At 57.6% G+C, this 69,287-nt stretch overlaps 1 protein-coding gene and 1 pseudogene across 19 annotated transcripts; both read left to right on the top strand.

The window, feature by feature from the left end:
• Positions 1 to 12,782: 12,782 nt before the first annotated feature.
• Positions 12,783 to 13,309, top strand: LOC136136562 (nucleolar protein 56 pseudogene; annotated as a pseudogene).
• Positions 13,310 to 21,669: 8,360 nt separating this feature from the next.
• Positions 21,670 to 64,419, top strand: JAKMIP3 (Janus kinase and microtubule interacting protein 3). Of its 19 annotated transcripts, none has more exons than XM_065894653.1 (21): positions 21,670 to 21,804; positions 35,415 to 35,912; positions 41,491 to 41,706; positions 43,153 to 43,263; positions 43,809 to 43,955; positions 44,188 to 44,319; positions 45,514 to 45,549; positions 46,367 to 46,426; positions 47,577 to 47,705; positions 48,357 to 48,485; positions 49,399 to 49,482; positions 50,954 to 51,016; positions 52,753 to 52,851; positions 53,630 to 53,728; positions 53,815 to 53,868; positions 56,804 to 56,869; positions 57,630 to 57,698; positions 57,787 to 57,864; positions 60,974 to 61,177; positions 62,607 to 62,672; positions 64,369 to 64,419. In XM_065894653.1, exons 1-21 carry the CDS (start codon positions 21,670 to 21,672, stop codon positions 64,417 to 64,419), a joined length of 2,526 nt encoding a protein of 841 aa, XP_065750725.1. The 19 variants fall into 19 exon arrangements, with proteins under 19 accessions (XP_065750725.1, XP_065750724.1, XP_065750722.1 ...); XM_065894652.1 differs by having other exon boundaries at positions 43,150 to 43,263; positions 48,357 to 48,479; positions 53,815 to 53,874; XM_065894650.1 differs by having other exon boundaries at positions 43,150 to 43,263.
• Positions 64,420 to 69,287: the final 4,868 nt, after the last annotated feature.

Here is a 69,287-nt window from a genome sequence, read left to right as displayed (position 1 = left end):
CATCCAGGGAGCCCCCAGGCCACCCAGCATCCGCCCGTCACAATCGTGAGCCGCCGCTCAGGGCCCTGGTGGGACAGTGATGCCTTCTGAGCTCCAGAAGACCATCGGCTGTGTTTTCTTTATGAAACAGGCTTTGTGGTTTTGTTTAGTTTTTTTGTTTGTTTGTTTTTTAATTTTTAAAATTTATTTATTTTTGATTGTGTTGGGTCTTCGTTTCTGTGCGAGGGCTTTCTCTAGTTCTGGCGAGCAGGGGCCACTCTTCATCGCGGTGCGAGGGCCTCTCACTGTCGCGGACTCTCTTGTTGCGGAGCACAGGCTCCAGACGCGCAGGCTCAGTAATTGTGGCTCACGGGCCCAGGTGCTCCGCGGCCTGTGGGATCTTCCCAGACCAGGGCTCGAACCCGTGTCCCCTGCATTGGCAGGCAGATTCTCAACCACTGCGCCACCAGGGAAGCCCTGTGGTTTTGTTTTTTAATATTTATTTCTTTATTTGGTTGCACCGGGTCCGAGTTGCAGCAGAAAGGCTCCTTAGTTGCAGCTCTCCTGCTCCTTAGTTGCAACACGTGGGCTCCTTAGTTGTGGCTCACGTGTGGGATCTAGCTCTCCGACCAGGATCGAGCCCAGGCCCCCTGCATTGGGAGCTTAAGAGTCATATCCACTGTGCCACCAATGGGTAAGTCCCTATGAAACGGTTTTGTTATTTTTAATTTCATAAAACAAATACATTCTCATTATGGGAACTTTAAAAATATCTAGAAAAGAAAAAAGATAAAAAATAATCACATTCTTCCAAGGTAAATTATTACCCACAAGGCAAACTATTAAAATTTTGGAATATCTTCCTTTTCCTTTTTTCTGTTTTTTTTACATTTTTATGATCATCCTATCAATTACAGTTTTGTCTTCTGTCTCTTCCCCTTACATGAGATACTCATGTTCCCTTTTAGAATAATTCTTATTAAGCATGGTATTTCCTTGTGCAGCAACTTCATAGGTATTGAGGTTCTTTTCAGGTTTTCACTATTATAAATAACATAGCACTGAACATTTCTGAGCGTAAAGTTTTCTCTGTATTTAGAATGACCTCTTTGGGATAGAATCCGAGATATGAAATTCCTAGGTTAAAAGTTAGCAGCACTTTTAAGATTTAAAATTTCATATCATCATATTGTTTTCCAAAAGAACCATACCAGTTAACCTGTCTCATCAGTGATACCAAAACCACCAATTAGCATATTATGTATGGCTTTGAAACTTCTTTTTTGAATGGTGAAATAGGATACGTTTTGACAGGTATACGCCTGCCAAGCCGTCTCCACAGTCAAGATGGTGAACGTGACCATCACAGCTGAAGTTTTCTTTCGTCTTTGCATCCCTTCCTTCCTATTCCCCCTGACAACGCACCATGTCGCCAGGCAACCACCGATCTGTTTCTGTCATTATAGACTAGTTTATATTTTCTAGAATTGCATTTAAATGCAATTATATAGTATGTTTCTATTTAGATCTAACCTTTTCCACTCCGCATAATTGTTTTGAGATTTATTGTTGCATGTATCAATAGTTTATTATTATTATTTTTTTTGCTGAGCAGTATTCCATTGTATGGATGTACCCTAGTTTGGTGCCTGGATTTTGGGTTGCTTCCATTACAAAGGAAGCTACTAGGAGCATTCCTGTGCAAATCTCTGTACAGACACATGCTTCCAGTCCCCTTGGGCAGACCCAGGCTGGATGATATTGTAGGTGTGTGTTTAACTTTTTAAGAAACTAGCAAAGTGTTTTCCAAAGTGGTTGAACCATTTGCATTCCCACCAGCATGTCTGAGAGGTCCCGGTCTCCCTCACCCTCGCCAGCGCTTGGTGTGGGCAGGCTCCTTGTTTTAGCCATTCCAATAGGTGTGCAGTGGTCTTCTCTCTGTCTCTTTTTCTCCTGATCAGTCTTTGCAGAGATTGGTCAGTATTATTATTTTCAAAAACCCTTTCATTAATTTTTTCTCTTGTGTATCTGTCTTCAAATTTATTGATTCCTAACATCCTTATTATTTCTATTCTGCTTACTTTGCATTTACTTTATTGTAATTTTTCTATGTTTTTAAAATGGAAGTCTACACTAGGATTAGATTATGATTGGAGATAGTTATTATTTTCTAATATAAGCATTTACTGGCATAATTCTTCTCTCTTACCACTTTAGTTGTGTCCAGAATGTTTTGATATATCATGTTTTTATTTTCATTCAGTTCAAAATATTTTTCTAATTTCTCCTTTCACCTATGGGTTATTTAGAAGTGTGTTTTTAAAATTTCCAAGTATTAAGTTTTTCCTTGATATCTTTGTATTATATATTTCTAGTTCAATTTCTTTGGGGCTACTTTGAATCATTTCAGTTATTTTAGCTTTGTTGAGATTTGTTTTATTGCCCCGTATATAGATTGTCTGGATGAATGCTTTATGTGCACTTGAAAGCACTACATGTTCTGCTGTTGGTGGGCAGTGTATCCTACTGTGTGAGGAACTGCCAGACTGTTGGCCAAAGCAGCTGAACCATTTTACATTCCCACCAACAGTACACAAGGGCTCCGATTTATCCGCATCTTCACCGGGACTTATTACTTTCTGTTTTGTGTTGTTTGCTTTCGGGTTTTTTTAAATTTATTTATTTTATTTTTGACTGCGCTGGGTCTTTGTTGCTGCGCACAGGCTTTCTCTAGTTGTGGCGAGCGGGGGCTACACTTTGTTGCGGTGTGCAGGCTTCTCGTTGCGGTGGCTTCTCTTGTTGTGAAGCATGGGCCCGAGGCGCTCGGGCTCAGTAGTTGTGGCTCACGGGCTCAGTAGTTGTGGCTCGTGGGCTCTAGAGCGCAGGCTCAGTAGTTGTGGCACATGGGCTCAGTAGTTGTGGTTCGTGGGCTCCAGAGCGCAGGCTCAGTAGTTGTGGCTCACGGGCTCAGTAGTTGTGGCTCATGGGCTCTAGAGCGCAGGCTCAGTAGTTGTGGCGCATGGGCTCAGTAGTTGTGGTTCGTGGGCTCCAGAGCGCAGGCTCAGTAGTTGTGGCTCACGGGCTCAGTAGTTGTGGCTCGTGGGCTCTAGAGCGCAGGCTCAGTAGTTGTGGCACACGGGCTCAGTAGTTGTGGCTCGTGGGCTCTAGAGCTCAGGCTCAGTAGTTGTGGCACACAGGCTTAGTTGCACCGTGGCACATGGGATCTTCCTGGACCAGGGCTCGAACCTGTGTCCCCTGCCTTGGCAGGCAGATTCTTAACCAACGCTCCACCAGGGAAGTCCCATGTTTTATTAATTTTGAACAGTCCTCTGTCATTTTGTTTCTTTATACATTTTTTTCACCTGTTCTCTGTCCCTGTTTACTCTGTGACCCCACCTGTATATATGTTAGGCTGCTCGATATTGCCTGACAGTTTTAGAGACTGTTTTGTTTTATTTTTTCTTTCTGTGTTTCATACTGGATACTTTCCATTGGCCTATCTTCCTGTTCACTGAATCTTTTCCTCAGTGCTGTCAATTCCACTGATGAGCGAGTCAAAGAATTCTTCACCTCTGAAAGCATGTTTATTATTACTTATGTGCCCATTTGAGCCTTTCTTATAGTTTCCATTTCTCTGCTGTAGTTCTCCATCTTTTCATCCACGTTGTCCACCTTTTCCACTAGATGCTTCAACATAAGAATTGGAGTTACTTAAATTTTCTGTCCGGCAGTTGCAACAACTTAGCATCTCTGAATCTGGTTCTATTGAGTGCTTTATTTGTTGACAGTGGGTTGTTTTCCTTGCTTTTTTCTGAGTCTCATAATTTTTGATTAAATGTCGGACATTGTCTGTGGAAGAACAGTGGGGGCTGAGGGAAAAAATATCCTGCCCAGAAATGGGCACGTCTCTTCTTGGGTTAGGGTGTGGGTTTGAGGCAACCCAGGCAGGAGCAGTGTGGGTCAGGGTGTGTTGTTTCTGTTGTTACCCTCCAGTGGTGGTGGCCTCGTGCTGTGTGCAGTGTGGTGCCCGGGAGTTGGAGGGGTTATTCTGTGTTCCCACTCCACGCTTAGCTTTTGGTGCTCTGCACACCTACACCGCAGAAGGGTCTCTTTCTGCACCCTGGCCCCTCACCCAGCACTGGACTGCTGTTGCTTGTACCCAGTGCAAGCTTGTTTGGGGAAGGGGGTCTTCATTCTTCTGGTCCAGCCTTAGAGGAATCAAGGCCCATGTGACTGAACTTGAGGGGGGTCTTCTCAGCCTTCCCACCCCTTCCCCCAGCCGCCGGGCTCTGCTTTGTGTCACTGCAGGATCCTGAACCCCAGGGCCTCCCTCTCCTTCCCCAGGAGCAGGTGTTTTTGGCTTCCACTCTTACCCTAGAGGCAGGGGTGTTCTCTTAGTTCCCGGGCAGAAGGGAAAGAGGGGCTTTCCTCTCACCCTCTCCCTGTGACCCTGAGGACAAGCGGGTTTGCTGCTCTCCTCCTAGTGGCGTAAGGCTTCTGCTCTGCCTGGAAGAGGGGCCTGGAATCGGGGAGTGTCTGGTTCCCTCCCAGCGGCAGCCACCTGCTCCTGCATCCTGCACCACGGGGTCAGGGTGCGGGGGGAGCGGAACCCCTCCAGCCTCTGTCCCGCCCTCAGCCTTCCTCAAACTTGGGCTCCAGCAATTCCAGACTGATGTGCCAACCCACATTCAGCCCTTGGAAACATGTTGAAATTGGAGCCGATTTCTTCTTCCCCCTCATCTCTGCCAGAGGTAAACCAGCTCCGGTGCCTCTGTTCCCTTGGATGGGCTTCTCACCGTCTGGTTCTCTTGGGACCTAAATTTTTCTGGGCCCAAAGAAAGATATGATTTGGTAGATTGTGTGGTGGCTGTTTCTCATTCTCAGGATGGGAGGAACATTCTCTCGTGATTTTCTACATCTTAAGCAGAGGAAGTTTTCTCATGTGTTTTTAAAATCACTTTTCTTTCCTTTTTTGCAAATTATCTCTTGATACTTACCTGTTTATCTTGTGACTTAGTGTTGCCATTGAGTTTCACCGTCTCCTAATATAGTAAAGACACTTTTTTGTTGTATTCACTGCAAATATCGTTTCGACTCGTTTTTAGCTTCTTAATTGCATCACACTGGTAATAAAGAGATGTGAAATTTTAATGCAGTGGAATCTTGATCTTTCCTTGTGTGAATTCCTTTTATCTTCTTTAAGCCTAGAAAATCCTCTCTCCAGAGCTTTGAGAAATGCTCCTTTCTACTCTCCCCACTAGTATTAATGACTTGATTTTTCACCCTTAATTCTCTTAATCCATTTAGAATTTTATGTTAGAAAGTCAGTATTCCGTAGATTGATTTCCTTTCAGCTAATCATCCCGGTACTTATGAATGATACTCTTCCCCTTGTCGTTGAATATAATGTATTATATTCTCGCATGTAACGTAGGGCCTATTTCTGAACCACGAAATCTTTTTCAGTCACCTGGCTATTCATGAGATCGGGTTTTCTTCTTCTTAGTAAAGTTACACGTTTAGACTAAAGAAATTATTTTTCTGTTGGAGAAACATTTGCCACGTTTCTCCCAGGCCCATGTCAAACTGCTCTCAGGGCAGCTCGGTCAGAAGCCTCGGAGTGTGGTGGAGAGGACTCGGTCCTCTCGCTCCCGCTGCCGGGCCTCCGTGGAGACTGACACGTAACATGGCCACCGAGTTGCCGTGTGGCCCGAGCTGCCATCGTGACCTCGGTGCCGTCCAGCCCTCCAGGCCGTCAGGTTAGGTGTGCACAGTGGTGTTCAGTCCTCACGGGGACATCGGCCCGAGGGGCCGGGGATGCAGGGCAGTTGCAGGAGGACGTGGCCCGAATGCCCGCAGTCTCACCCGGCCACATCGCCTGCTCCCTCCCCGCTCACATGGTGGCCTCAGGGAGGGGGGAGGGACTTCCTTGTGACCAGGGGACCGAGGAAGAGAGGGCGCGGGCCTGGTGCACTGGTGGCTCTGCCGAAAGTGGACACTGCAGCCCTTCAGCCCCTTGGGGACTAGTGTGTGTTGATCTTCTGTTGCCCCCCAAGCAGCCGCGGAAAGCAGTACAAGTGTTATCTGGGTCAGAGGCCTCGGCGGGGGAGGGGGCGGCAGGCGTTAAGCCAGAGTGCACCTGCTGGCTCCCCTGCGTCCTGGGGCCGCGTCCCCGCTCACTCGGTTTGTTGGTAGAATTCACTTCCTTGTTGTCCTGGGACCCACGTCCCTGTCCTCTTGTGCTGTGTGACCTGAGGCCACTCTGAGCCCCTGGAGGCCGTGTCCGCCCTGGCTGGGGCTGCTCTCTCCACCTCAGGGCCAGCAACGTGGCCTAGTCTTCCTCAGGTCGGTCTCCTGACCTCAGCTGGGAAAGGCCCTCTGCCTTGAGGACTCATGTGGTTAGCTGCGGCCGCAGGGATGATCGGACAATCTCCTCATCTCAGAGTCCTTAACCTTCACCACGCTGGCAAAACCCCTTCTGCCGTGGAAGGTGATGTGTTCACGGGATCCGGGACTATGACGTGGACAGTGTCGGGACGTTATCTGCCTCTCACGCTGGGTGCCCACAGCGTAACCACGACCCTCTTCCCCAAGCGAATACAGTCTGTTTTGCTGGGACGAATAGTCGTGTTTCTAAGAAATCTTATATTTAAGAAACAAAAATAAGCAAATAAATAGTTTTCATGCATAAAATGTCAGGGAGCTGAAACTTTCGGGTTTACAATAACAATGTCAGTTTCCTACAAAAATCTCACTAATGACTGTACTTTGTAAGTGTATTTTTTTACTGATAAACAGTATATACTCGTTAATCAAGAGAGACAAAACCAAGCCTGAATTTCTGGAGCAGATTCTAAGCAAGGGAGTTCGTGTCCATAGCACAAGGTTCCAGGACCTTCTGGGTGTATTGCAGTTGGCTCGACAGCTGCTGGAGGGAACGAAGCAACAGCACCTCCTGAGAGCTGGGCGGGGCTTGGAACGCCCGGTCTGTGTGCAATGCTGGTTCCCAGGCAGCCTGCCCACCGCACACACCTCAGCTTCCTGTTTTCAAACTCCTGCTGTCAGAGAAAGCGCATCATTAATTGGGTGTTTTAGATGCTATTCTGAGCAAGTTTCCTTTTTTTCCCCTAAAGAGCTATTTTAGGAGTAAAACGCCTCTGGTTCGGGGCAGAGCTGTCCTCTCTCTGCCTGCACTGACGAGGCGGGTCCCCCTGGGCTGCCGTCAGGACCGCCCTGGCCCCTTGCTCAGTGTCGTACCCACCCCCCATGCATCTACGGACACACGTACATCTTTCTCGTACCTCTGACAGAGAACACTCCTTACCAACCAGCATAGCATTTCCCCTAAATTATGTCACAGAACACTAGTTCTGAGCCGTGTTCCGTGAACAAAGCGTTTCCTGAATTCCTCTAATGGCAGCTATAGAGTAACTGGTAGTCAACTTGTCCTACTACCAGGAAATACCTCTAAACCGTACGGGAGAGTGAGCCAGGCGTTAACCTGTGGCCAGAGCAGAACTTGGGGGCCTAGAGAGGGGAAGACACGGGGTGCCCCGGGTGACGCCCCGTCCTCTGACTGGCACTTTCCCATGGAGGGAACGGGAGTCTGGGTGGGGGAGGGGACCCACCGTGTGGCCATCTCACTGTGACCATGAGGCCAAGCCCGTCGTCCTGCCCACGGCCTCTGGGCATCCACGGTGTGAGGTGCTTGTTTACATCTCTGCCCGCTTCCCCCCGGGTGGTCCGTCTGTATCTAGTTCGTTGTCAGAGTTCTTCCCGTGCTCTGGACAGTCCTCGGCGAGCGGGTGTTTAGACGTCTTCTCTGAGCCGGTGGTTTGCCTTTTCCCTCTCCTTTGTCCTCGATACAGTCCCAGCTACCCAGTTTTCCTTTATGGGCAGTGCTGTTTGTGTCCTGATAAGAAATCTGTGCGTTTCCAAGGTCATGAAGCCCCACTAGGTTTTCCTCTAGAGGATGGCTGTTTCACCTCTCATGTTTATTTCTGCAGCCCGTGGGAAAGTGGTATTTTGTCTGCAGTGTGAGGTAGGTGCTGTGTAGACCCCCTGTGGGCGCCCAGGCAGCAGAAGGGCCATCCTCCCCCAGCCATCGTGGTGTCCCTTCATCACACGGGTGACGGTACCCGTGTTGGCCCGCCCAGCCTGCCCCTTTGACCACAGCCTGTTCTTGTCCCACTGCCACCTCCCCATCTTTATTCAGACCCTCAGAAGGTCCAGTCCTGGTAGAGTGTGCATCCTCCAGGTCTGCCTCCATCTCTAGCTGCCTCAGTGGCCCTTGACCCTGCCGTTCCACCCAGCATAGGACCAGCTGGGGCAGGGCACGTGGGTCAGCAAGGCCTTCTGTGCAACTCACAGCCCTGGGAGCTGGCCGCTAGCTTGTGAAGGCATCTCAGTGGTGATGAGACCCTTCCCCTCCGGGCGGGGGGACCACGTGTCTCTCAGGCAGATACACGGCAGGCCGTGCCCCGGTCGTGCGCGAAACAGCATACCTGATGTTGATTCATCAGTAGTAAGACATTTCTTTTAGAACAGATAGACCCTCAGCCAGACCTTGGTTGAACTTCAGGAGATGTAGGAAGAGTGTCTTCAGGAAGGAGGACAAAGGAGGCTGCTTTGGTCCATCATTCTGTCTGTCTGTCTGCTCACTCACTCACTCACTCTATCCATCTCTCATCTATCTATCTATCCTTCCTATCTATCTATCTATCACTTATTTAGATTAGCTGTTTTCCATTCATCTCGGCCACGCATGTGAGCAGAAACGACCCTGTATGTCAGCAGTCCCCAGGGCTGTGTCTATGAGTGAGGCTCTGCCCTGTCTGGGTCATTCCAGTCCTGGTCTCAAGCCAGGACGCAGGCTCAGAGGCTGGGTCCCATCCTCAGCCAAGGCTTCCCGCGGGGTCCCGAGCTGAGCGGCAACCCCAGACCGAGCCACTCTTCTCAACTGGGCCCAGGCATTAACACGCTTGTGGAAACACACCCCAGATACCACACTTTGAGCCCTGCGTCTCGGTTCAGTGGCTGGCAGGTTTCAGAGCCAAAGAAGCTGTACGTGAGTACAAAGATGGGAAAAATGAAAGTGTTTCATTTAAACCCTTTCTGTATTTGAGGCAATGAGTGCAGTGAGCCAGTGCGGTGAGAACCAGATGGCACTGTGCCAGTGGGAGGTGACGTCCCCCAGCCCGAGTTTCCGGGTGAGCCGGACTTGGGGGGCAAATGCGAGGTTCAGGCCGTGAGGTGCAGCAAGAGGCTCCGGGGTGCCTTCTGTCTCGCCGGCTGCCCCCGAGGCCCACCAGGCCCTCCAGGAGTGGACGTCATTCACCAGTGTGCCCCTGCCCTCTCCAAGGCCAGTTCTCCCATCCGTCGTGTGCACTCCCGGTGCCAGGAGGGATTCTGCAGAGGCTTCCCGAGAACCTCCTTTGCTTCCTTGCAGCCCTGACACCCCTTGCGGGGACCTGGCCTTCGCCTCGTGTGCAGCCCGTCCTGGGCTTTCAGAAACTCCTGGGACCCTTTCTGAGACTGTCCAGGATCAGCCCCCAGGGCGGTGTGAGAACGTGAGGCACCGGGCAGGCCCCGGGTGCCTGGATTCTGGGCCTTTTGTGCAGTGGTCTGCGAGCAGCAGGATGTGCACCCACTGTGCGCACTTAGAGGGCTTTCCGAGGGGGAGTGTGGGCCGCCCGCAGCTCCCTCTTCATCTCCCCCCGCCCCCCACCGGCTCTGCAAAGCCAGGCAGACCCTCCCCTCCCCAGGTGGACAGCTCTTGGGCACCAAACACAGGGAGAAAGGAAAGCTTTAACCAAAGTACTGAGACCACCAGCCCCCTCCAGCTTACTCAGAGATGCGTTTCTAATACAACTTTACTTCTTACATTTAATAATTTATCAGAATTTGTAATGGTGCCATTTGAACCAGTTATACAGCCATAATAATTGCAATGATAACTCAACCTGAAAGATAAGTTTGTATAACCTCAGTGCTGAAGGTCACAGTAAAAAAATCTAAATTTCCATTTATATGCGTTTTCTTGTGCTGTAAAGATGTGATAGGGTGATCAATGAAAGTCCTTCAATCAAAAAAAGGTATCCCATTGGGGGCCATATATAACCTTACTCTGTGTGTTTGGTAGAATTTCAAAAAGAAGAGGAATAATGTAAAGATTCTACTAAAGAAGAGGTTGTTGACATATTTTTTAAATCGATGACAGTAGGTTTCCAATCACTGTTCTGGTTTAGACAACTTTCATTGCTCTCTTTCAAGTTCACGAGCCCTTTCTTCTGCGATATATAATTCTGATGTTAACACCGTCCAGCGTATTTCTCATCTCAGACACGGTGTTTTATCTCCGTGTTATTGACTTGGATCCTTCAGAATTTACTCCATGTCTCTTCTTCACCTGCTGCTGTTTCCTCTACCTTCTGGAGCTGTGGTTTTATCAATACTGGCTGTTTTAACATCCTGGTCCTACTGATCCTCACATCTGCCTCACGTCTGCATTTCTTTCTATTAGTTGTTTTTTTTCCCCCTCTCATTAGGTCTTATTTCCCTACTTGTTTGCATGCCTGGTCATTTTTGATTGAATGCCGGACATTGTGATTTTATATTGTTGGGGCTGAATTCTTTGTGTTCCTTTAAATATCTGAGCATTGTTCTGGGGCGCAGGTGAGCCACTTGGGAAGAGTTTGTTGCTTTTGAGGCTTTCCTTTCAGCCTTTCTGAGTCAGAAACGGAGCAGCCTTCAGCCTCGGCTAATGTGGCTCACTCTTGAGGTCACCCTTCTGGGGTCTGTCTCCGCTGCCTCAGGATCACGAGCCTTGAGGGGAATCTACCAGGCCATGCTGTGCCATGTGTTGTGGGGAGAGCAGGCCTGGACCAGGCGCTCCTTGGGGGACGTGCTCCCTCTGAACCCCAGTTTCCTCATCTGAAGAACCAGGTTTTGGCTGGTGATCCTGAGAGTCTTTCCTGGAAATCTGGTGGTTACACGTCTCCATTTTTATTTTATTTTTTTAATTTTATTTTATTTTTAAAATTTATTTTATTTATTTATTATTTTTGGCTGTGTTGGGTCCTCGTTGCTGTGCACAGGCTTTCTCTAGTTGCGGTGAGCGGGGGCTACTCTTTGTTGCAGTGCGCGGGCTTCTCATTGTGGTGGTTTCTCTTGTTGCGGAGCACAGGCTCTAGGTGCGTGGGCTCAGTAGTTGTGGCTCGCGGGCTCTAGAGCACAAGCTCAGTAGTTGTGGCACATGGGCTCAGTAGTTGTGGCGCATGGGCTCAGTAGTTGTGGCACACGGGCTTCAGTAGTTGTGGCACACGGGCTCAGTAGTTGTGGCTCGCGGGCTCTAGAGCACAGGCTCAGTAGTTGTGGCGCACGGGCTTAGTTGCTCCGCAGCATGTGGGATCTTCCCGGACCAGGGCTCAAACCCGTGTCCCCTGCACTGGCAGGCGGATTCTTAACCACTGCGCCACCAGGGAAGCCCACATGTCTCCATTTTTAAACGTGATTGGGCAGGTGATGGGTTTGGTAGAAGCAAAGCTGTGTATAAACCCGGTTCTGTTGTTTTCAAAACAAAACTCTTGCGCTGCCACCTGGAAGACATGTACAGCGCTCAGTGGTTCACTTTATAAAGTCATAGCTGCTGCCAGTTCTTGTGTCTCAGGAGGGACATCCAGGGGTTAATGTCAGGTAAGCCTTCCTCCCTGGACCGAATTAAAGCACCTTATACAGCACGTGTTTTCCCCCAAGAGCCGTTCACTCAAGTGCGGGGGTGATGACCCTTTCCTCAAACAGGTGGGTGGTTTCTACAATCACTTAATGTCATGTCTGTCTTTGATCCTGAGACTTGAGCTGGAAAATTTCAAATCGTGCTTGTGATTTAAATTATAACTGAAATAGTCGTAAATACAAGTCCAAGATTTCCTTCTTTGCTCACAAAGTTGTGGCAGGCCTTCTGCCTCCAGGAAGACGGAGCAGACATGCTTCTCCTGTTCCTCCTGTCAAGACAAGAAAAACTCTGCACATTGGGTCTAAAACAAACATAAGGAGACTCTGAAAGGGGGCATGAAGGAGGCATCCAGCTAGGGTCCTCGAGACCCAAGAAGATACAGCACGGAGAGCTCCCTGGGTTTCCTTGGCCTCGTACATTCCGGCATTGGGAGTTGGAGAGGCCAAGTCAGACATACCAACAGGCACAGACAGAAACAGCCCCAAGAAAAGCCTGCTCTCTCTGGCCAAAGGGCCAGCAGCAGAACAGCCGAGAACAGCCTAGCAGCAGACGTCTTACTGAAGAGGATGTACAGATGGCGGATGAGAACATGAAAAGACGTCACCGGTAGTGGTTAGGGCAATGCCTGTGAAAACCACCGTAAGACATAAATTGTACCAATGTTTTCTTAGGTCAATCTCCCAAGGCAGTAGAAATAAAAACAAAAATAAGCAAATGGGACCTGATCAAACTTACAAACTTGTGCACAGGAAGGGAAACCATAAGCAAAAGGAAAAGACAACCTATGGAATGGGAGAAAATGTTTGCAAATGACGCGAGCGGCAAGGGCTTAGTTTCCAGAATATACAAACAGCACATACAACTCAACAGCAAAAGAACAAACAACCCAATCGGGAAACGGGCAAAACGCATCTCCCCATACCTGGCAAACAAATGCAGTATTGCCTCACGAATTGACTGCTTCTCTGAGGTACCTACCAGTGTATTTGGGGAGAAGCTTCGAGAGCAAGTTGAGGAGCGGCCGTCCTTCTATGAGACTGGAGAGATTCCACGAAAGAATCTAGATGTCATGAAGGAGGCAATGGTTCAGGCAGAGGAAGCGGCTGCCGAGATTGCTAGGAAGCTGGAGAAATAGGAGAAGAAACGCTTGAAGAAGGAGAAGAAAAGGCTGGCTGCGATGGCGGCGTCTTCAGAGAACAGCAGTAGGACCCCGGAGGAATGTGAGGGGACAATGAAAGACCCAAAAGGAAGCAAAAGCAAAAGCCCCAGGAAGCACCTCAGGAGAATGGAATGGAAGACCCATCCGTCTCCTCCAAACCCAAAAAAGAAAAATCTTTTTCCAAGGAGGAGTTGGTTAGTAGTGATCCTGAAGGGACAGCTGGCAGTGGAAGTCTCACCAAGAGGAAGAAATCTTCCCCCAAAGAGGAACCAGAGAGGGACCCTGAAGAGTCAGGACACAAGAGGGTCCCCGAGAAAAAGAGGAAATTCTCTTCCAAGGAGGAGCCCCTCAGCAGTGAACCCGAGGAGGCTGCTGCCAGCAAGAACCACGGCTCCAGGACAAAGAAAAAAGCTCTGGAAGCCCCTCCAGGAAGATGAGATGGACACTTCCCTAGTGGGGCACAACTTGCAGGGATATTTCCCAACCCATCCCCTATAGCCCAATAAAAATAAAAACAAAAACAACAACAAAAAAACAATGGGCAAAAGACCTGAATAGACATTCCTCCAAAGAAGACATACAGGTGGCCAACAGGCACATGAAAAGATGCTCAACGCCGCTAATTATTAGAGAAATGCAGATCAAAACTACAATGAGGTGCCACCTCACGCGGGTCAGAATGGCCATAATTAAAACGTCTACAAGTGACAAATGCTGGAGAGGGTGTGCAGAAGAAAGGAACCCTCCTACGCTGTTGGTAAGAATGTAAATTAGTGTAGCCACTATGGAAAATAGTACAGAGGTTCCTCAGAAAACTAAAAGCAGAACTACCATATGATCCAGCAGTCCCACTCCTGGGCATATATCCGGACAAAACTACAATTCAAAAAGATACCTGCACCTCTGTGTTCATAGCAGCACTCTTCACAATAGCCAAGACATGGAAACAAGCTAAATGTCCATCGACAGAGGAATGGATAAAGAAGATGGGGTACATATATATAATGGAATACTACTCAGCCATAAAAAAGAATGAAAGAATGCCATTTGCAGCAACATGGATGCAACTAGAGATTATCATACTAAGTGAAGTAAGTCGGAAAGAGAAAGACGAATACCATGTGACATCACTTATGTGTGGAATCTAAAATATGACACAAGTGAACCTATCTACAAAACACAAACAGACTCACAGACATAGAAAACAGATCTGTGGTTGCCAAGAGGGAAGTGGGTGGGGGAGGGATGGATTGGGAGTTAGGGATTAGCAGATGCAAACTCTTATATATAGAATGGATAAACAGAAAAGTCCTACTATATAGCACAGGGAACTATATTCAATATCTTTGGATAAACCATAATGAAAAAGAATATAAAAAAAGAATGTATATATATATATATATATGTATAACTGAGTCACTTTGCTGTACAGCAGAAACTAACACAACATTGTAAATCAACTATACCTCATTAAAACAATAAAACCACAACGAGATACCACCTATCGGAATGGCTAGAATCAAAAATAGCAACACCAAATGCTGGCGAGGATGCAGACAGACCAGATCCCTCACACGCTGGGGGCAGGAGTGTCAGATGGTGCGGCCCCTCTGGAAAGCAGTTTGCAGTTTCTTAAGTGACTAAACATTCAACTGTGTACGATCCAGCAGCTGTACTTCTAGGCATTTGTATCAGAGAAATGAAGACTTATGTTCACACAACAGTCTGCCCATGAATGTTTATGGCAGCCTTGTCCGTAATAACCCAAAACTGGAAGCAGCCCAGGCGTCCTTCAGTGGGTGAGTGGATAACGTGACCACACTACGAGTGCTACGTACACAGCAGTAAACACGAATGAACATGAACTCGACACACACAACTTGGATGGATCTCCAGAATTACGCTGAGTGAAAAAAGGTGATTCCAAAAGGTCACATACTATACGATTTCGTTTCTATAACATTCTTGAAATGACAAAATTATAGAAATGGAGAGCAGATTTGTGGTTGCCAGGGGCTAAGGAGGGGATATGGTTGGGTTTAAAAGGCAACAGGAGGGATCCTCGTGGAGAGAGCGTGTTCCGTAACCTGACATTTCCAAAATCAGTGTCCTGGTCATGATTCTTAGTTTCTCAAGATGCTTCCGTGGTGGGAACTGCACTGAGGGTACATGGGATCTCTCTGTATTAGTTCATATGGCTGCATCTGAATCTACAATCATCTCGAAGTTTATTTAAGAATAAGTCGTGGCACCTCTAGGAAAGTTCAGTGTTTTAACCCATTCACGGGTGAGTCAAAACTGCAGCCTTGAATCACACACATCTCCTTCCAACAAAAAGGGAAATGCATTGGATTCAGTCCTGTAAACTAGAAATGATGACTCACCATCAACTTTATAGATAAAAATACGAGTGTGTTGAGGTCACGGCAAAGATCTTGTGGCTGAACCACGGGCCTTGTGAGAAGAACCGGCATCTTCTCCCCTGGAGGATCTTATCGTCTGTTGTGATGGTCACCGTGGTGGGAGCACAGATGTCCCACAGGCCCTGTAGAAGCACATACCCCGCCCCCCCCGGCCGATGCATCCAGTAGGATGCATGTCAGGTGGGTCGGCCATCTCACCAGGCACGGATGGCCGCCCGCCTGGAGCCCCGTTTGGCTCTTCCTCTCCTATGGCCTGTCTTCACAGTAACCTCCTGCCACGTGAGGAACGCTTGGGCTGAGGAGGGGACTCCTTACCCAGACGCTTCTCTCCCGGAGCTGGATTTCCTACACCTGATGATCAAGAACAGGGTCTCTGCCCACCACATGGACTCCTGAGCACTTCCTCCTCCTGGAGAGCCTGGACCATGCTTTTGGGGGCTTGAGAATCACTTTCTAAAATATCTCTGGGAGGTCGTGTGCCTGGTAGCAGGACAGAGTGGGCAGGGAAAGGGGACCACCCTGGTCCGTTCAGCCCTAACTTCCCGGCCAGGTGGGCCATGCCTGGTTCCTAGCGTTCTTCACAGCAGTTCCCACCAGAACCCGGAGAGAGGGTATTGGAAAGTTTCCTTTCCTTCCCTTCTTCCTTTTATCAAACACCACCACCCTATTTTCTGCAAACTCCATTTCCAGTCAGGGTTTGTGCAAGACCAACACGCATTTGACTTCTTGGAGAATGTTGCAGTTAAAAATAACGGTTATAACCCAAACCCTCAATAATTCTAATCTCTCTTAGGAGATACATTAAAAACACCGTGCGTGTTTCTAAGGGTTGCTGTCGGTTTAGCACGAGACGAGCCCTTTCTTCACACGTCTGATTTGATTAGCAACAAAAGTCTTGCTGTTACAAGCGAAGGGCATTGCGGCAGAAGCCCACCAATCCCTGACGATTTCCGGGCCGTGTCTAGTAGGACACATGTCATTCCTGGGAGGAAATGAAGCCAGTCAGATGCTCCTTCCTGTGAATTCGCAGAAAGCCGTCCCCAAACTGGGATGTGTCTGAAGTCGGTGCAGGAAGGCGAGTTGTTTCCAAACGCAGCACTGGGCGCACGCTGTGCGGGCTGTGACACCCAGACTTCCAGGTCAGAGAAGCACACCCGGAGCAACCCTCAGCTGCCCCCGGGCCTGCCGCCGGGCTCGGCCGTTTTTCTCCTCCTTGTACCCTCGGACGGGATGCCTCTGCCTAGGGGACCCAGTGGCCTGACTTGAAGGTTTGCCAGAAAAGTCCCTTTGATGGGGTGCTGTGCGCGGCCGCCTCTCTGGGCCTTTTGCTGAGCCGAGAAAACCCTGTGCTGGGCAGTCGTGTCCTCCTTGGGGTCAGAGCAGGACGGCAGAGGCCTCCTTGCTGGGTGGGGGACGAGAGGGGCTGCTGCCCTGTTTGCTCAGAGCTGTTCCGACCTCAGGACGAGAGATAGCGCGTGGGTAGCGGCTCAGGGTGCAGGAACTTGGGCACTCGACCGAAGGCTGACGTGACTCGGCTCCCCGGGTCGTGTCCCGCAGGCACAGGCACTATGGCTGGTGTGGCTGCACTGGGGCTGCTCCGGGCCCTGGTCCCCACGAAGCTTCACGCTGTAGCCTCGTGCACGCCCCTCGGACTCCTGACCTCTGCCTCTGGCCCCTAGAAAAGTCGATTCAGCCTCAGCCTCTTTGCCCCGATAGCCCTTTGGAGGACTGTCTCCCGTCCTTCATCTGCGGGAAGGCCCCAGGATGCTCAGGGGTCCGCTGTTCCCAGGGTCGGCGATGGGAGGGCCAGGGGTGGAGGCCCTCCGGGCTTCTTGGCTGGGCAGCCCTCTGCCGCCGCCTGCGCCTGCACCACCCCGCAGCCCCCGGAGCCCGTGCTACTCCCCAGCCCCACCTCCTTGAGGCCAGGCCCTGCTGGGGGCTTCCCCGCCTGCCCCATGCTCTCCCTGTTCCGCCCAAGCAAAACTCCTCTTTCTGGAGGTCTCCAGGCGTGGGTCAGAGTCTTTGATCAACACTTACATCCAGCCTTGCATGACCAGTTGACTTCCCTCTCTGGGGGATGTTGATGTTTTCCAAGAAAAATGAATTTTAATGGAAAAGGGGTCTCTTCAGGGCTCCTCTGGGGCCCACGGCTGGCCTGTCCCAGGGAGTAAAATGTGTCCACTCTGAGCCACAGACCCTCGCCAGCCCTGCCGCCAGGCTCGCAGTGAGGTGAGTGTCCTGCCTGGGGAGGAAGGCGCCTGGAACCCACACCCCAGCCCGGTCTGAGCGCCCCACAGCCTACACCCAGTGTGTCCGCCCCGCTGCCACTGGGGCCTGGACCTGTGCCCCCTCCTCCGGCCATTGGTCCCGTGGCCTGTACTTTGGAGGTCCCTGTGGGATGCGACAGGTGCCTCTGGCCCTCCCGCACCTTGGATTTCTGTGGAATTGACAAGATCAGAAGCATCAGGTACATCCTTTCTTCTCCGTAGATAAACCGCTTAACCCAGAAAGAGCCCATGTAAATACGACCAGCTCTGCAAGGTCAAAACCCCGTTATGACCCTGGCCGCTCACCCATCGCTGGGGCGTCACCCTGGCTGCGGTCTGCCTGTTGGCGGTTTCCTTCTACCCGCACGTCGGGGGCGGCGCACCAGCCCGGAGTCTCCACGTGGAGAAACGCTGGATGGAGGCCGGCAGGATGGGTGGGGGCCAGGCATACGGACCGGCTTCCCGTGGCGACTGTTGCATGGTACAGACATGCTCGTGGACCGCGAGCTTTGTCTCCTCTCTCAACCCTCCCAACACAAAATGACTTATTCAGAGAGATCAGAACAGACCTCTTCTGCTTGTTTTATTACCTCCTTGGAGACCCCGAGACAGAGGCGGACAGACTGCACTATGGATCCGATAATTTAACAACTTCTGACCAAAGCGCGGCAAACGCGGTTGGTCTGGGTCTCAAGTGGGAGCTGGGTTGGTGCAGGGGGCATGAGAGGACTTGGTGAAATCCCCCACCCCCTCTCCTGCACCCCTGGGCTTCCCATGTAGGCACACGACACTCGTATTTGGGAGAGTCTGATTCAACGGCAAAGATTTAAGGCACCCGGCACCGCGACGCAGACTCCGATTACGGGAGCAGACTGACTTGAGGGTGCTTAAGTGAGTATCAGGCGGGCTGCAGCCTGGTCACCGCCCCACGCATGGCCGGTCGGACATCGCCCCTCCCCTTCCCACCAGCACCGCAGCTCCCAACCTTGAACTGAGCGGGCGGGAGGCCTGAGGCCTGAAGCCGGACCCTGAGTCTGGGGGCGGTTCCACATCTGAGGTTCAGACAGCGTGGCTCCACGTGGAGGGGACGGCTCCAGCCCACCCGAGACCTGGTGGTAGGGCTGGCACAGCACTGCTCCGATCCCTCCAGAGGGCAGTGACGCTTCCTGGCAGGAGTGCCCACCCGACGGCCAGAGCATACAGGAGAGCCCGAGGCCTTCCGTGCGCTGGGCCCCGAGGCCACAGAGGGCTCCGTGGACGTTCGGGAGTGGCCACCCGGAGCTGTCAGAGCTGGGGCGGCGTGTGCAGGGCTGGCTGCGGCTCAGGGGTGGGGCTGCCTGGCGGGAAAGGAGAGCAGGTGCTGGGAGGGTGGGTCCTAGCATGGGCGCCCCATCATGGGAGGTGGCCGAGAGGAAGGGGGGCAGGCAGTGGAGCCCCTGCGGATGTGTCTGCGTTTAGCAAGCTGCTCGTTTCCCCAAGGGAGGGACAGGCACGCCCCCCCCATCCCCACCCTGACCACCCAGCATCCAGTCTCCGTGCAGGCGGCCCCGCCTGCTGCAACCTGTGACCACCATCCCTGCAGGATCCATGCTCGGCCCTTGGCCCGTCAGCTGCTGTGAGGGCCCCACCCTGGGTGGGCAGCTTGGGCTTCGCGGGCGGGCCCGAGGGTCTCAGCCAGGGAGGGAGAGCCCTTGGCAGAGAGCGGTGGGGCTGAGCCCTGGTGAATGCAGCCCCCGTGCGGATCCAGGCCCACGCTGGGCAGCCAGGGTGGTCACAAGGGCCCTGTCCAGTGGGTGCCCGTGGTGTCCTCCTCAGACGGCCCCGCCGCAGCCCCTCAGGCCTGTGCTCGCACTGGCTAATCACGGGCCTCCTCGGACGAGAGCACAGCCCTGGCACGAGCCAGCTGAAGCCCCCGGCATCCCCGAGGTGGAGGGCTTCGCAGTGCTGGCCGAGACCTCACCACTCCCAAGGCCTCTGTGTCCCCTCCGTCCGCCCTTTCTTTCTCCCGGGGTGGCAGGAAGGACATGGAAGCATGTGTTACGTATGTAGCATCCGTGAGACTGTGCTTTGTGGGTGTGGGTGTGTGTGTGGCGAAGCCACAGGGTGCAGAGAAGCACGTAACAGGGACCAGGGGACCCCGAAGCTGCCCGGGCACACGTGGCCTCCATGTCACGGGAGCCCCGTCTCCCTCTAATGTGGGCAGTGGTGCCCATGGGGAAGTATGGTGGCTCCATCTACCAAAGTGCTGACTCTCCAAAGGCTCAAAGTGGATGCGTTCAGTACACATAGGATGCGGGGGAGAGGGGGAGACCCCCGTGCTGCTCCCCAGGAGTCGCCCTGAAAGGTGCTCCCGGAGGACGAGCATGGCCCAGGCAGAAGGAGGGGCCCTGGACGCCCTGCCTCGGGTGTGGGTGAGTGGGACCCCTCACGTGCTCCCAGTGGGCTCTGGGGAGATTTACTTTGTCCACACTCATTTCCATAAATAATGAGGTCAAGACACTTATCGAATTTGTGCCTAAATGGATGTTGGAGAAAACCGTGAACTTGCCTTTAGGGAGATGCCAGGCTGGGGCTGAAGATCCATTACTACGTCGAAAGCTCTTGGTGCTGGGAGGCCAGGGCCAGGGTAGAGGCCGCTCAGCCCCTGGGGGTCTGAGCCAGCCAGAGCCCTCGGGAGGAAATAACGGTGGACTGTGTTCTGGACCAGCCCGAGGCTGGGTGGGCGGGGCAGGGGTCTGGCTGGGGGCGGGGCGCGGAGGGCCCCTCTGCTGCCGTCCAGTGGGGCGCCCCACCTCCGGCGTCTCCCTCAGTATTACCCGGCCCTTGGTTACCTGTTAGATGGCTGGTGATGCTGCCCCTCTATCCAGGAACGGCCTGCAGAGTTTCATTTAAAAACAAGACCATTTTCAGAAGACATCGGGGAAATAGCAGTTGGGGAGGAGCTCAGCCAGTGAATCGCACAGGCGTTGGGAGTTCACTGCGATGGCAGGACACGGGGAGGCGGGAGGGTGGGGCCGGGGGGCTGGGTCCTGGCACAGTTGCTCGTGAGACGGCGTGGAGAACAGGCTGGAGAGGGTCACGGCAGGGACGTAGGGAGGGTGGGGCTTGGTCCAGGGGAGTCGCTGTGAGACCGGGCCCGGGGACACTGCAGGACAGCCATGGGGCCAGGTCCCTACTCACAGAAGGCTGAGGGCTGGCTGACGGCACGGCCTCCCACTCAGAGCTCCTGGCCAGTGGGTCCCAGTGGTCCCCCAGGACCTCCCAGACCACGGCCTCCCAGACCAGGCCTTGAAGAGCCTCACCAGGTGGATGGGACCCGCTGTGCACCTCAGCATGGGTGTCTAAAGCACAGGATGGAGGCCTTGGGGGACACTGGGGGCACTCTTGTATCTCTCTGTGCAGGTGAGGAAACTGAGGCACGGGGTGTCGCAGGGAATGAGTGCAGAGCAGGACTCAGCCCGCCTCTGCTTTTTCATCCAGGCAAAGTTGGTGGATGCACCCATTTCCCACACTTGCGCTGGCGCTAGGACACAGGAGGAGGGAGGGGCGGCCCCAGGCCTGGGGGCAGCAGATTCGGGCACGGGGCTGGGTGACGGGTGAGCCGGCCTGGGGCGGGGCACCTGGGCTGAGGGTGTGACCCCTTCCGAGGTGAAGTTTGTAGGCCCCGGGGAGGGGCCCAGGGGTCCCAGCCGCCACTCCCTTTGGTGTTTCTAACCCACTGTTCCCATCAGGCTGCCACACACCCTTGTATGAAAGACGGGCCTTAACTTTGGGTTCCCAGTGTCTTATTCCAAAGGGGCAAAGAGCAAACATTCATTAAGCGCTGGTCACATGTGAGGCAGGGGACTTGCTCTAGCTTTGGGGGGGTCCCCGTCAGGGGTGCTGTGCAGAGCGCAGAAGGCCCCTGCGGCCCGAGGCTGTGACCTGGCGGGCAGTCAGGAGCCAGCGTGGCCCCGCCCACCCTGCCCGCGGCGCCGAGCTCAGGCCTGCTGACCAGGTGTGCTTTCCCTGCAGGTGACTGAGAAAATGTAGCGGAGCCCAGCTCGGCGTGCACAGCCCAGCCCGGACGAGCGGCCCGCCCCGAGCGCCCCTCGGGCCACCCTCACCATGTCCAAGAAGGGCGCGGGCGGCCGAAGCAAGGGGGACAAGGCAGAGGTCCTCGCGGCGCTGCAGGCCGCCAACGAGGAGCTGCGGGCCAAGCTCACCGAGATCCAGATCGAGTTGCAGCAGGAGAAGAGCAAGGTGGGCCCCGCGCCCCCCCCCATCCCGCCTCTCCACGCCTTCCTGGGCCCCCCGCGCCCCCCACCGCCTCGCCACGCCTTTCTGGGCCCCCAGGGTCTGCCCGGAGCGGGTGGAGCCAGGTCTCTGCAGATGTGCCAGCCCAGGTGGTCCCCGGGTCCCAGCGGCTCTCAAGGCAGCTCGGGAGCACAGACAGCGCTGGGGAGGGGGCTCCAGACCCACAGGGGAGCGTGCGGACGTGCCCTGACCCCACGGGAGCAGCCCTGGTCCTCAGCGTGTGGACCGAGGGGCCTTGTCCAACCACACCGTCCCTGGAACGGTGCCGCTTCCCCCTGAACTGTTCACAGTGGAATTTCACCCAAATATAACAACCCCAAAGCAAACAGCCAGGCCCTGGGCTCAAGGCTTCCAGGTGTTGGGAGGCAGCTCTCGTAACCGACCCACTTGGAAGCGTCAGTCCCAGACCCCAGCGGGCCCTACCAGGGCAGCCCTGTGATGACCCCCTGCCCCGACACCCAGCCCTCGCGGGTCCTTGCAGCCTGCAGGGAAGGCTGGGCTTTTGCCGCGGCTGAGGGGGTCCTGGTCAGAGGATGCCCTCCCCTCTCAGTGCCAGGCCAGGCCCGGGGGGCCGTCCCCTGACCCACGCTTCCCTCCCTCTCTGTTACCTCTGTCCTCTCCTCGCTCCCCACCCAGGAGCCACTAGGAAGTACATGGGCTCTTGGGAAGGAGATGCAAAGAAGAGAAAGTCTGCAGAGAGGGAGGCGTGGGGAGGGGAGAACGCCAGGGCGGGCTTCTCTCCCGGAGGGTTTGAAAGGTCCCTGGCTGTGGTCTGGCCGGCGTAACGGCCCCTCAGCCTTGCCCTCCCGGGAGGCCCGGTCAGGGAGGGAGTCACGGGAGGCGGGGCCGGCTGCTTGGCAGCCTCCTGGTTAAATCACGAGGGATGCATTTTGTGATGTGAGATGAGTTCAGACTCCATCGTTAGTAGGTGAGTCGTTAGGACCCGGCCCCGCCCGTTCGCTTACACATCAGGTTAGTAACAGCAGCACCATCTGAGCCACGAGCCTGAAAGACTACGTGCGCGGCCCGTTACAGAAAAAGCGTGCCGGCCGGTCCCGCTCACCTCCCTCCCTCCTAGGTCCCCTGCTCTGTGAAAGGGGACAGAGACAGCTCCGGGCGCAGGGCCTCCAGCATGGACACTAGAAGGCGGCTGTCACAGTGACCACGTGGCCGCTCCCGCGGCCAGGCCACCTCGCTGGGCCTGCAGGAGAGTCAGAGCCTGCTGAGTGCCCATGGTGAGGACCCAGGGAGTTGGAGAGCATCGGTGTCAGCACCTGCTCTGTGCCAGGTGGTCGCAGAGCCAGCAAGGACAGCCCAGGGGGCCCCGACACGCTGCCTGGCTGGAGCACGGGGCAAAGGCACGAACATCAGTGGCCTGGGATGGAGAGTTGTCGAGTTGTCCCCGGACGCAGAGAGCATCTGTTCTGCGCCCTAGAGGCACGTGGGCGCTCCAAGCATCTTGCCCTGACCAGACTGTAGGGGCTGCGAGGCCAAGCCTCAGACATCACTCTGACCCTCCCCTTCCCCCGTTTGCAGATGAAAGAGAAGAGGGGCTGACTTGTTAGGAACCTAATGATAATGAAACCCTTTGTTTTATTGGGTAAAAATATAATAGCAATTGTCTTTTCAATGCAAAGAAACGCCACGTGATAGAAATCACTAAGTAAGAGTACTTTTGCCGGAATCTCCTGATTCTGTCCACCATTTACAGCAGCATCGTACGTATTCCACGTGCAGCTTTTATCAAAACCCATCCATCCTGCGGCAGTCCAAGGCGGCGTGTGCCGGCCCCTGGCTGGCCAACAGGCCGAGTCTGGCCGGGTCGGAGCTCGCAGCTCTCCCTGGTGGCAGACAAGAGCCCTGGGCCTGGCGTCAGAGGCCCTGTTATTTATACAAGGTGTACTTACTGTCTTTTGAGAAGATGATATAACCTCTTGGTTCAAAACTCCAAAGGAAGAGAAGAAAAGGCCCAGCATCAGGGAGCCTCTGTTCTTTGGGTCCACACCCCGGGTCACCTCCCAGAGGGGTTCCAGTTACAGTTTCTTGAACGCACCTGTGTGTCTCTTTTTAAAGCATAAATGACACACGGTTCTGAGTCCCTTTTTCTTCTTCCCCTCACCGTGTGTCTGGGAGGCTGGAACTCCCGAGGGTTCCTTCATCCCACTCACATGGTCCAGCACGTGCGGCAGCCCCGCGGTGAACACCCCTGTCTGCGTGTCCTGGGCCACACGTGCAAGAGCGTGTGTGATTGCAGTGCGACAGTGACCACAGCAGGGCCCATGGGAGTGCAGGGGGCCCTTCAGGGAGGTGGACGCAGTTGGAAGCTCCAGGACTCAGATCCACGTCGAATCCACGCTGGGCTGGGTTTGCTGCCCGAGTGCGGGCTGCTCTGGTCGCACCAGCCTGTCAGCGTGCCTTCCTACAGGCACCCTCGTTGCCCCGGCTAGAAAAGGACTCATATCTTTTCTACCTCTGCTTGTGGTTCTTTCTAGTTAAGGCCCCTTAGGCTGTGGTTTCCAGACCTCACTGTGCATCAGAGTTTCCTGTGACTCTTGTTGAAAACACAAGACCCTAAAGACAACCTCCTAAATGGGAGAAAATATTTGCAAATGTTATGAGCAATAAGGGGTTAATACCCAAAATATATAAACAGCTCGTACAACTCAACATCAAAAAAAACACAACCTGATTTTTAAATGTGCAGAAGAACTGAATAGATGCTCTTCTAGAGAGAAAGTGCAGGTGGCCAACAAGCACGTGAAAAGCTGCCCAGCATCTCTAACCCTAAGGGAAATCAAATCAAAGCCACAGGGAGACACCGCCTCGCACCTGTCAGAAAGGCCATCGTCAAAAAGGACACAAACAGCAAGTGTTGGTGAGGGTGTGGAGGAAAGGGACCCTCGTGCACTGTTGGCACGAGAGCAAATTGCTGCAGCCACTGTGGAAAACAGTATTGATGTTCCTCAAAAAACTAGAAACAGAGCTGCGATATGACCCAGCAATCCCACTCCTGGGTATATATCTGAAAAAAAAAACAACCAAAAACACTAATTTGAAAAGATACATGCACCCCAATGTTCATAGCAGCATCATTTACAATTTCCAAGATATGGAGGAAACCTAAGTGTCCGTCAACAGACGAATGGATAAAGAAGATGTGGTACATATATGCACAGTGGAATATTACTCAGCCATGAAAAAGAATGAAATTTTTCCATTTGCAGCAACATGGATAGACTTGGAAGGCATTATGCTAAGTGAAATAAGCCAGACAGAGAAAGACAAATACCATTTGACATTACTTATATGTGAAGTCTAAAAAGTACAACAAACTAGTGAATATAACAAAAAAGAAGCAGACTTACAGATGTAGAGAACCAACTAGTGGTTACCAGTAGGGAGAGGGCAAAGGGGAGGGTCAGGATAGGGGTAGGGGATCAAGAAGTACAAACTAGGGCTTCCCTGGTGGCGCAGTGGTTGAGAGTCCGCCTGCCAGTGCAGGGGACGTGGGTTCGTGGCCCGGTCCGGGAGGATCCCACATGCCGCGGAGCGGCTGGGCCCGTGAGCCATGGCTGCTGGGCCTGCGCATCCGGAGCCTGCACTCTGCAACGGGAGAGGCCACAGCAGTGAGAGGCACGCGTACTGCAAAAAAAAAAAAAAAAAAGTAGAAACTATTATGTATAACATAAATAAACAGCAAGGATATATTGTACAGCACAGGGAATATAGTCAATATTTTATAACTATAAATGGAATATAACCTTTAAAAATTGCAAATCACTGTGTTGTACACCTGTAACTTAGATAATATTATACAGCAACCATACTTCAGTTGAAAAAGGAGAAGAGTGTTTCCCTGGTGGCGAAGTGGTTGAGAGTCTGCCTGCCAATGCAGGGGACACGGGTTCGTGCCCCGGTCCGGGAAGATCCCACGTGCCACGGAGCGGCTGGGCCCGTGAGCCATGGCCACTGAGCCTGCGCATCTGGAGCCTGTGCTCCGTGACGGGAGAGGCCGCAGCAGTGAGAGGCCCGCGTACTGAAAAAAAAAAAAAGAAGAGAGGGAAAACTCCACAGGCCCACGGCCTCACCTTCTGCAGAACTGAGCTCTCCGAGCCCCGGCTGCTCTGAAGCCTCCACTTTGGGCTTCGCTGCCGAGAGCTACCTCCCCACAGGGTAGCTGCCAGTCCCCCTGGTCCTGCTGCTACCCCCTGTCTTCTCCCCGGCCCTTCTGCCCCCCTCCCCCGCCTCCTGGCTGAGCTGGAGCGTGGGCTGGAGGGAACAGTGCCCCAGGGGCCGAGGCGGGACGTGCCATCCCAGGGAGCGCTGGCCTTCCTGCAGAAAGACACACCCAGGTGGTGTAGTAGGTAACGACCCCTCATTTCTCTGTTCAGCCTCCGGGCCTGTGGCCGGCCCAGAGCAGGTGCGGGGGGGCCGTGGAAAGGAACAGCAGGGGTACAGGCAGACCAGGAACGGAGGCCCGGCCACGAGACCTGAGGACGTTCTCTGAGCCCCCGCGTCATTACCTGCCACCGCCTGGCCTCCCGGCTCCCACTGGTGCGTCCCAGCCAGACCTGCACGTTCCCAGCCAGACATCATCTAAAACATTCTAGATTTGTGTTTAATTGTATTTATTTATTTATTTTTGGCCGTGTTGGCTCTTCGCTGCTGCATGCGGGCTTCTCATTGCGGTGGCTTCTCTTGTTGTGGCGCACAGGCTTCGGTAGTTGTGACTCACAGGCTTCAGTAGTTGTGGCACGTGGGCTCAGTAGTTGTGGCTCGCGGGCTTAGTTGTTGCACAGCATGTGGGATCTTCCTGGACCAGGGCTCGAACCCATGTGTCCCCTGCACTGGCAGGCGGATTCTTAACCACTGCACCACCAGGGGAGTCCCAACATTCTAGATTTTAAGAAGTGTGTGTGTGTGTGTGTGTGTGTGCGCGCGCGCGTGTGTACAGGTACCTGCCGCCCGGCATTAGCACGTGCTGTCATTTTGGATTTGAAGGTGGATGAGCCAGAAGCTGGCAGACCCGCTGCCCGCCCTTATTTCCCCCGCACGGTCCTGGGTCCGAGCCCGGCCTTGCCCCACACCCACCAGGAGGCCTGGGCCTCCCTGAGACCGAGAGCCATGGCGCTGGTCCCACGGGGCAGCGGTCATGGGGATGTGGGCTCAGACAGGGGCTCAGCTCACGGGAGGTGCTCAGTGACCCTGATGCAGCACCCAGGGTGGGGGTCCTCGGTTTCCATCACTCCATTCCCCGATGGGCGGTGAGCTGGGAGCAGCGCCTGGTTTCCTTCCCAGCGCAGGGCGCACACGGCGTGGGAACTGCCTGCCGTGTTTCCTCTCCGGTTCTTGCCTGCGTTTCCCTCCTCTCCCTACCGTCAGTCCAGTAAATAGAAGATGCGTCTGTGTTACCCTTGGAGTCTCTCCCGGGAGGGCGTCTCCTGCCGTGGCCGCCAGCAGGGCTGCACCAGGACCACAGGCAGCTCCCGGGGAATCTCCTCAGTTCTGTCTGCGCGGTCTAGAGACGGACGCTTTACCCCAAACACGCGGTGGGTTGGTGGTGCCTACGCCCTGGCCAAGGGGGGAATAAGAAGCGAATTCGATCTTTACGGCAAATGCTAACAGCGTCCCCCCTCGCCACCCTGCTGAAGTCTTCGCACGTGTTAACGTCATTGTTACAACTGCAGGACAAATGTGTGCGGCCAGCTCCGTGGACTCGGAGCCTTCCGTCCAGTTTGCAACACATTCCAGATGCTCCTGCAGCACCCAAGGAGGAGGGCCTGGTTCTGGACCTTATGACGGAAGTGGGTGGACGGCCGGAGGGACCCTTCCCTGGCCCCCAAGGGGCTGGACAGAACAGGGGTGGAGGCTCTCGTGCCCCAGGGGTGGGGAAGGCGGCCCCAGGACCAGGCGCCAGCTGCCTCCTCTTCCTTATTAGGGACTCAACACCTCGTCTTGCAGGTTGCGGTTTCCAGGGTCAAGAAGGTCCCTGTGGAGCACAGAGAGACGCCAGCGTACGCGGCAGCCGCGGGCTAAGCGTTGCGGATTTCAGGCCCACGGTTAGTTCATCACCGAGGGGGACGTGTAGGAATGGATACTCGACAGCAAAGAATGAACTTATTTCAGTGAAAACAGGCCTCTCCTGCTGCCAGGGTGCTGGAGATAAGTGGGGCCACCTCGGATGGAGACCCTTCTGAACAGAGGGAGGAGCTTAGCGGGGAGAAGCTCCAAGGGAGAGCCTCTCGGAAGCTCCGTCTAAGTTATCTCCACGTTGTATTAAAGGGGGGGAAGTACTGGGATCCTTGAAGTGAAAGAAGAAGGAATCAAAGCGACATGATGCCCCCGTGTCTCCGTCACAGGCTCAAGGAGGCTCCGGCTCCAGGCTGGGCACAGAGCAGCCCCTGCTGCCTGCACCCCTCAGTCCCTCCTACAAGCCGTGCCCCCAGCTTGGCCTGGAACCGTGTGTGAGGAACAGAGCAGACACACCCAAGCGTTACACCTGCTGTTACGAAGCACACTCGTCCTAACTGGGAGGAGGGGACCCCGTGGGGAGAACCCTGTGCTGAAGTCCAGCCACCCCCCAGCTCCAGGCCATGGACGGCCACGCAGGAAGGACGTACTGAGCACCCTGCCCCCAGGACCACGTCCAGGTTGAGGGAGACATGCAAGAAACAAGAACTGGGCAGCTGGGCGGGGTTACAGCCTCCAAGCCGACATGTGAAGGTGGGAACGAAGGGGGCTCCCGTCATGCAACCGGCGGCCAGGAAGAGCGTCAGGAGAGGTGGCCTAGGGGTCAGGCCACGGAGGGCCATGCAGGTGGGAAGGGCCTAAAAATGTACCGTCTGGACCAGGACATTGGAGAGAGACTGAGACCCACAGGGGACCATGAACTTGGTTGACAGTTGCCTTCAGACTAGGTATGTCCTGGTCACCGGGTCAGCATATTTGTTACCGTAAGTCATGCGAAAAAAGCGTGAAGGTCATTGTCTTTCCAAAGCTAGTGAGGTGGGTGATGTAGATGCCAGCATGTTGCCTGTTTCACAAAGAGGAGGGGGTACAGCGGGGAAGCCGAGAGGGGGAGACAGAGCAGCGGGAGGATTCCACGCCAGCAGCAGGAGGCCATGTGCACGCGGGGCTGGGGCCGCCCTGTCCCTGGAGACGAGTGGGTGTGATAACACGGGAGTGATCTCCAAATCCACAAATCCCAGTTATGCCCCAAACTCCTGTGGGAGACCCCTTCCCCCCACACCCACACGGAAATGCTACATCCTCGCAACAGCTCCAGGGGGCAGGCCGCAGACTTCGACTTCTCGCCTCTGTGGACAGAGCCACTTGGGACCCTGTAGACAAAAACACTGTAGAAAAGAACACACCGAAAAAAATAATGAGCCAGAGGAAGAATGCCTCCCCCTCCCCTGATAACCTGGGAGACCAAGAAGCAGGACCAAGTGTTCAGGAACCTGGCCTGACATGCGGAAGACCACAGGCAACTCACAGCGCCAGGAAGCATGAGACTCTTGGGGAGTCAGGGGTCGCGTCCATTTATTCAGAGAGAAGCTCTGTTACACGTGAATCAGGAGTGGGACTGTGCCCTTGTCCCGTCTTTACACGTACCTGGGCCAGGGCACCTGGCCAGGGAGGAGGAGGGGCAACACCAAGAAGACCATCCGACGTGGGCGGGGCTGCGGGTTCTGCTCTAGTGTCTGTTCCTGAAATGGACCCCGATTGTAGAGCAGTCGTTGGAGGTTGGCAGGAGATAATGTTTCTAGAAGTAAGACCACAGAGGAAAACATCCTTTTTTTTTTTTTTGGATTTTTATTTGTATTTATTTTTTTATATAGCAGGTTCTTATTAGTCATCCATTTTATACTTATTAGTGTATACACGTCAATCCCAATCTCCCAATTCATCCCACCACCACCACCCCCTGCCCCCCGCCACTTTCCCCCCTTGGCGTCCATACGTTTGTTCTCTACATCTGTGTCTCTATTTCTGCCCTGCAAGCCGGTTCATCTGTACCATTTTTCTAGGTTCCACATATATGCGTTAGTATACGGTATTTGTATTTCTCTTTCTGGCTTACTTCACTCTGTATGACAGTCTCTAGATCCATCCACGTCTCTACAAATGACCCAATTTCATTCCTTTTTATGGCTGAGTAATATTCCATTGTGTATATGTGCCACATCTTCCTTACTCATTCGTCTGTCGATGGGCATTTAGGTTGCTTCCATGTCCTGGCTATTGTAAATAGAGCTGCAATGAACCTTGGGGTGCATGTGTCTCTTTAAATTATGGTTTTCTCTGGGTATGTGCCCAGTAGTGGGATTGCTGGGTCGTATGGTAATTCTAGTTTTAGTTTTTTAAGGAAGGAAAACATCCTTGCTGGTAGAAAAGTGATGTGTCTAATCGCTTGTGAGCAATGAATTAGGATCCCTCCCAGGGCACTCTTTTATCCATTCAGCTTAAACTTCTGTAGGCCCCTGAGCTGTCTCCAGGGCCCCGCACGTTTGTTAACTGGCCTTTGAGAGCTCCAGATGTTTGTGGCGTTACAAGTGGTGGCCGTTTCCACCCAGAGCGGGTGTTGCACGGACCGCACCAGAGCCCTGGGACCGCGAGGCACGAAGCTCTAGGCCGCAGTGCCCGGCGCACCCTGCTGCCCGGCACTGAGCGTGGAGTGCAGGGCCCGCCTGTGGCCGGTCCGACACTGCCATTAAAGAGATGCACCTTCTCTCTGCGACTTACATCAGCCACAGCACAGTCTCAGCTCTTAGCCGTACTTTGACTCTGACGCCTTCTCTTCTCACGAATAACATCTGACAAACTTGACAAACAGCATCTCCGTTCTGCTCAGCAATCTGTCGGTGGAGGACTGTGTCCCCAGGCCCTGTCCTTCCGCCATAACGACTGCCCGTCACTCTCAGGGACGTCCCGGTCAGGACTGTGCGTGTGGCCACCCTGTTCTGTGACGCCTGCTCTGTGCCAGGTCTGTGCTGGTCACGAGCCGGGCGTGGTCCATCCTCGTGGGGGCTGTGGTCTGGCCTGAGCATTGAAGCCGGTCTTGACCAAGGACAGTAGCACGGCGGTGTCCACTGCTGCTGAAACGGCTGACCTGCGAGCTGCCTGGGCCATTTCTTTCTAAGAGCAGGTCTGAGCCATTTGGCTAGTCGGCTGGATGGGGTCCCGCCGTGCCGGCGCCCCACCCGCTGGGAAAAGGCTGCCTCGGCCCCATGTGGGACTCGCTAGTGTCCCCCCGTCTCCAGCCCCAAGGTTCTTGTTCTTGTCCAGTCTCCAGGTCTGCCCTGATGCTGTCTGGAGCCCCCTCCTCTGCCCCTGAAGAGTCCCAGGCCCGTGGTGGCCTGCTGGGCCCTGGTCCAGCCCCCATCACTCCCACTTCACACGGGGCCGCAGCACCAGGGCCTCCACCACGGGCTGACCCTGAGCATCCATCAGAAGCACATCCGGACGTCCAGCCAGTCCGTACGGTCGGCTGCCGTCTGTTTTCACCTGGCAGAGGGGCTTGCTGGGCCTCACGGGACGGGACCCGCTTCCGGGCAGACGTGAGTGGGAGGAGGGCATCCTCAACCCTTTTATTGGATGCCGAGGAACAACTGGTTTTAACTGTCCTTCTCACATATTTCACAGCCCCAGAGAGCACGCCGCAGCTAGGGTTCCACAGCCCATGTGTGCGTGTGAATGTACACGCATCTGCGTGTGTACACACATGTACATGTGTGAGGACAGGTGTACGTACGTGCATGGTGTGTGTGTGTTGGGGCCTCTCTGGGGTGATCGGCGGGCCTAATGGGCCTGGCCCCGAGTTCCTGGGGTTCCCGCAGCCCCCCCAGCTCTCCCCAGACTTCGTGTTAGACCCCAGGGGTGGAGCCACGACGACTCTCCTTGGCTTCACCTCAGACTCACCTGGACAGGAAGTGTAAAAGGAGTCCCAAGGCCCAGGCCACCCCTTGCCCCATGACAATATGTCATCATTTTGGGGTGTGAGATGCAGGCGCCCGTGTTTTTAAAGCTTCCCTGGTGCTGCCATGCAGTCAAGGTGAGACCCACTTGCCTGAAGCGTCTTTGCCCAGAAAAAGTCTTCTCTGCGTCGGAGACTGTGGGCTCATTTCTAGGAGAGGCTCAGTGAGAACTCTGGAGTCTGGAGGAGAAGCTGTTTATTCCCATGCAGGTTTGTGGAGCAGACAGGGTTCCACATGGAGGAGGAATCCTGACGACAAACCCCCCCTCCCTCCATCGTCCCCCTCCCCCCCCTTCCCTCCGACTCCCCGCCCCCTCCCCTTACCAAAGTGAACTTCACTCTGAGAGGGAAAAGAGACAGGCCAGCCTGTGAACGAGGCAGCAGGGGGGAAACGTGCTGAAAGGTAATGATAAAAACTGGTGCTTATTTGCAGGAGTTTATGGTCTGCAAGCAGGTTCCTGTGCTTTTCTTACTTCCAGCCTCTGAGGAGGGTACAGTGAGGCCGAGGTTATTACAGAGCTGCTGGGAGCTCCTAAAAAGTTCTGTGTCATGGAGAAGCTGTTTGAGCTCAGGGATCCGGGTCATGTTGGTCCATCTTCAATTTTCAGTGCTATTTGGGGCCATGAGCCCTTTCCCCCCTCCACCCGCTGGAGCTGCACAGCTGTGCATACCCTGCGTGCCCGCCATCAGCCGGTCTCCGTGGCCAGGGGAGCTTGTCGGTTCGGCCCAGACACTAAGGGAAGGAATTCACCGCCCCTTAGTGGACGGAGCCTCAGAGAGGAGAGGAACAGTGAGCGCGTGGCAGAGACAAGTGCCAGTGCACTCACGGGCGCCTCCTGGCGGGGCTTCCAGGAAGCCACCGGACTGGTCCTTGTGGTCAGTGCCTTTGCTCAGAACTGCAAGTGAGCGAGCCCAGCTGAGCACCAATTCCAGCCCCAGAGCGTCTCCCGGGACCCTCACTCGTGTTGCTTGTTCTCCTCTCCTTCAGCTGCCAGATCTTCCTCTCCAGCTTCCGGTAACCACGGTGGCCGTCGTGGAGGCAGGGGTTCCAAAGGGAGCCCAGCCGTGCTGTTGGCTCTGTCAGAGCCAATTGCTCCAGCAGCATCGGGGCTGCTGCGGGGATGGGCAGGGAGGCTGGGAGGCCCGGAGGCCGGCCCCGTGTCGGCTCACTTTTAGCCAGGCCTCTCGTGCAAGTCTGATGTGGGCTGTGGCAGACACCTGTCCCACAGCAGAGTCACGGGCACTGGACCGAAGGGTAACCACAGGCGGGCGTAGTCTCCGTTTTCACTGCATACAGCTTAGCTCAGAGGGTTAAACCCCATCTAACCCTGAACTGTTCTGCTGATGTCTCTCTCTCTGCTCCAAACAAAACAAAACACAAAACACGCCTCTATGATACATGCTACGTCAGTTTTCGTTTCTCTGCTGATTCCCATCCAAGAGGGTGTCCTGAAGGTGGGTGTTACGTCATCCATCAAGGGGAGAGGAGCTGGGCTCTGGATCTCGGATGCGGGTGGCGCTTCTGACTCCACCACGTCCAGCTTCAGGACCCACTCTGCCGACCCTCCGCACCCCACCCGCTGTAGGGACGGCAGCACCTCCCGCCCTGAGCAGGTTCTGAAATGGCACCAGTGGGCTCTCCTAGAGAGTCACCACGCCCACACGACTGAGAAATACCCCCCGTCCAAATCTTGCTTTTCTGGGTGTCTTGAACTTTAAACTGGACAAAAGGGAGATTCACTTAAATGGAAGATGAATAAATATCTGTCTGCTCGAGGCTTTCAGCAATAGCCCAGTTCTCCAGGCAGAAACCCAAACAGCTGGGCCGGCGCTCACGGTGCCCCGTGTGCCGCTGGGGACTTGTCAGGGGCCCCGGTTATTAGAGTTTCTGCAAGCATTGCAGGGTCTGAGCCATCCTGAGGGAAGGCTCGGGACCAAACCCCACTGGACAATAGGACTGCCCGTTGGGGTGCACCAGCTGAGGGAGTCAGCGTCCCAGGTCTGCTCTAAAGGGGGAAATAACAGAGGACAAGGTGGCCACGGCCCTGGCAGGGAAGGCAGACGGCTCAGCCACAGAGAGAGAGAAATAAGGCACTTGCGGGAGTGACGACTGCTGTGGAGACAGTGACACAAAGTAACGGGGTCGCTGCAGGGGCCCCGGGAGCTCCTGACCCCAGGAGGCTGCAGAGGCTGCCGCCCGACACCGCAGGAGACCACTCGGGGCTGAAGCTGGGCCGGGCCGGGCAGAGCAAGCCAGGAGGGTGGCAGCAGGCGCACGTCCAGAGTCGTGGGGTCAGAGCCTACACGCCTCTGCGGTGGGAGAACAGAAAGCGCAGGGCGTGAGTCCCCACGGAGCGGGGCCGCGGCCCGTGCCTCGTTCTCCCGCAAGGATGTGCCCCGTGGGTGGCACGGGGTCTTGCAGGTGGCGCCCTCTTTGCTGGGGCTGGGGCTGCTTTTATTCCCAATGCACCGGGAGACGGACGGAGAAGAGGCTCACGCGGGGACCAGAGTGGCGAGCTTTGTGCTTCCTGAGCTCTCTCCGTGGAGAGTGGGTGGTGGGGAAGGGTGGTAGGAGGCAGTGGAGGCCTGCGGGCCGTGGGGGGGGGCCAGGGAGGTGACAGATACACGGTGCACCCTGCAGGTGGTGGTGGCAGGACTCGCTGACGGGACTGGGGTGACGTGAGCCGAGGATGACAGCCCCGCTCGAGGTGCCTGGACTGAGAACACAGACCTCTGAGGCTGGTGGGGGGAAGGGAAGCGTCCCTCTGGACACACTGAGTGTGAGGGGTCTGTAGGGGGCTGCGTTTCTCAGGGTTCTGGCAGGAAGCGGAGGGCACCCTTGGTGTGTCTGGGGAAGGGTGGCAGGGCTGTGCACTCAGGTGTGCCTCCAGCCGGGCTCCTCCTGTCTGCCCCTCGCCCCCCACATAGACCCGGGGCAAATCCGGATCCCAGCCATTCTTTCATTCCCTAAATAGAGTCTGAGCGCCGGCTTCATGCCACATGGTGTGTGGGGGGGTCATTCAGCCAAGGTCAGAGCTTTCGGATGGAAATAAATCATTCAGTAAAAAAAAAACAGTGAGTGTCCCCCAAAATCTAGACATCAGACATCATGTAGACAGACAGTACAGCTGCCTAGATCGGTTTCTCCATTTGCCAAGAGTGTCACAGAAGGTAAGTGAGACATCCCTTTATTTGGGCTGAAGGGGGAGGGGCCGAAGCCATCTGGAGGGCAGGAGCCCGCACCCGCCCTGCTCCCCACGGGCTGTGCCCGTTCCTTGGCAGATTCATTTGAGGCGAGGGTTTCACCCTCCCGTGCACCGCAGGTTTCCGGGGGCCCGTGTGACTGTGGTTTTACTTTCCGGGCCAGTGGGGCTTCCAGGCTTGACGCCTCTGGGTGCACATTCATGCTGTCCACCGACAAGGGTTGATTCTGTCGTCCAGGCGTGTTTTAATGAGCCGTTCTCGAATAGACGGTCGCTCCCAAGTTTGCAAGAAAAACCGCCTTCCCAGAACTTGCACTTGGGTTTCAGCAAACGTGGAGTTCGGCTCGCGGACAGTGGGCATTGCACTGGTCTTGCAGGTCAGCCGGGTGGAAAGGGAGAAGAGCCAGGAGCTCAGGCAGCTGCGGGAACACGGGCAGCACAAGAGCGCCGTCCTGCTCACCGAGCTCAAGACGAAGCTGCACGAGGAAAAGATGAAGGAGCTGCAGGCCCTGCGGGAGACGCTGCTGCGGCAGCACGAGGCTGAGCTGCTGCGGCTCGCCAAGGTCAAGGACAGCGAGAACCAGCGGCTTCGGGCGCTGCTGCACGCCCTGCGTGACAGCGCCCCCGACAAGGTGCGCGCCATGCTGCTGTCCGAGGCCAAGGAGGAGGCGCGCAAGGGCTTCGAGGTGGAGAAGGTGAGGATGCAGCAGGAGATCTCCGAGCTCAAGGGGGCCAAGAAGCAGGCGGAGGAGGCGCTGACGGTGGTCGCCCAGGCCGACAAGGTCAAGGCCGCGGAGATCAGGAGCGTGTACCACCTGCACCAGGAGGAGATCTCCCGCATCAAGAAGGAGTGCGAGCGGGAGATCCGCCGGCTGGTATGTGCGGGGCGTGGGGCGCGGGGCGCGGGGCGCGGGCAGCAGGGGCAAGGGGCAGGCATGGCTTCGGCCTCGCTCTCGGGCAGGGTTCCCTGCACAGCGCACCTCACACCCCTACTGTTGGTTTGCAGACTGCAGAGAGGCCAGGCTGCTAAAAACAGCCGGGTGCGTTTCAGAACTCACCACAGTCAGCGCCCCCCAGGGCCGGGGAGGCCGCAGTCCTCTCCCCTCCACCCACCCAGCTTTCCTTCCCAGTTCCAGCGTGGCCAGAACAAGGCACCTGCAGAGGAACCCCCGTTTCCTGGAAGGGCTTTCTGAAAGGTTCCCCTTCTCACAGCCCCAGGTTAAGCTCAAGCCAGGCAGCAGCTAGTGTTTGATGGCATGAGTCCCACACTCCATAACCGGCAGGTTCTGCGGTCTGTGAGCTCACTGGACCCAGAGAGGCGAGACCAGAGGCCCACGGCTGATGGTCAGGGGCCCCAGGCCCTCCTGACATTCCCGAGCTGTGCACTGTCTGGGAAAGCGTCGCGCTTTGTGGGTCGGGAACTTCATCGGGCGCATCCTCCTGGCTCCAGAGACCAGGTGCCCAATATATGCGTGTATATATATGTGTGTGTATATACGTCTCTGTGTGTATATTTCACACATATATATCTTTCATGTGTATATCATTGAAGATATACATGCCTGATAGCAAGAAGACCAATACTTCCCTTTTGAGACCACCCCGCCAAGAGTCCCACAGCTCCGCGTCTGTCTCAGCCCAGCGGGGAGGAAATGGGCGGTGGGGTCACATCCCACCCACTGCATCTCCCGCCCCTTCCACCAGGTGTCGCTGTTGGAAGCCGGTCCACAAGGTGCTGGCCGCCGGCATCAGGACCCAGCGCCCCCCATCCACCTCAGCTACTATTCCCAGAGCCCAGCCATGTTATAGAATATACAAAATAATTGTTTCCAGTTTTTATGGCGTACAATTGACATACATCACTGTATAGGTTTAAAAAGTGTACAAGACGGTGGTCTGACTTACATATATGTGAAATGATTACCCCCATGAGCTTAGTTAGCTCCATCAGTTCATGGAGACACAATAAAAAGAAAAACCAAAAGAAGAGTTACAAAATGTTTTCCTGGTGATAAGAACTCTTGGGACCTGCTGTATTAACAGCTTTCGCATATTTCAGTACATATCAATATTCTGTTTTTGTGCAAGGTAAAGCAAATAATGAAAAGCACACATGAAGTCTCAGCCACACGCCCAACACACAGGAGGTGCTCCCAGAGCGAGGGCCACAGTGAGCACCAGTTCCCGCCACCCGCGAGCCCAGCATCATGGCCCAAGCCTCTGCCAGGGCCCTTTCTCCGTTGCGGTGCTGCCCCCATGGTGCCCCCTTGCTTAACGAGGCCCAGCATCTCCTCGGCCTTCTCGTTTAGGCTCTAGCTGGTGAGAGCATCCTGGCCCCTAGACCCGGCTGTGGATTCAGGGGTAACACCCGGCCCAGCTGTGCAGACACGTCTGAATTGACCATGACTGAGGCCAAGTGTGATGCCCCAGCCCGGGGGGATGGGCGGCCTTGGCTGGGAATGGGGGCTCCGGGGCATTTTCAGAGAAGGCGGGGTTGGAAAGAGAGGGAGTGGTAGCAGGGCTAGAGCAGAACTGGAGGGTAGAAGATGTGGTCCAGAGGAGGCCCCACCGCAGGGGCCTGGGGGCAGGTCTGAGGAAGGGGCCTGGTCTGGAGGAGAGGCGGGCTGGGGGCTGTCCAGAGGCAGGGCCTGGCCCCAAGCCACAGTGCAGGGCCAGCAGTGGTCAGGGCGCTGCGGGCCAGAGGAGGGACGTGGTCCCAGGTCCCGGCACAGCCACGGTGCAGCGAGGTTCACTGACACGGCCCCAGGGATGACCGTGCTGACGGCCGTCGGGGTCCCAGGGCTCCTGCACAGAGAGGCCCCGTCTGCCATTCCCTTGGAAGATGTTTGGCAATCCCAGTTTCTTACAAACGTCAGACAAAGAGTTGCTGTTTCCCCAGCCGTGGCACTGGCCCATCCCGGGGCGTGGTGACGACTTCCCTGGGTCTGGGAGGAAGGCGCGTGGTTCCGGAAGGTCAGAGGTCCACCAGTGCTCAGGGAAGCGCTGGCCTGGGGGAGACGCAGCCCCCCTTCCCCATGCGCCACCCAGCGCTGGACGCCGAACCAGGGCATGTGGACGCCGAACCAGGGCATGTGTGACCGCAGGGGCGGCTGTGCAGCAGCCAGTGCCAGACAGGGTTGCAGCCGAGTGAAGGCCAGCCCGGGGCCTTCGGCAGCCCAGGCACAAGGCCGCAGCGCAGGGGCCGTGGGCAGCCCGACCGGGAAGCCAAGGAGCGTGCAGGGAGGTCCGCGCCTCTGCGTCCTCGTGTGGCCGGCGCCCCGAGCGAAGGGCACCCTGCCGACAGTGCTGCTTGTAGCGAGCCTGGGGCCTGAATTCCCTGCACCCTGGGGGACGGGAGCCCCGCCTGTAGACGGGTCTCGCTGGCAGCCCAGCCCGGGGAGGAAGGGAGGGGACCTCAACAAGGGGCAGCCACTTTGCAAAGAACACAACAACTCCCAAGTGGCCCAAAGCAGGAGGCTCCCCTGCAGCATCGTGGTCAGTCCGGCTGGTGTTCGGGGCCTGGCCCCTGCCCACTTGTCCCAGCTCTTCCAGCCCTTGTCCTGTGGCTCCAGCCAGTTTGGGGTCTTCTGAGTGTGGCTCACAGGGTCTGAAGGGGAGGCTGTAGCCATGTCAGAGAGGCCAGCAGGCGGCGGGCTGGCCCTGGTGAGGTGTGAGGCTGAGGGCCCCCGCAGGGCCAGGCGTGGGCACGAGAAGGATGGCTGGGCCGGCCAGCGGGGAAGGGCCGGGGAGCTGTGGAGAGTTAGGTCCCTGCTTTGACCCCGGGACCCTGGGTGCTGGCCGGGGCTGTGGCACCCCCTGAGGGCAGAGAGCTCTCAAGGAGAAGCTTCCTGGAGGGTGGGGATGCGGCGGCCGGCAGGCACGCCCAGACAGAGACAGGGAGGCCCGGAGCCGGGTGGGCTGCAGGGCTGCAGGAAGGGCTCGGGGCTCAGAGGTTTTTCTCACCGCGGGGCTCGCCTTGGAACGCCCGGGGGTTTCAGGAGGTGACTGCAGGATTGGGGCCTCCCTGCCGAGGCCCAGGCCTGTGGTTTTTAGGGATCCCTGGATCTTATAGAAAGGAAGTCTGGAGCCCCAGGAGGCTCTGGAGCTACCTCGTTAGCCGTGCCCAGGTGCACAGCGACCCTGGAGAGACTCGGTCCCGGGGCGGGGGGCGCTCCTGACCAAATTTTCACCCTGTCAGCGTGGAAGGGAAGGAGGTGGTTCGCTCTGACTTCCTCTGTGAGCTCAGGTGCGTCCCCGTCGTCCCAGCCGCGCCTGGCTGGTGACACACTCTAAGGACTGGGCTGCAGCAGGCGGGGAGGGGGTGTGACTCTGGGCCCCAGGAGCAGCTTCGGGCACGTTCATGCTGCGTCGTTGTGGAATCGGGGGATGTCTGCCGATCATTCGCTAAAATACGAGCTCAGGTGGTTATTAAAAATTCTATAAAACCGAAGAAGTACAGGCAGCTCCAATTTCACCTTTCTCATAAAAACCTATGGTGTGTGGTGCTACCTGCCCCCAGTTGTCTGGACAGCTCGTTAGAGTGGTTAAAGCCGTGCTGGGAGGGGGCGTGGATTCTTCACGGCGCTGCTTGCAGGTCAGGAGAGCAGCCCAGCTTCCCCGCGGCCGCCCGCCGAGGCTTCCCTGGCCATCCCGTTACCCGGGTTTGAATGTGCTCCCCGAGCTGGAAGCAGCCCCCTGAGTGAGGTGGGGGCCCCGTGCATCCGACAGAGCGTGTCTCCCCTCGGCTGGGCGTGCCCGTGGTGCACACGCACCTCCTTCACGGACGGACCTCTGTGTCTAAAGCAGCGGGACCGGGAGATGCAGGAATGTGCCCTTGGCTGAGACCCTTGGCATGTCGGGCGCAATGAGACGCTGAGTGCGAGGCCCCTGGGATCTTAGCGGAGTTTCCATCTTCAGAAATCAGATACCCCCTCGGTGGGGTGGAAGCAGCGGCACGCATTTCCTTGGTGAGCAGATCTCGGAGCTCTACCTCAGGGTGGACCGGCTAACGTGGCCACGTTACGTGGCACGTACAGTGACTTCCCTGGGAGGTTGGCTCCCTGGTCCAAACGACCTGCTTAAACAGCTGATTTAGGTGGGAGAGTGGAGACTTGTTCTCACCTTTCCTGATGACGGAAAAGTGATGTTTCTAAAGAGTCTGTGTGACTGTAAATGTGAGACCAGAGAACATAGCTGCTTCTTAATATGACTTTATTTTCACCGGCCTCTTTGTTTCCACTAACTGAATGGGTTGCCTCTTTCCACTTCGCTGTGTGCTCCAGGCAATGGGAGTTTAGCAATTAAGGGTTTCTTCTCTTCTGTTCAGTGCGTCGCTGGCCTGTGAATTCTGTGATCTGGGCTGATTAGACATCTCTACTCTTTGTTCCAAGCTGACCTCAGCAGACGGCTGATTTATTAACTTACTCAAACCTTAAACAGTAAAAAAAGCAGCAGGATATCCTACCCTGCTCTGCTGTTTGAAATATGTTTTAAAGCGAGGCTTCTTGTCAATCTGGTGCCATTTGTAATGACACCCCCAGCACCCGAGCCCGTCTGTCTAAAGAATGGGCCGCACGGGGCCCGTTACGCCTGGCCCTCCCCAGGGCAGTGGCCTGCGCTTTGGTCAGGGCCGCCCCGGTGGCAGCTAGGAGGGGCCCAGAGGCCAGGAGCAGCTGTGTCTGGAAGGGCTGGCAGCTATCAGGAGGTTGACACTTTAGGGAGAGTGTGCAGGGCTTCAGACCCCTCACAGCCACCAGACTCCCTGGGCACCCTGTCCTCCCGTCTGGAGCCTGCTTGTCCAGGGGCCCCCCGCCCCAAGCCTTAGCCCAGAGGAAGCTGAATTAAAAATGTGGCTTTGCCTGCGAGCAGTCAGGCAGCGCCCCTGCTTTCTACCCACACCTTGGAGCCAAGGGAGGACACGCACGTTGGCCCTACACACCGTCCAGCCTTCCCAAGCCAGGCGCCCACAGAGCAGCGGGAAAGAGGCTGAAAGGGCTTTTGGGCCCACGGCTCCTACTTCTGTGTTCACAGCCCGCCCGTTTTAACACAGACCTTGCTCATCCTACTGACGGGGTACAGGAAACGGGGTGCCCCTATTCTGCCTGACGTGCAACAGAAGGCAGAGGGTAGAGGTGGCCTCTCCAGACCCTGCCGGACAAGGGGTCCCCGCAGGCCAGCCTGGGAGAGGGGAGTCCTGCCAGGACCCCGGGGAGGCTGGGGAGGGGTGTGTGGTGGAGACGTCCTCGGCTCCCCCAGCTCGGTGTGAGCTGGGGAGTCACGTGAGGCCTGGGCGGCGGGGCACGGTTCGCGGTCCAGGGCCACTTGCTTTGCTTCGGGTCTGCTGCTGCCGGTGCCCCTCCTGACGCTTGTGCGAGAGCCACTCCACCTGTTTCTATGGTAACTGCAGATCTGTACCCTGCCTGCGTGTGTGATTGTGTTCTGTTCTCCTTGTAGATGGAGGAGATAAAATTTAAAGACAGAGCAGTCTTCGTGCTGGAGAGAGAGTTAGGGGTTCAAGCCGGGCATGCTCAGAGACTTCAGCTCCAGAAAGAGGCTCTAGATGAGCAGCTGTCCCAGGTCAAAGAGACCGATCGGCACCTGGGCAGCCCCAGACGGGAGCTTCCTCACGCAAGCGGTGCAGGAGACGCCTCAGACCACTCGGGAAGCCCTGTAAGCACCTCCCATGCTTGGCCCGGCGACCCAGAGTCACAGACACGACTGCCCGTGGCTCGTGGCCCCACGGGCAGCTCCCTGGGGAGTCCAGAGCCCAAGCCCTCCTGCCCTGGCGACACCGACCGTGTCTGCAGCCCGCAAGCCACAGGGACCCTCAGCTTCGCTGGCTTGGCTGAGAGGGCCCAGAGACTCCCGCCTCTTCCCTTCCTTGTGACGTAGCACAGCACAAGCCCTCCTGTGGCCCCTCCCACGGGCCCTGCCCGAGGCGTCAGGCTTAGCTGTACCCACCTCGGCTGCCGCCGGGCCCCAGGCCGCGAAGGGTCCCTGCCCTCGCTGGCGGGAGCTGCGGCTGGGCCGCCCCATCGCCGCGCGCACGTGGGCTTTGCCTCGCGGCCCAGGGCGGGCCTCTGCTCGCCCCCCTCTGGCTGTGAGCCTCCCGCAGTGGCTTCTGCCGCTCCCGTCACCAGTCGCCCGCCGCTCTCCGCATCCCATGCCGCTTTTGCTCCTTGGGCTGCATGGCAGCAGTGCAGGGGCTGGGACACCATCCGTCTCCTCTCGGCCGCTCCTGATTCAGAGCCCTCTGAGGGGTTCCGGGAATCCGGGAGGGAGTCTAAATTCCACGGACCCTCGATGCGGTCCTTCCAGGTCTGCCCCCTCGCCTCTCCTGCACCTGCTGAATGAGGAACCGTTCCTCAGTCCTTCCTGGACACGTGTCTGTTTGCTTGGAGGACAGAACCGCGTTTGAGCCGAGCCAGCCCTAGGACAGTGACATTTCGAGAATAGAGCACAGACATTTTATAATCTTATTATAAGTGGTTTAACTGGATCAAAACCAGCTCCTGCTCTGGCGTTCGATAGCTTCCGTTAACTCCAGGGAAATTCCGAAGCCAGATCAAAATGTTTTCTTTGATCTTTCCATCAAGTTCTAGTGGTTCCCGAAGTGACCTTTTAGAAACTAAATTGGAGGGACCACTTTTCTTGGGAAACCCCCTTCTGAAGGTCTAAGTGGAACACCTTTTCCTGGGCTCACGTTATAACACGAGGAAAATTATGCCCTGACTGCAGTGCAGGGCAGGCCCCCCTCCTGAAAGCTGCAGCCGGCAGTGGCCACATGAAGCGTGGTGCTGGTTTCCGGGGTTTTCTCGGCGTCACGCAAACCTGCGGCGTCTGCATCGGCATGCCCTGGCCCCCACACCTGGATACTTCTGGACATACCTGCTCCTACATCCTGTCCCCAGCGTACAGTTTGCTGTGCCCACGGCGCTCGAAGCAGCGGTTGCCGGCCCCCGGGAGGGTCCACACCCACCCCCAGCTGTTCGGAATCACGGGCGAGCATGACGCAGAAGTGCCTTGGTTTCTGTGGTGTGTTGAGATTTGCAATGGTTTTTGCGTCTGTGTCTAGGAACAGTTATTTGCAGTTGATTTTTGTTTTAGGAACAGCAGTTGGATGAAAAGGATGCTCGGCGTTTCCAACTTAAGATTGCGGAGCTGAGCGCGATCATCCGGAAACTCGAGGACCGCAATGCCCTGCTGTCGGAGGAGAGGAACGAGCTGGTGCGTGGCAGTGGGGCCTCTGGATTCTGTGGGCTTGTGGCTGCTGTGCAGGGGGAGCTGAGGCATCCTCTTCCAAAATTCCCTGCGGAAAGGAGGAATGAGGGTGACGGGTGGGCCTTGCGTCCAGGCTCCTTGGCTGTTTCCAATAAAACTTTATTAACAAAATCAGGTGGGAGGCCAGATGCAGGCCTCAGGAGCTGGCTGGCTGACCCCTGCCCTGCGTCACAGTATCCTCAGTTCCGCGTGTGATCGGGAACATGTGAGGACCTCGCCCTTCAGCGGCGCCCTCACCATTAGTCCTTATGGCCATGGAAATTCCCCAGTGACCCATGCTGCCGGGGTGGGAGCTCCCCAAGGGGCCCCGAAGGGTCACGAGCCGGGCTGCTTCCCGCAGCTCTTACGGGCTGAATAGAGCGCGGGCCCGAGGCTGCCGCCCTTTGTGGAAGCTGAGGCTTACTCTGCTCACTTTACCGCCTCTGTTTGGAGACTGCTGGTTCTCTGCACGCTTGTAAAAATCACTCTGTATGATTTATTTTGTCTTTCAGTTGAAGCGTCTAAGGGAAGCTGAAAGTCAGTACAAGCCGTTGCTGGACAGAAACAGACGCCTGACTCGGAAAAACGAAGATCTGTCCCACGCTTTACGTCGGATGGAGAACAAGTTAAAATTTATCACCCAGGAGAACATAGAGATGGTAAGGGGCCTCGCTCCCGTGTAACCAGCCTCTCCTACACGAGGTTTGGTAACAAGATCAAGCCTTTGGTCTCACGGGCATTTGTGGGACCAGGAGCTCGCCGGCAAGGAGGCCGTCCACCCACAGCCCACGGGTGGCTGGTGACAGGGCTGCTGGGACGCAGCAGCCGCCCTTCACCAGTCGGGCCCCCTCAGCCCACATGTCGCGTCGTGTGGTCTGGTTGGTTTTTCAGAGACAGCGAGCTGGCATCCTAAGGAGACCCAGTTCCTTAAACGACCTGGACCAGAGCCAGGACGAAAGAGAGGTTGACTTCCTGAAGCTGCAGATCCTGGAGCAGCAACACCTCATAGACGAGCTCTCCAAGGTGACCGCTGGGCACCGCCCCGCCCGCCCGCCAGCCGCGCTCCTGTCCCCTCCCCTCCCCGCTCTGCTGCCCACAGGGCACCCTGCGCCTGGGGCTGGGAGGGGCCTGCTGGAGATGCGGGACACCCTCCCGCAGGGTCGGCTCTAGGCGCTCCCCCGCCCCCTCCACTGAAGCCCTCTGCTTCCCTCCCCCCTCGGGACTGCGACCTCAAGAGCAGCAGCAGGGCCTGTGTTGGCCCCGGGCCTCTCACAGCACTGGGGGTGGGATCCAAAGTCAGGGCGCTGGCGGGGCCGCGCTCCCGCAGACGGTGTCGGGGAGGACGGGTCTTTGGCCGCCGGCCACACCCCTCTGACCTCAGCTGTCTTCCTGGGGCCTTTACCCTCTTCTCTGGACACCCACCCACCCTAATCCAGGATGGTCTTCTCTCAAGGTCCGTGACATAATCACTCCGCAAAGACCCTGTTTCCAAATAAGGCCGCAGTCCCAGGCCTGGGGCTTGGGGTGTGGGGATATCTCTCCAGGGGGCCCCACCCTCCATCTACGTAGCCCTCCCCCTGTGGCCAGCCCCGGCACAGCTCTTCCAGTCCTTCCACGGACCCTCCTGCAGTTAACCCTCATCAGGGCATCTTCTGCGTCTTTTTGGGACCCTGACTGACTGACTCCACGGTCAGATCAGAACAAGCTGCTTTGGTCGTTCTGTGCCCTGGGCGGGGGCAGGGGGAGGGAAGCAGAGGGGACAGCGGTGCTCTGTGTCCTGTCGCAGGCATGGCGCAGGGCCAGGGAGCGCTGGTCTGTCTTGCTTCCGTGACTGAAATCACCTCCGAAGTAACTGAGATGGGTCGGGGCATCTTCCCACCCCGTGGGCAAGATGGGGTCTCACCACCCAGCCTTCCCTGACAGGGCCTGAGGTCAGAGCTCTTGCCCCTTCGGTGACCAGTGGCCGTCACCCCCACAATAAGAATGAACGAGGGGAGGAGGACAGAGACCGCATCCTGAGCAGTCGCAGACGCACACTCACCCTGAGCCCCTGCAGGGTCCCGGGCGCCCCTGGGGGCACCAGCTTAGGGAGGGAGGAAGGGCCAGGGCCGGGTAAGACCCTCCCTCTCAGGGCAGGGGGTGGGCGAGAGCAGTGGGCTTCTGGGGGCCTGCGGGGCTCGGGGGCTCCCACGTCTCCACGCGCCTTCTCTCTTCCAGACGCTGGAGACGGCCGGCTACGTGAAGAGCATGTTGGTAAGTGCCACTCAGCGTCCTCTCCTGCATCTCGTCCCACTTCCTGGGCCTTTGTCCCCAGAGCCCTCCTGTGCCAGTGGCTCCTCCCCACCCGGATAGGAGCATCCACCCCCTCCCCGGGTGGGTTTTATGATCACAGCACCGCTTGCCCAGAGGCTTTGCCGTGGGACTGAGAACGCCCACCCAGCAGGGTCACGCAGGGAAACGGCCAACGCCCCAGTTGGCTTTTGGCAATGCCTCATCCAGAGCTGGCTCCCCCTCCAGCCCTGGGACACTCACCCCGCCATGGGTTTCTCCACCCCCGCATGGACCCCAGTCTGGGCCTGGCTGGCTTCCTCATGGCCCCATAAATGCAGCCTAGCTCCCTGGAGAGAACAGGGCCACTGGTCTCACGTGTTAGCGAGGTCTGCCTCCACCGTGTGAATGCCACCCTGTGGACATCTGCCCTGGGAGAGCGGAGAGGGGCTGGGCCCTCCGTCTTTCTCGAATTTCCATTTATGTGTGTGTCACTCTAACCCCTGCCCCGCAGGGCCCCAATCCCAGACAGCGGAGGAAGCTCCAGACGAGAGCTCAGAGACACCCAAACCTGCCGTTCCTATTCCAGCCCGAGCTGCAAAGATGGTCCATCCAAACCCTCAGAGCAGACTGCCCTGAGCAGACCTCACTGCAGTGTCTTTGTGATGATGCAGGCGATAGACCAGCCTCAAGGTCACCCTCGGTCCATTCAGATGACGACTCGGAAATATTAACCTGTGTATTTAAAACTGACAGAGCTGTTCAACTACTCAAAAAAATCTCCTCAACTGGTTTTTTGCAGGAGCGTGATAAGCTTTTAAGATATCGGAAACAAAGAAAGAAGATGGCAAAACTCCCCAAGGTAAACGAGTACATGAAACGTGTATTTTAAAAAGCCGCTTAATAGGAATGAACCTCTTCCTTTAGATATGAAAAGAAAATGGTTTTCTTATTTCTAAAAATTGTTCTTATGAAATAACCAAAACAGGACCCAAAGTAAGTATTCCCCTTATATGTATATATTTTTTTAATTTATTTATTTATTCATTTATTTTCGGCTGTGTTGGGTCTTCGTTGCTGCGCGTGGGCTTTCTCTAGTTGCAGCGAGTGGGGGCTACTCTTCGTTGCGGTGCGTGGGCTTCTCGTTACGGTGGTTTCTCTTGTTGAGGAGCACGGGCTCTAGGCTTGCGGGTTTCAGTAGTTGTGGCACGCAGGCTTGGAAGTTATGGCTCACGGGGTCTAGAGTGCAGGCTCAGTAGTTGTGGCGCACGGACTTAGCTGCTCCGTGGCATGTGGGATCTTCCCGGACCAGGGCTTGAACCCGTGTCCCCTGCATTGGCAGGCGGATTCTTAACCACTGCGCCACCAGGGAAGCCCTCTCTTTATGTTTTAAATTTAAACACCGAACCTTGTTTCCTTTAAATTTCCAAGAGAAGATGCGAATTCACCACAGTAATGAGGAGGAGAAGGTAGCTGCGACACGCTCCCCGCCTGGGCCAGGGCCGCGGGCGGCAGCGCCTGGGTCTCTCCCAGGCAGACCAGCGCCCCTGCGCCCCTAGGGAATTTGAAGACTTGGGATAGTTTCTTTCCTGCACAATCCTTTTTGATAAACCTGAGATTTTTTTTTTTTTCTGAGATTTTTATTAAAGGAGATTTGGGAGACATTCCCAAAGGACCTACCTAACTTGTGTCCTGCTTTTTACAAAATGTGTGGGGTTTTTTTTTTGGTTTGGTTTTGGAACAACCAACGGTGATCCCCATACAGGCTGTTAGAGATTCCTTAGGCACAAATATGGGCTTGTCTGCCCCCTAGAAAGGCCGCTAGGAGGGCCATGTCCCACTCTGCTGTCCGCCAGCCCGGATGGTGGCCCCCTTGGCCCGAGGTTGGGCGGCCCGAGCGGCCCGAGCAGTGTGGGGCGTGGGCGGTCCAGGATGGAGGCCGGAGTGCGCTTGGGGGCGCCCAGGCAGCTGGTCTGGGTTTGGATTAAAACACCGTCCCTTTTGGTCAGAAGCCGGTTGTCGTGGAGACCTTCTTTGGATACGATGAAGAGGCTTCCCTGGAATCTGACGGTTCTTCCATCTCTTATCAAACGGACAGGACAGACCAGACCCCGTGCACCCCAGACGACGACCTGGAGGAGGTACCCTCCCGCGGCAGCTTCTGGACAGGCCCAGCGGGCGGCGCAGAGGCAGGCAGGGTCGGGGTCAGGCGACTGCTCCCCGGAGGCGGCCCTCACTGGCTGTAACCCTCAGTAACCCACGATTTTGTGCAGCGGGAAACACCTCCCCTGGCAGATCCTGGCGGATGGCCCCACGACCATGAACCCGCTTAGAGATCCAGGACAGGGTAGCACAGCTGCCGCCAGTGAGGACGGGCCTGGGGGAGCTTGGGCCCGTTAGGGTTCCCGTCCGGTCACTCCTGGACATGGCTTGCTCTCCTCTGAAGGCCAGCAGCCCCCCGCCTTCTCCCTGGGGCAGCAAGTGACATCCCAGCCAGGGGGAGGCAGCAGGGGTGACTGTGCAGGAAGGGAGCCTGGAAGGAGAGACCTCAGCTTTAAGCCTTTCACAAGGCCCAGGTCCCTTCCCCACACGCTCTGGCAGAGCGGAGCCTCAGGGCAGCCTGGTCAGGAATGCAGGGTCCCCGGCTCAGGACAGCCTGGCTGGCAGGTGGGCCCCAGCCGAGCCCTGGCCTCGGATCGGCCGGCTCGGCCTTTCATCCCAGGGCTCAGGGCCTGCCTCTCGGGTCCCCGGTAGAGGCCCGGCTAACGCTGTGTCTCCGTGCGCCCCTCCAGGGCCTGGCCAAGGAGGAGACGGAGCTGAGGTTCCGGCAGCTGACCATGGAGTACCAGGCCCTGCAGCGGGCCTATGCGTTGCTGCAGGAGCAGGTCGGAGGGACGCTGGACGCAGAGCGAGAAGTTAAGGTCTAACTGACGTCCACGCCACCACGTTCCAGCTCCCACTGGGCTGCCCCGCTTGACCCCCGCCTTGGCAGGGACCCTCGCACCCTCCAGGCCCGGCCCTTCTCTCCCGCCGTCACGGTCGGGCCTGGTGACGCTCACCCAGGCGACCCACACGCGGTTGTTTGGGAAGCAGCTCTGGCGGTCGCTCGGCGGCGGGTGGGCCCGGGCCAGGGCGGGGTCCGAGTGGAGTGGCGGCACCCTCACACCCTGTGTCCCGATGGCCCAAACGCTCTCATCCGTTTGCCCTGGAAGCTGTTCCCAGGGCAGCCGGGGCACCCATCACGATAAAGTGCCCTGCGGCCTGGACCCTGTGAGAGCAGATTAACTCGAGGGAAGGGGGCTCAGACCCCCTAGAAGCCAGCTGGTGCTGGGTGGTGGGCTTTCACGCAGCAGGGCGCCGGGGGCTGGTCTTCTAAAGGAGGTCGGGCTCTGGGGAAGAAAGTGAAAGCGAAGTGCGGAAAAGGAGGCGAGCCCAGGGCGGGCAGAGCGCGGGGAGGGGAGGGAAGGTGCCCGGGGGCTGTGCCTGGCACATCGCTCAGCAGCCCCCCTGCGTGTGTCCTGGTCATTATTGTCCAACGACTAAAGCAGACCCTTCCAGCCCGCACCCAGCAGCTCAATCCTCCTTCATCCTGTAAACGAGGATTCTCCCTAATAATCCCTTCAAATGAATCTGTAGATCATCCCCCGTAATCTCAGCGAGGTCTCATGCTTCAGCTAAGCCTCCACGTTTCCCCTTTACTCCAGAGCGGTCCTTGCCAAGGGGCTGCTCTCCACTGGTTGAACCAAAAGGCAGACAGTCCCCTTAAAGTCCCGTCCAAGTGGGCGCGTCTGGCTTTTAGAGAAAATTTGATGTATGTCTCCTCCCATCCTACAGACCCGTGAGCAGCTACAGGCGGACGTGCAGAGGGCGCAGACGCGGATCGAAGACCTGGAGAAGGCCCTGGCAGAGCAGGGGCAGGTGAGCACAGGGGCCTGGGTCCCCGGGAGGCTGGGGTGGTGGCCTGGCCCCCGGGCTGCAGTGCCCCGGCGATGAGGGTGGCGGTCTGTGGGTGTGTCTGTCGGCGAGAACTATTCATCTGCGCGCTGAAGACTGGCGCCACAGCTCCCCTTACTGCCTATGCATCACACCTCAGTAAAAGATTTAAAAGCGGAAAGAATGCATACATAAAGGAATTCCACAGCAAGCCTCAAACAAGGCAGGGATCATCCTGGCTGTCCGTACACGCCTCTCTGGGCTTCATCAGAGATCCTGTCCGTCTCTTAGCTCAAGGCCTGCATTTCAGGTCCCAGGGCTTTGTCGGTCACTCCCCTCAGCGCTGGGCTCTTCAAATCCCAGGGGAGGGCCTCCGTCCCACGGGGCCTGAGCCTCCCTCTGCCCTGCTGGATGCTGCAGCCCCAGGTGGACCTCCAGGACGGGCTGGAGGACGTCCAGTGGGGCTGGGAGGGTCTGGGTGGGAGAGGCCAAGCGCCGTGCAGACCCACGGAGGGCCTGATGTGGGGAGACGGCCGGACAGACGGACAGGGCAAGGACGTGAGCCACTGCCTGGCCAAATTGCCATCCTCGCCTGAGCGCGTGAGGCCCCGAGTCCAGTGCTGGAGCACACAGGACCGGCCCACATCCCCACTCCTCGGGCCCTGAGCCCCCGGGCTGTGCTCGGCCTGAGCGAGCTCCACTCCGGAGCTGTGCGCACAGCGCCACGACCCAGACCCGGAGGCGTCATTCCTGGACCCCGTCTGATGTTGCCGCCGAGCGTCTTGCGCCCAAGAAGCACAGTAGCCGAGGGGCTGGGAAGCGAGAAGAGGAGGGGAGGAAGCCGGTGCTTTCGTTGCGGAAACGAGTCCTTCCAACTTGCAAAGAACTTCACAGAGGACTCTGCTGAGAAGAAATTTGGGCCCGAGTTCAGTGTCTGGACACCTCACTTTGTGACCAAATGCCGGTGGTGGAGGTTCCTCCAGGGCCTGGAGCTGGAACCGGGGGTCGAGGACACCAGGCCTCCCCCAAGGCCTGACCCAGGGCAGCCCAGAAGGCGTCCGCACGGGCCCCACCAGAGCTCAGAGCCTGCCTCGGGCCCCGAGTCCCCAGGTGTGAAGTGGGAGGGACCCCCACCCTGGCACCTGCCCTCTCCCCACCGGCCCGAGCCCCCTGGCTCCCGCTGGCTGTGTGTCTGGGTCCCCCAGACGTGCGACGTCCACATGGGCGCCTGGCCTGGGCTTGCGCGAGCCTGGGTGCCATCCACTTCTATCCGGGACCCTCCAGGGAAACGGGTGAAACCCTGGGTTTTCATCAGCTGTGGGGCAGAAGCTACCACTCCCCGGTTACTTCGGCAGCTGGGTGTTGAGTCTTTTCGTCACATCCCCTGTCTGCTGAATTGTGATTTCAATCGTGGTTCCACCCTGCGGTGTATTTATTTCTCCACTTTGATTCCAAGGACATGAAGTGGATTGAAGAGAAGCAAGCGCTGTATCGGAGAAACCAAGAGCTCGTAGAAAAGGTACGCCCCTGCCAGGCCGCGTCTGAGAGTCTGACTGCTTCCCGAAAGGAGCAGGAATTCCCTTGCGCTCAGGGGTTTGCGGGGTCCCCGCGGTGCTGGGCGGTGGGGAGACGGCAGAGGTTCCCCAGCGGAGCCCCAGCCGGGCCTTCTGTGCTTCTCACTCCCATGGGGCTGCCCCCCCGACCCACCCCTCCTGGGACAGGCGGCCTGGAAGGAGGCACCTAGGGTCCCGCCAGCCCCGTGTCGATAGCGGCTTCTCGATTCTTGTTTTCTTGCCTGATGGGTTCTGTGGTTGGTGACGGTTAGAAAACCTTTGTGGGCAGTTCATGGCCGTCCCCAGAGGAATGGGCCCAGGACGGCTGGAGCCAGTCACGTGGAACGAGGTGGGAGGGGGCGGTGGCTGCACGTCCAGAGGCAGGAGGGCCAGTGGGGCCTCACTGCTCGCTCTGGCAGCCCCCTCGTCACCCTGTCCTGGTGAGGGTGCTCTTGGTGACCCGTCCCCACCAGCAGCTGTCCTTGTCCACAGGCAGAGGGCGGGCGGGGGCAGCACCTTCTACGGCAGGCACAGCCCTTCTAGAAAAGAGCCAGGCGGGCCACAGCTCGCGAGCCTGAGGGCACCGAACCAGGCCCACGGGCAGAGGCCGGTCCTGCCCCACCCGAAGCCATCAGGCCCACACGGCGCAGTGCTTTGGGTGCCATTCATACCTTAAATGCTGAGCTACACCCACCTGCTTGTCGTGGACCCTCTGCACACGTCTTAAGTCAGCACAGTTGTTTCCGTGATGCTCTCAGGCTCACATAAACACCTGTGCACCTAGATGCTTGTGTGTACACGGAACGACCGCATACTTAAATGTGCCCGCGCACGTGCCCACGTAGTAGCCTGTGTGCACCTTTAAACACTCGTGTGCACATCACCTACCTGTACGCTTGAACCAGGCACACTCAAATGTTCACGAGCACACACACACACTCGTGCGCTTGTCACCTGCACACGTAACACCACACGCACACTGGAACACTCACGTGTGCACTTAAAACCTGTGCGTTCGTCTGGCACGGTGCCCATGGCCCGTGGGTGCATCCCGGCTGTCCCAGCCGTGCAGAGTGACACACAGTGCAGTGGGAAGCCCCAGCCCCCGAGGGCACCAGCTAACTCCGAGGGCACTGATGCTCCTGGATCCACCTGGACCCATTCCGAGCCGCAGAGCAGGCCCCTCGGCCCCCAAGTTCAACGCGGGCGGACGGACCGAGTTGACGGTGCCCATGGTGGACGCGAGACCACTGAGGACATGTGCCACGGGCTGCACTGTGCTTACCCCTTGGGAGGCGTGGGCCTCACACACGTCAGTTCTGGAGGGGGGCCAGGCAGCCACGGCACACAGCCCCGCCTTCGGACAGCAGTGTTCCTGAGGCTCTGGGCCAGCCTGGGCTCCAAGGGCCGCTGTCCTGGCCGCGGTGAGGGGCGGGCAGCGTGGCGACAGCTTACGCCTCTGCCCGCGGTGGCCCTTCTCTTCCTCATCTCTGCTCAGATGGCCCCCCGCCCTGTGTCCCCCGCCCACCCGCTGCCGGTTTAGCCCAGGAGGGGACTCACCTGGTCTCACCAGGGCGGCCCCCCGCGGACTGAGGCCGGAGTGAGGGCTCTGGGCCGAGGACCTGGGCCAGGCGGCCGTCCGGGAAGCTGAGAGCTGGCCTCACGTGAGACTCCAGGGCCTCACACATCTTTCGTTTTACAGATTAAACAAATGGAGACAGAAGAGGCTCGGTTAAAGCATGAGGTCCAGGATGCAAAGGACCAAAACGAGCTGCTGGAGTTCCGGATCCTGGAGCTGGAGGTGCGGGGTCGGGGTGGGGTCAGAGAGCTGTCGCCCCGAGCTGGTACCGTCGAGGGCTGCGAGTCCAGCCCTGTCACTCAGAGGAAACGGATGCAAAACGAAACAAAAGTGTCCGCACGCAGCTCTGGAGCCTCCCTCGCTCCTGGTCCCTCGTGGCCCCGGCTGGCGGGCATGGCCACCCTCTCCTACGATGCCACCGCCCAGCTTCGCTTGGGGCGTCTGTGCACCGGCATTTCCGCCTGTCTGGTTTCCCGGCGTCCACGCACGCCTGCAGTGTGGGGAGGGGGCCCCCACGAGTCCAGAGGGAGCTGCCCCTCGGTCCTCCCGTCCGCCTCCCGGGGGCAGGAGGGCTGTGTGGCCACTCCGTGCGTGTCGCCCCGTGGCCCCAGGGTTCGTGCGTGTGGTCCTGGGTGAGGACGGTGGCGGCCCCTCCAGCCACTGTCCCCTGTCCTCGGGGTCACTGAGGTCAGGCCCGTGCGGGACACTGCTCCCGGTCCCCTGGGACTCAGATCAGCTCGTCGGCCTCTCAGCAGGCGGGGGCCGCTCCCAAGGGCCTCCCCGTGGGTGGCTGGGAGGCCCCTGCCCCCCTCAGTGTCCACACAGGGCCTGGGCAGGAGGAGGGATTGGCCTCTGCTGTGGCAGCCGGGGCTTCGTCTTCACAGAGACCACGCTGACCGTGTTGGGTGGACTTGGTGTCTTCACCGTGTCCCCGGGCGGCCCAGGACTGCCCTCCAGGAGGGAGGGGATGCCCGTGCCCAGACTTCCGCTCTCTGTCTAGGAGAGGGAGAGGAAGTCGCCGGCCATCAACTTCCACCATACCCACTTCGTGGACGGGAAGAGCCCCCTGCAGGCGTACTGCGAGGCCGAAGGCGTGATGGTAACGCCCGCCCCTGCCCTCACACCCCTCAGCCCCGCGGCCGCCTGGCCGGCGCTCCCTCCCAGCAGCCTGTCCCCCTCCTCTAGGACATCCTGGTCTCGGAGCTGATGAAGAAGCTGGACCTCCTGGGGGACAACGCCGTAAGTGTAGGTCGCTCTCCTGACTTGTGCATGCCTCCCCGTGCCCAGCGCCCTGCACGGTCCAGGGGCCCCTGTGAGTCCCGCTGTGGCCCCACCGCAGCCCACACCCTCCCAGGCGTTTAGGAGAAAGGTCGTTCTTTCTGACACTGTTCCCACACGGGAGTTCGGGGCCTCTGCTCTCACACCTGCCTCTCGCAGCAGAGGTGCTTCTGGCCCCGTGTTCCCAGTTTCTGGAATCCCTGTCAGTCTGTAAGCTCTTCCATATTCTTGGTGGGGGTGGGGGCTGTGGGTCCTTAGCGTGCCTTAGACACCTCAAACTCAGGGCTTCCCGTTTACTTAGTTTGGGAGGAGGGGCAGAGCCTATATAAATAATCCCCGAATCTCACTTAGGGCAGAGTTCCAATTTCTACAGCAAAGTCCTCAAAAGAGTACTAACTGCTGAATGGGCAGAGTGACTGCATCCCTTCACGCCACCCTCCATCCTCCATCCTCTGTCCATCCATTCTCCATTCACCCTCCATCCATCATCCTGTACTTGTTGAGCCCCTGCCCAGTGCGGGGGGGATCAACTGTGCTGGAAGAGGGCCCCAATCCACACCCCAGAATGTTTCCGCCACAAGGTATCCTGACAAGTGTACAGTCTACAGCTGGTCCTAAAGCACCTTGGGCTTCACGTCCTGGTAACTGCTCTCAAGAAAGATCAAGGCGCTAAGTCAAACTGGTGCACTCCGTGCAGTAGGTGGAGGAGAAAAGCACATGCAAACACACGCACACGCACACGCACACACACACGCACACGCACACGCACACACACGCACACGCGCACACACACGCACACACACACACACGCACACACACGCACACACACACACTTCTCACAACGCTACCAAAACCCAGGCGCTCATGCACATCCTTGGGGCCAGTTCTTCCCAGCAGCTTCAAGGTGTTCAGGGCCCTGTATTGACAGGAATCCCTCCTCTCCCCACCTGCCCTTGACTTGGGAAGCAGTGAGGGTGGGGAGCGGGGGGAAGCATCTCCCAGCAGGGAGGCTCTCCTGGCTGCATTGCCCACCCCCCGACCCTGCCACTAGTCAGACCCCTGGCTCCGCCTCGGCCGCAGGTAGCAGAGGTGCTGGTCCACAGCAGGGATGGCGTTGTCACGATGTGCTCCGGGGTTCAGCCTGAGTATCAGCCCCCATCATGGGCTCTGGGAACCTTTCAGTTCCCAGCTGGAGAGACCGAAGCCCCAGAGGGCACCCACCCAGGTCACGGAGCTGCGGTACTGGCCAGCTAGGACGAGCCCAGGTCTGCCTAGTTCTGTTCGGGACCCCTCCCAGCCCAAGAGCACCAGTGCACATGACGGCCCTGGAGCCATCACATGGCCTCAGAGGCGGGGGCAGAGGACACACTGCCGGTCTTACGTGCGGGTGACCTCTAGAGACCCTTGACAGTTTCTGAAGGACCATGGGGGCGACCCTTAGGTCTGTCGTGCGCACATAGACACACTTCAGGCAGATGACAGGGATAGCCTGGCCCCCTCCCCTTCTTAGCCAGGGCACGCTGAAGCTGTGGCCACTGTCTCCAGGCTGCTTCCCAGAAGGCTGCAGCCTCCCAGCTGGCCACGGGGCACCTGAGCCCCAGGCCTCGGTTTCCCCAGGAGTCAGGGTCCTTGGAGTGGAGCAGAGGGGCCGGCAGGGGGCAGAATGGACCCCTGTCCTCCCTGGTGGGCCATCTGCTCACTGCTGCTGCACCTGGGCCGCAGCGGGGACAGGGCACCCAGGGAAGGCCACGAGGGTGGAGGAGACAGCACATTGCCAAGGCCATGGTCACCTCCAGGAGGGAGTAGCTGGAGCCCAGCCAGGCTGCCCACCAAGTGGAACATCGCGGGCCCTTCAGCCTGGCCTGACCACGTCGAGGCAGCTTCCGTCAGTCACCCGGAAGCCCCCCGCAGCCCCCCACACTCCCCATCCCGGCCATTAGGCCCAGCCCTTCCTCGAGAGGAGGGTGGGGACAGCCTGGCAGCGTCCCCGGAAGCCAGAGGGATGAGGGGCGCCTGGCCCCGGCACCACACCGAGTCGGGCTGCAGCATGCCTGAGGACGGAGCCTGCCTCCGTCCCAGCAGCTGGCCGCCGACCCCCACCTGTGCCTACTGTTGCCGGGGTAGGGGGTGGTGAGAGACCCCTGCCCCTGGGGCGCTCACGCTGCGGAGGGAGCAGGCGGGAGGTCCTTCGGAGCGGGTGGCCCTGAATCAGGGAGGTTCTGGGGTGGGGGGGGCCGCCCTCAGCTCAGCGACCCTAGTGGGCTCCTCCCTGCCTGTCTCTGCTCCCCTGACCCCTGTTGGCTGTCCCACAGGTGGGCCCAGCAGTGGGGACACAGCCCAGCTGCCTCCCCCCGGTGCTGTTGCAGGTGGCACATCCTCTGAGGATGCCCCCTGGCCCCAAAGCCAGAGTCACCCTGCCCAGAAGGACCACCCAGGCGGGCCCTTTGGGGAGAGGCATGAGTAAAACATGCAGAAAAAAGGCAAGACGGCAGGGATGGGAGCCACTTCGTAGCCGTGAGTGTTTGCTCTTTGCTTCACATTCGCAAGTGGTGCTGTAATAATTCAGGCCGCCTGTGCGGAGAGCCGGCTTTAAATAAAAACCCAACAGAGAACCGGGAAGCCTGGCTGCTCGTCCCGTCACCCACTGTCCCATTCTGCCTCACTGGCTACGTTAGACGTGGTCACCAGCAGTGAGAGGACCAGAGGGGGCAAGACGGAGAGTCACCCCAGAGCTGGCAGGACCAAGAGGAAAGAGGATCAAAGACTCCCGGGAGGGCCTTTTAGTGAAAGCGACATTTAGCTGTGATCCCAGCTCCCTTGCGCCCGTCCGTCACTCAGCCCGGCCACCCAGAAGGCACTTCCCCTGACCACGCGTGAATTCTGCTTTTGGGTGCAGAATCTGACCAATGAGGAGCAGGTGGTCGTCATACAAGCCAGGACAGTCCTGACCTTGGCCGAAAAGGTAACAGTGCCTGTGGACGCTGTCGGGACGGGGCCGGGCTTCCCGAAGCCTCCCTTTCTGGCTCGGCACACAGAAGACGCTCACCCTGGGAGGAGGGCTACCGGGAGGTGGGGTTGGGGTCCACAGATCCCGTTTGCCTCGGGAGGTCTGGCACACGCACAGGTCAGCCAGCACCGCTACGCGTGTCTGCAAGTGACAGATTCAGCCAGACCTCTCCCCAAGGCCACTCTGCCTCCGCCTCCCCCCAGAGGCCGGGAGGTATGGTGGGTCTGTAAATCGGCAGCATCTGTCTCACCTGCCGGGACCCTCCTCCGGGGTCGCCCAGCCCTCCCGGGCTCCCCACCCTCCAGCCTCTCTGCTCCCACGGGCCGCCAGCCTGCGCCCGGTCCCACCCCCGCAGCCAGAACCCACGGGCCTGCTGGCAGCACCCCCTCCCAGCGGCCCCCAGCAGGGCGGGCAGGGGTGTCCAGCAAATGGGAGCTCAGGGGCCAGCACCCCGGGAGAACGGGCCGCCTAACGTCCCTCCTCTCCCGGCGCTGGGGGGCAGACTCCCCGGGCACGAGGCGGGGCTGCGCGGGGGCACACGGAGCCCATGACGCCAGCCCAGCCCTGACTCCCACGAAGGCTGAGCCCGCCCCTCCTGGAGGAAGACTGGGAAGGGCAGGGAGGGCCAGGCCCCCAGGCTGTCTCCCCGGGGCTCGGGGAGGTGGGCTTCGACCTCCTGGGGTGGGGTACCTGAGCACCTTCCGTTTGTGTCCAGTGGCTGCAGCAGATCGAAGAGACGGAGTCGGCCCTGCAGCGGAAGATGGTGGACCTGGAGAGCGAGAAGGTTCGTGTGCACCTGGCCACGTGGGCCCGCGGCCCCGCGCTCCAGGTCGGCTGCGCCAGGCCCAGACACGGGTCCTCTTGCGTTTCAGGAGCTGTTCAGTAAACAGAAGGGCTACCTGGACGAGGAGCTGGACTACAGAAAGCAGTGCTTGGACCAAGCTCACAAGGTAAGAGAAGTACAGCTGCCGGAACCCCCAGGGGCGGCGGGTTTGGGGTAGAAACGGGGAAGGTTGTTCCCACGGCCAGCATGGTGTCTCGGGGGCCACGTGGCCTCGGACCTGCCTGGGAAGATCCTGCGCCCAGTGTGACCAGCGTGGGGTCACTCTTCGCGTTTCTCCCGCCGGACACCCCTCGCCCGGCGAGCTCCGAGGACGCCTTGCTGCTCCGTCAGCACCCCTTGGCCCCGGGAGTGCAGGCACACGAGCAGAAGTCAAGTGGGTATTTGAAATGAGCTGAGAAATAGAATTCATTGAAACAATGCATTTACAGATGAGGTGAACACAGCTGAATGTCAGTCAGTCCATCATCCCGCCCGCAACCCCCGCTTCTGTCCATCTGCACCGACCAGTGCACACGTGCCCTTTGTACGTGCCTGCCCCATGGGAAACCATTTCCCCCCTGAGAAGCCTGAAGGGACGTCCCCGTGTGCGGTTAACCCCGACATCAGTGCCGAAAAGATGGGTCCCGGAGATGACATCAGGGAGACGGCTTTGTGACACACGGACGCAGGAACACACACGCACCCGCGTGCCGCAGGGAACGTCGCCCCGGGACCGTGGAGGGTGCTCCCGCACACAGGGCCGAGGGATGCTGTCAGGGCCCCCGGTGATGCTGGGTCCACTCCCGGTCTGATGACTGTCAGGGCTACTCCCCGCGTGATACTGTTTGGGGGCCCCCTTCCTCCAATTCCGGCAGGAAGGCTGCACGTTTTGCTCTCCCTCCCTCCCTATGGTTTTCTTGACTCCATAGTTAGGCCTGTACTTCCTGCTGGATAATTAGCCATTTTATCTGCCATTCACAAAGCCCTGTGCAGGAGGGAGGCACCTCCGCCTTGGGATGACCTGGCGGGGGTGGACACAGGCCTGTGGGAACCTGCTGGGTTTCACACCCTCCTTGCTCTGTGAGCACAGGAGCCACGGCTGGGTTTTGAAGGGGAAGGGTGGTCCCCGCGTGGCTGAGGGCCGTCTAGGGCAGCTGGGAGCAGAGGCCTGGCCATTCACAGATGAGGACGCGCACTGGGACGAGGCTGTGCACACAGAGCCGGCATCCGGTGGCCCGTCGCTCAAGGTCATGCGTGCAGGGAAGGTCAGAACATCTCCATCTCCTGCCAGTCTTGGGGTGAAGCCATCGTGATGCTAATTCTAAGCCCCACACTCAGCTGCGTTTATTTTTTTGTGTGTGTGGTACGCGGGCCTCTCGCTGTCGTGGCCTCTCCCGCTGCGGAGCACAGGCTCCGGACGCGCAGGCTCAGCGGCCATGGCTCATGGGCCCAGCCACTCCGTGGCACGTGGGATCCTCCCGGACCGGGGCACGAACCCACGTCCCCTGCATCGGCAGGCGGACTCTCAACCACTGCGCCACCAGGGAAGCCCTCAGCTGCCTTTATTTTAAAGCTGGAGCGTATGTTAAACACACTAAGGTCTTTTGCTCTAGGAAGTGGCAGCCGATGTGCTGTGTGAGCTGGCAGTGACAGCTGGGGACGGTTTATTTTGTAGCCGTCAGGGACAATAACACATAAGCGAGGAACAAAGGGTCCCCCCCCCCCCCCATTTCCTAAGATGTCTACTCAGCCAAAAGGACTTTCCATAGTCATTTTGCCTGAAGAAGGAGAAACATTCATTTCTGAAGAGGTTACATTTTTGATGGGAAGATGGGAAGAATATAGCTTTTTCAAAGATTGTATCTGTGAAATTTCCTGAGGAACAAGCTTTAAAAGTGCTCCAGATCCAAGTGCTAAGTCGCTAGGAATTTATAACAAGGTCTGTGTTTTGGCGGCTGGGTGGCAGCAAAGGGATGACACTGCATGCGTGTCTGGGGACCAGCGGAATGGCCGGCTCTCCACGTTGGAGCCCTGGCGGGGCAACGCGAGGGCCCTGGGCTGGAGCCCCCCTGGAGTCTGAACCCCGCTCCCCACCAGCAGGGCCCTGTGCAGGTCGTCCAGCCCGGCAGTCATCAGCCTGCCTCAGTGCCCTCACCCGTGAGCCGGGCCTAACAAGAGCACCTGCTTCCTGGAAGGGGCGGGACTGAAGGGCTTCATGGAGGTGAAGCCCTAAGCCGGTACAGGCACCCACGGGCACCCACGGGCGTGGGCATCCTTAGGGCTATCATTTGGGACAGAGGAGGGGAGGGGCTGGGAGGCGGGCAGAGACCGGACACGTGGGGCCTCATGTGCAGGCAGCAGGGAGGGAGGCAGACAGACAGACAGACAGACAGGGAGAGAGAAGGGGAGGAGAGGTGGGGCAGGTGTATGTCTCACAGTCTGGAGGCCAGAAGCCTGACACCAAGGTGCTGGCGGGGCCACATCTGTCTGAAGCTCCAGGGGAGGCCCTCCTGCCTCTTCCAGCTCCTGGGGGCCCAGGTGTTCCCGGGCTTGTGGCTGAGTCACCCCAATCTCTGCCCTGTGGTCACATGGCTTCCCCGCATCTTCCGTGACTGTCTCCAAGTTGCCCTCTTCTTCCAAGGCCACGAGTCAGTGGACTGAGGCCCCCAATCCAGTCTGACCTCACCTGCACTGGGTGGCATCTGCCTATTTCCACATGATCTGCATTCACAGGTGCTGGGGGTTAGGGCTTGATGTTTCTTTGCGGACACGAGTCACCCCACAGGCAGCACTGGGGACCGCAGAGCTGACGGCCTGGCCCCCTCGGCACTACTGCAGACAAACCCTGTGAGCACTGCCCTCCTTCCTTCTTAGCGACTCAGGAGCCCAGGGTTTGGCGAAGCTTGTGAGCAAAGGAAGAAGCCTTTGTTGTTCTTTCCTCAAGGGACACCCGCCCGGCCCACTGCCCCTCTGGCCCTCATCCGACTCTGGCCTCGAACTCTGCTGACCTCGATGTCCCCAATGTTTCACTGCACGTTAAACATCGCGTGGAAGGGAATGTTCTTGAAATAATCACTCCCGGACTGCTTCCAGCCTCCAGAACATCATTTAACTGGTCCAGGTGGAAGCAGTCCCCTCTGTGGGCTGGCCTGGTGGCGGCGTGACCCCAGGGCGGGGTGCCCCAGGCCGTCCCCAGGGGAGGAGGCAAGGACTGACGTGTCCCCTCCCGCCCCCAGCACATCCTGGAGCTGGAAGCCATGCTGTACGACGTCCTGCAGCAGGAAGCTGGGGCCAAAGTGGCAGAAATGCTGCCGGAAGAGGAGCGCGAGAAGCTCAGGGTGGCGGTGGAGCAGTGGAAGCGCCAGGTCATGAGCGAGCTGCGTGAGCGGGACGCCCAGATCCTGCGGGAGCGCATGGAGCTGCTGCAGCTGGCGCAGCAGGTGTGCAGTGGGGGCGCCGCGGGCGCACGACCTCCGGGCGGAGCAGGGCTTCCCGTGCCTGGCCCTCTGATGGCCGCACCTCCGGTGACAGTACCCTCCCGTGGCCGCACCCCCCAAGGCCATGCCCCAGTGGCCACGCCCCAAAGGTCATACCCTCCTGTGGCCACGCCCAAAGGTCATGCCCTCCCCGTGGCCACGCCCCCATATCCCTGCCCTCCAATGATCATGCCCCCAAGGCCAGGGCCTTCCACTGGCCGTGCCCCCCCCCCCCCGATGGCCATGCTCTCCAGGGGCCGTGCCCATGGGGGACCCTCCTGCCGGACTGCCTGTCCCTCCAGACCAGCCTCCTGGGCCATCCCACTCAGGCCTCTGGGTGGCACAGCCCCCCTCCTGGGTCCCCCCCACTCTGGGTCTCTTCCGTGGTTCCTCCCTCAGTGGCAAGATCCCAGTGAAGGTGTCATCTGGGGAGCAGCGGCTCATGGGCTAGGGACTTGGGGACCTTCTCTTGGCCTACAGGCACTTGGGGCCCTCAGGCCGATCTGGCCAGTTCATTTCTAACTGGGGGTGAGGGATCCTGGCGGACTAGACAGGCTTGGTGTGTAAGACACGCCTCAGCCCCACTGTGTGTGCTGGCGTGGCCTTTGTGGCTGTGTTCCGTGTTCAGACACACTAGTGAATCCGGGTTTACTGTGAATGTCAGAGGGCTAATGTCTGACCAGAGCATTGGTCAGCTCCCAGGACTCTCGCTGCCAGATCTGGGGTGATCAGTGTGAGGACTGCCGCCTGCAGCCCCTCACTCCCATCAGACGGGCTCTGATCAGAGCTCAGCTGCGTCCAGGCTCCAGGCCAGGCATCCAGGTCCGGCGTGGGCACACACGTGTCCATCTGCCCGGCATTGTTCACCAAAGTGAAGACTAGAGTTTCCAAACTTGAGGTCAGCCTTGCCAGGAGAGTCCTCCCCGTGACTGACTTTGTGACCCTTCTGGCTGCTCCTCTCACTGCCGTAACGGCGTTTTGGAAGGACTGTGAATTGGGCCCTTACCATTTCCTTGGGCTTCTAGCATCATGGTTTATGACCTGGAGATGTAGGAGGTGGGAGGGTGTCATTCCCGTCACAGGGAGCGTGGCCGAGGGGAAAGCTGTCCTCTTCGCTCTTGCTGTTGCAAAGAGCAGACCGAGGGAGGCTGTGTCCGTAACAGAACCTGAGGCAGGCACACTGGCTCTCCTCCCAAAGCCGAGGCTCCTAAAAGTCGGCGGTGGGGGGGGGGGGCAGCCCGAGGCCCCTGGCCCCCTCGCCGTGGCCAGCATGGCAGCTGCTCTGTGGCGACTGGCCCACCAAGAACATGCGTGAAAATCCTGGAAGGCTTTTGCCCACTTGGTTTCCCAAATATTCTGATTATTGAGGATTTTCCTGCTTTTAACATTGCAGAGAATTAAAGAACTAGAAGAAAGAATAGAAGCTCAGAAGAGACAAATAAAGGAACTGGAGGAAAAGGTAAGGCAAATACGAATCTGGGGGCTTGCTCTGTTGTCGGAGCTCACACACAAAGACAGAACAGGTATCTCAGGATGCCATGTAGCGCTAGGTCTGAGGTTGGGGTATTTTTGGACAGAAAGAGGCTTCAGGGACGTGTCTGCTCGGGACAAGCAGCCGGAGCCCAGGGTCTGGGAATAACCCCGTCCGTGACAACCCAGCCGTGCCACCCCGAGGGCCGTGCCTCTCACGGCCTCAGTTTCCCTGGCCGTCGGGGTGCCTGCAGACCAGCGACCAGCGGTCCCTTTAGTGTGATTCCTTGACTGTGGCTCCCAAGTTTGGAAACGGCAGGTGCTGGGGTGCGGTTGGTCAGGGACCGTGTGGCTTGGGGTCGGGGAGGACTGTCCAGCTCTTCTCCCGACGGCTGGCTCTGCAACTTCCAAATCAGGGTGCACAGAGCACCCTCAGAGAGAAGCCTGCAGCGTGTACTTAGTTCTAGGACAGCTGAGCTCTTTTGGTCTGTGATTTAGGACGTTTCGATGGCTTCTAGCAGGCAGACTGCTTGTTCGCATCTTGTGACCGGTCTTGCCTGTGGGGTGGATCTCACCAAAGGCCGGCTCCCCTCTGAGAACTCCCTGGCTTGTCCCTGCCAGAGAGAACGGGAGGCTGGGGTCTGGACAGGACCCGCCACCCGCAATAGGCCACACGTCCTCAGCCCAGCCCTGCGGGGCACAGGGACCCCTCCTCACGGCAGCCCCTGCAGCTGGACCTCCCCCTGCCCCGCCCACCCCTCCTCCAGATGAACCCGGCCCCTTCCCTGGGCACTTTACTGCCATCTGCCGAGCGGTCTTGGTGGTAACTTGCAAATCCAGAGCTGGTGACAGGCCCCTAGAACCGTGAGGGGCACGACCTGCAAAGCAGAGAGGCAGCAGGGGAGCAATTATGTGCCTGCCCATGGGCGCCAGACCGTGGGCGACACACACCTGGCTCTCCTGGGGAGGCCGGCGGGACGCGCAACCTCGAAGCGATGCAGTCTCTCCCCCAAAATGAACCTCTCTTTCCTTTCGCATCTTAAAGTGAGAGCATTTGTATTAAATACTAGAATTTTAAAAATTCGCTGTTTATTCTTTTAATCTAGCTGAAGCAGCTCTGCTTTTCCAAGCAGTTGTACCACCATCAGATTTTCTCTTGTGTCTAAATTGGCTGGACACCTCCTCCGACCCAAAATGAGGCTCCCAGTGTGAAATCTATTCAGCAAGTTGGCTGTACTTTATCACTTATAATGGGACTGAGACCGAGATATCGTCACGGAGGGTGGCGTTTGCCTGTTGGCACTTGGATTCTCTTTCCGTAAGCCTCCTGTCACCATTATAGCCACTTAGCGCCCTCGCCGTCAGCCCTGGTGACAGGTCCAGATGGCCGGTCCCCGCCGCTCCCCCAGAGGCGAAGTGACCAGCAGAGCCTCCCTCCTGACTGTCACCCGCAGCCTGGCCTGTGGACGGTGCAAGGTCCCTGGGGAGGGGACAGCACCGTCGCTTCAGGCCCCTGGCAGCGCAACCCTTAAACCACAGGACACCAGGATGTGCTCCTGAGCCCCAGCTGGCATCTATCTCCACGTCGCTGTGTCTGTGATCACGTTATTTCTTGCCAAAAGCCCTACAAACTCTTTTTTCTCTTTCTTTCCTTCCATGTCTCCACCCTCCCCTTTCCTTTTTAGTTCCTATTTTTGTTCTTATTTTTCTCCTTAGCTTTCATTCTGTGGTCATAGCTCTCCTGGGCACCCTGGCGTGGTGAGTATTTCGTCTGCATCGTAAGGACCAGCACGGCCCCCGCTGTTCCGTAAGCAGGAGGTGCTTCTGGAAGGGGACAGCCAGGGGTCCCCCAAGTCCTAGAGGGGAGGGGCCTGCCATCGTCAGAGGGGAAGGGGCGCTTGCCTTCATCGAGAAGGAAGGAACGCAAAGGACCCCCTCCCACGGAACCTCCCCTGGGGAGAGATGCGCACACAAAACCACTCCCTGTTCTCTGCTCCGGGCAACTCGGCAGGGAGCAGTGCCGGTGGTTTTGTCTTTTTGTCTTTTCCGTGTATCAAGTACAAGCTTGGGTGACACTGGAGATTCAGCCAGAGATGCCCACTTTCCCCGACAATCTGGGCTCACTCACGACGTCACAGTCGTGCTGAACTGTGGCATCGTGCCCGCGGCTTTCAGGCCGGGGCCGCATGTGAAAGCTTGACCACCGCTTCCTTCCCAGACAAGATGAGAGGACAAGTAGGGCGTGGCCTCACCATCCTGTCTCCGTCTGTGGCCCCCCCCCCCAGAGGACCTCCCCTCGGGAGCAGGGCCACCCTTCCTCATAGCCCCATCCCTCCAGCCCTTCCCTCTCGCCCTGCAGCCTCCCTGACCTGTGTCCTGCATCTCTTTTCTTCCAGCCCTCCGAGGAGCCAGACCCCTTTCCTGCAGTTGGACCAGAGAGCAGCAGGTGCCCTGGTGGCAGAGGGAGACGCCGCGTCTCATTCCTGAAGACTCAAGAGGATCTGGGCTCTGCATACCCCCTCCCGTCGAGGAAGAGGGAGAAAGGGGGTCTTTGAGCACCTCTGCGGGGGACTGTCCGTTTTGATGAGCCAGAATTAGAACTAGTTCTCTGACTGGGGCTCCTCTGAAGAGACCTTGTCTTGGCTGTGGACCCTGGGGTCCTTCCTCGGGACGCGGCCTCCCAATCCTAGTTACGGGGACACACGAGTCCCCTGCTGCACAGGTGTGAAGAGCTGCTTCCGTGCAGGAGCCCCAAACTCCCACCTCCCGTGTTCCCTCGACGACCAAAAGGCGTCTCAAAGGAAGATTCCCAGAAACAACGCAGGCACCCCGCAAAATGACGCAATGCAGCTGCCACCACGGTGGTGACCTTCGTTCAGGGAAATGGGGACGGTTCATGGAGCATCTCAAGGACCGTTGCCCCGTGTCTTCCAGGATGGACGGGCTGTGAAGACGCCGTGACTCACTGGCTGGGGTCCTGAGCACTTACTGAGCGACACATCCTGCCACCCTGCCTCGTTGATGACGCTGTCACTCGCGGGAACGGAACTGTGGCTGCCATGGTGCCATCAGCTTCCCGCCCTGAGCTGAGCCGAGGGATGACTGAGGAGCCTGGTAGTGGGAGCTGGGACCAGAGCAATGGACCGACTGGGAAGGGGCGTGAGCTTGTCGGAGACTCAGGGGCCCGAGGACACCTCGGGCTGTGCAGCACCGTGGAGCCCCTCAGGCTGCAGGCGGCCAGAGCTGCCCCGTGCAGAGCTCCAGCCTGCACGCTCGATGGGCAGCGTCCAGCGAGGATGACCGTGCCCCGGGGCTCTGCGGACGTGAGAAGGGGGCCCGGCGCCCAGGTGCCCAGCAGGTGAGGCTCAGCCGTCATCCCTGGGGCGTGGCGTCTTCCTTCCCACCCTTTGTGGGCCCTGTGGGCTCCAGCACACCTCCTTCTGGTCTGTGGGATCCCACCTCCTCTGCGGCGAGGTTGGCCCCGTTTGAGATGTAGGTTCAATTTGCTGGGACGCGGGCCCTGCAGCAGGAGCCCTGGTGTCTATACGGGTGGGCGGGGGCAGGGTGAGGGCGGCTCACCTCCTACCGTGCCCTCTGGATCGGAGTCTGCTCCCTGGGGGCATCTGGCGTGGGCTTCTCCCTGATCTGAGATGCTGAACCCATTACAGGTCTTCTCCACCCAGACCCAGGACACCCCCCGCCAAGGCTAGCCAAGGCCTCCAGAGGTGCCCAGTGGTGGGTCCCAGGGCACATCCCTGAGCTACAAGGGTAGCCTCTCAGCTCCTGGCAGAGAAGAACGCCTCAAGGGCACCTGACCACTCCTGCGGACTCGGGCCCTGGCCCTGCACCCCCAGCTCTGCTGGCCTGCCCCGCCCACCCCGTCTTGCTGCTCCCACAAGCTCCAAAATGAGAGCATCCCCCCCTTGTCTTGTGGAGCCATCCCTCCCACTGACCCTGACTCCCAGCTCAGTGGGCCTCCCTGTGTCCCCAGATCGTCACCTCCTCTCCCTGCCGCAGGGCTCAGAGGCATCCCTGGGGCGGCCGAGTGGGTCACCCCCACGGCAGGGACGGAGGATCTGGACGGGCTACATGCTCCACTAGTGAGCCTTCCTCTCCAGGCAGAATCTCCTCGGCAAGTGTGTTTCTGTGGGACGTGGTGAGGCTCTGGTGGGGATGCAGTTCTGGATCCGAGTCTGCAGGGCGTGATGTGGGGTGCCGTGTCCCCCCCATCACAGAGCCACCTGAACCTCTAAGAGTGGGGCTGCAGGGGCCCCAGGAGATGCACCACTGGGCAGAGAAGGGAGTGAGGCAGAGCAGATGCAGAGGCCAGAGTGAGACCACCACCGGCTCACTCAAAGGGGCCTCGGGACACTTTGCTCTTTCACGTGGCACGTCTGGGCACGTGTTCCTCTGAAGGGGCTCATCTCTGGAAAGTGCATGCGGTTAGCCTGGTGCAGGGCCCAGGCACGGCAGTATCTGCTCCCGCGTCCCCAGGGGTGCAGGGCATAGCCTCAGGCTAGAAAGATCACTCTGGAGGCTGGTTCTGGAGTGGAGCCCGGTCCCCGCCTGGTCCCCGGCCCAGTTCCACACGTGGGCCCTCAAATCCGAACACGCCTGGTCCCCAGAGTTAGTTCGGGGTCTCCTCTTAGAACTTGCGCTGCGGTCCTTGGGCTGCGCCGTATCGTGTGGAGGAAGGTACCAAACGCACCAGTACTGCGTGTCCGATTGCTTGGTAAGGACGATCCACTGTCACGGCCTGACCTCAAAGGTCACTTGTAGCCGGTGAAGGACAATGAACGACGCGCATGGGCACTGAATCAAAACGCACTGCCCACAGTCCCCGAAGGCCCGCACGGGACGCGGGGTCACCTCTGCCCCATCGGCGTCATCCCCGCAGCCTTCCCCCTGCTGAGCCAGCCTGGCTCTGGGGTCTGCCTTGCCATGTGCCCAGCACCGGGGACCGTGCCCCAGAGCTGTGAGCAGGTCTCACCTGTGGAGGAGCCAGAGCCAGATAAGGATGGCTGAGAGCGTGAGAACAGGTCCAGAGGCGGGGGCGCCGGGCAGGCACAGCCTCCCTGGGGGCCCGGAGACCTCCAGGACCTGGACGTTGATGGGGGCCCCCTTGGACAGAGCCATTTTGCGGGTCTGGAGACCCAGAGGTGGCTCAGACCAACTCCCGGGTGCTCATGTTGGGGTAGCCTGGGTGGGGGGCAGTGGGTGTCACGGTTCGGGGATGGACCTGTGCTGCATGTCTCGGCTCGGGACACTGCACAGCAGCCTGGGAGCCAGGATCAGGCGTACGTTGGGTGCAGTTTGTGCAACAAGAGAAGCTAACAGCTTCCTAAGCAAGCACCTCCTTTCTCCCATCAGCTTTTTTTTTTCTAAGATTATTTTTGATGTGGACCATTTTTAAAGTCTTTATTGAATTTGTCACAATATTGCTTCTGTTTTATGCTTTGGGTTTTTGGCCGAGAGGCATGTGGGATCTTAGCACCCCGAGCAGGGGTCGAACCCGCACCCCCTGCACTGGAAGGCAAAGTCTTAACCACTGGACCCCCAGGGAGACCCCATCAGCTTTTTAAAAACCTCTTACTGTAAAACAGTTACAGATTTAAAGGAAAGTTGCAAAAACATTAGCGTATAAAGTTCCTGTACACCCTTCACCCAGCTTCCCCAGGTGTTCACATCTCATGGAATCACAACGCACTTTCCAAGTTTCGCTGGCCACCCACTCAGTTCAGACAAGTGTTTCTGTCCAGGACCCCATACTCTGTTGAGTCGTTCTCCTGGCCCCTCCCAGTGGGTGACAGTTTTCTTAGCTTCCGCGTCATCCTTGACCTTGGCACCCTATAGGAGCTGGTGGATTATTTCGTGGATTGTCCTCCAGTTTGATTTGTCTGATGCGTTTGAATGACTGGACTGAGGTTATGCATTCTCGGTGAGACTGAGCCCAGGTGACCCCCTCTGAGTGTGTTTGATCAGGGCGGCACGACGTCCATACACTGTATCCCTCTGATGTGAACCTTGATCAAGGTTCTGCCAGGTTATCCACTGAAAAGTTATCATTTGTAACTATAAATAGATGGGGAGAGACACTTTGAGGCTAAGCAAGTACCCTGATCCTCTTTAAACTTGTGCCCAGTAACTTCAGCAGACATGAGTGGGTCTTTCCTGCCACAGTGATTACTGCCTGTTCTCGTGGTTTTCTATCCCTACGTTCCTTCTATTTTATTAGAATTTTTCTCTGGAGAAGACCCGTCCCCCTTCTCTCATTTTTTCTTTATCCAGTTATTCATAGCAGTATCGGCTCGTGGGTATTAATTTATTCTGTGGGTGATAATCCAACACCACCTTTAAGTATTTTCTTGCTCAGATTGTTCCCACTTAAGCCACTGAGCTTTCCAACAGGTCCATGCCTCTGTCCTTTGAGTTCCCTTCTGTGTCTTGAGCCCTTTCTCACTTTCCGTCTCCTCCGGATGCTCAAGCTCGTCTGTGTTTTCCCTGCCCCAAGCCTGAAAGCAGCCACTTCTCCAAGGAGCTCTGGTTCCTTCTGCTGGAGGATGGTGTTTAGGAACCAACATCTCTGGGCTGGGTGTGCTCGCTA

This window comes from Phocoena phocoena, chromosome 16 (assembly GCF_963924675.1).
Source record: "Phocoena phocoena chromosome 16, mPhoPho1.1, whole genome shotgun sequence".
NCBI classification, from domain to species: Eukaryota; Metazoa; Chordata; class Mammalia; order Artiodactyla; family Phocoenidae; genus Phocoena; species Phocoena phocoena.
The sequence above is the reverse complement of the archived record's forward strand: the minus strand, read 5'-3'. Positions and strand labels throughout refer to the sequence as shown.

Coding starts and splice junctions, on each gene's coding strand:
- JAKMIP3 (XM_065894646.1), top strand. CDS start 21,670: ATGTCCAAGAAGGGCGCGGGCGGCCGAAGCAAGGGGGACAAGGCAGAG. Junction 45,550..46,366: donor GCTACGTGAAGAGCATGTTG/GTAAGTGCCACT, acceptor GGTTTTTTGCAG/GAGCGTGATAAGCTTTTAAG. Junction 53,875..56,803: donor TGGGGGACAACGCCGTAAGT/GTAGGTCGCTCT, acceptor TTTTGGGTGCAG/AATCTGACCAATGAGGAGCA.